General features: G+C 64.3%; 1 protein-coding gene across 1 annotated transcript; it reads right to left on the bottom strand.

Annotated features, from left to right (window-relative positions):
• Positions 1–6,598: 6,598 nt before the first annotated feature.
• On the bottom strand, positions 6,599–51,477 carry LOC309654249 (uncharacterized protein). The gene is made up of 7 exons (XM_082478829.1): positions 51,355–51,477; positions 43,861–43,934; positions 36,366–36,439; positions 28,879–28,952; positions 21,386–21,459; positions 13,865–13,938; positions 6,599–7,261 (listed from the first exon to the last, which is right to left on the bottom strand). The coding sequence occupies exons 1-7, from the start codon at positions 51,454–51,456 to the stop codon at positions 6,993–6,995; spliced, it is 741 nt and encodes a 246-aa protein (XP_082334955.1). The 5' UTR covers positions 51,457–51,477; the 3' UTR covers positions 6,599–6,992.
• Positions 51,478–57,251: the final 5,774 nt, after the last annotated feature.

Raw genomic sequence — 57,251 nt, 5'->3', positions numbered from 1 at the left:
AGCAGGCGACATGCACACAGCCCTCTGCGGCCCGTTGCTTTCACCTGCATTCAACCCCGGGAGCATACATACGCACGCAAAAAGGACGTGTGCTTCCCTCCGCAGACCGGGGGGGACAACTTGGGAGCGGCCATCGAGCAACGGTGAGGGCTTTGGCTTTGACTGGGAGAAAGTCCTATCCACAGCGGCACCCCCGAGGCGGTTACAGGGAAAAAGTACAAGAGAAGGGACGTTTTGTACACGCTCTGTAAGCGTACATACACGTGCTTACACACGACGCACGCATGATACGCACGCGCGCCCACGCACACGCTTGTGTACCTGCGTGTTTACGAATGAACGAGTGGAGCAGGGAGCGAGGGAATGAAGCGACGAACGAGTGGGGGGTTTGAGGCTAGAGTACAGACACAGTCCCATGGAGAGCTCCCCAGAAGGGTCTGCTGAACAGACGGCCCTCCCCAAGGTCATCTGTCTGTGTGGATGGAGGGGAGCCACTGGGATCTACACCTGTCCCAGCAACTCCAAACCACCTCCCTGCACCCCCTACCCCGGGCACTCCATGGCAGAGTGACTGCCTGACACCCCTGGAGGTGAGCAGGGGCAATCTGCCCCAACTCCCTGGGTCCCCGTCACTTCCTCCCGCTGCCATAGTGGCCTAGACCCTCTCGGGCCTGCTCCTGAGCCCTTAAGCCAGTTCACGTAGCTGGATGAGAACAGCAGAGAGGCAAGCACGCAGGAAGCGGAGAAACCCAGGTCCTTGTGCCACCTCTAGCTCTGAATCAATGTCCAGAGAGAGCTAGGATTCTGCCCGACACGACCCAGATGGATGCCCGTCCCCAGGTGTGCAGACCTGACAGGGTCCCGGTCGCCAGGACATGTGGGCCAGGCAGCGTGGCCTCAAAACAACTCCCAGAGGCATGCGGAGATGGACCCACCGATGCACGGATTCCTTGCGATGTCTTTACCTGTGCGCGCCTACTGCCAAGGAGAAGCCCCAGAAGGAAGAGACACCACCTCCCCCAACCCCCCAGTAGGGCCAACCCCACTCGGAAGGCCTGGATGGCTCTCGGGCCTCCCTGGGCCTTTTTTGATCCGCAAAGGGCGGAGGGAGAGGCCGCGCTCGCAAGGGTGCTGGGCATTTCTGGAGCAACAGTGCCATCAAGCGGAAGCTTTTTGAGCACGGCCTCCAGCCCCTGCCTGTGGATACTGTGGGGAAGGCCTGTGACGGGAGGAGGGCTGGCTTTGGAGCACTCAGAGGATTCCCGGGCCGAACCTGGCCGCCGGGCACGCCTCCAGAGTAGGTGTGGAAGCGACACGCGGCGGGGTTCGGGGCCGGGCTCGCCCACCGAGGAGCCCCGGGCGGCCAGGCCCGCCGCGCTCCCCACCCTCGGGGCCGGGCCTCGGCAGCCGCCATGTTGAGGAACAAGGAGCTGAAGCTCCCACCCCAGGGCATCTGGCCCCTGGATCCTGGCTCTCCCTGCAGGAGCGAGGTCGGCCAGTGGGGTCCCTGGGGTCTCAGGGCCACCGGGGACCCAGGACCCGTGGCCGGTGCCCCGGCGGAGGCCCCGGGCCCTGCCACCGTGGACCACGGGGAAAGGGGAGGACGTGGCCGCCCTGTCCCCTGTCGGGGGCAGCACCCTGCACACAGCCTGGAGAACGTTTCCTCGTTAGCGCTTGCTCCCAGACGCAGACGAGGAAGAGTAATGCAGGGGCACTGCACATTCCACTCTCAGTTCGAGCTGTGTTTCGGTTTGTTTACTTTTTGCTCCTGCCAAAGAGAGTCCGGGTCCCAGGCCCCGCAGGATCCCGTTGAGGCCCTTCCTGTGCCGTAGGACACAGGGTATCCAGGACCCACTCGCGATGGGATGGAAGTGGGCCACGATCGGTACGCAGAGAGGGACGGCACCGTCCGCAGCAGGGGGATCCAGGTCCGTTTTCCGCACTCGAGCTCACCTCGGGAACAGGAACTTTGCGGCCGGGGAACGCCCTGTTCCTCGGACTCCCTCCCCGTGGAGGACCCGGCGGTCCTCTTGTTTGGGGAAGACTCCTGGGATTTTTCACAAGCGGCTCCACGTTCTGCAGGTGCAGCCGTTGGCCCTGGCCAGAAGGCCACACTGAGAGCACCTGCGGCCGGCGACCAGTCAGACCGCGCAGCTACGTCAGGACCCGGCCCCAAGGAAACGCTCTGCCCACGTAAGATCGCCTGACAACGTGTCAGGCGACTCACAGGCGCGAAAGGAAAGGGGCGCGGGGGGGGGGGTTTCAGCACCCTTCCAGGAGGGGTACGTGCGGAGGGAGGGAGGGAGGGGTCCAGCCTGGAGACTTGCTCCCAGTCGGAAGCCCTCCCCCCACAGCGCACCCCGCCCCGGGACCTGACCCCCAAACCAGCCCACCACCCACCCCCGCCCGGGCAGGTAAGAGCTGGGCAAAGGGCAGGAACGAGCCGCCCCACGGCTTGTTCCAGAAGCGGCCTATCGGGTCAGCCGGGGACTCGAAGGCACCGCCGTGTGCCCAGGAGTATGCACCTCGTTCCTGGCCTTGGCAGACAAGCTGGATGAGCGGTGGTCATGGGGGAGAGGGCAAGTTGGGGAGGCGTTTCTCTCAGTCCAACAGAGGTGAGCTTCAGGCAGCTTCTTCAGACCTCTTCGGCTTGATTCCCTGGCTGGGCTGCAGGTGCAAGCACAGGGCCGAGACCTGGAGAGCCGGGCCGGAATGCAAGCCGGGGCCTTTCCTTCTCCTCGCCGAACTGAGGCTCAGGGCCTCGTGGGGAGAAAGCTGAAGCCTGCTGCAAATGCATGGCCCGGGGGTCCACTCGGCGGGGCTCTGCTCAGCTCCTCTCCTCTCGTGTCCTGCCCTCTCCTCTCCGGGAGCCGGGTCCGGGAGCCCTCGGGACGGATCGGGACGGGACAGGCCAGGCCAGGCCTGGGCCAGAATCCCGGAGACCCTGGGAGATGGCACCGCAGCCACCGATTAGACTCTTCGGCTCAGGTGAAGGGCTCCTTCTGCGGTGGCTCCTGCGTCCCGCCAGCGCCGTCCCCTTCTGGACTCGGACTGCCAGCTCTCGCTGGGCCTCGGGAGCCCTGGGCACTGGGTAGCCAGGCTCCACGTGTCGTCTCTGAGCTGGACGGAAGAAGGTCACTGGGCCCGCCTCGGCCGCTGCCGCCAAGGGCGGCAGAACTCCCGTTGCCCGCGGTGGTCTCTGGCTGGGCCGCACCGTGGCCCAGAGAGGCTTCCGGGGCCCTGGGCCCGCCCCGGCCGAACGTGCTCTGGCTCCGAGGGGAAGGGGCACGCGGCCAAATGCCCGCAGAACCCCGGCCTGGCCTCCTTCGGAGCAGCTTCCTCTAGGCCCGCCCAGACGTGGCGGCCACCAGGGTCCACCGAGACTCCACTCTCTGTAGCCCCACGTGCCAGGCGGCCGGGCTGTGCGCCTTGTGCCACTGCCCGTCTCTGGAGCCTCCACGGCACCGCCGGGCCTTGGGCCATGCTTCCCGCCCCTTCCCAGGCGGGGCTCGGAGCTCTTGACTTCCCGGGGCCACTGTCCAGTGTTCCCGACTTCAATCCCTTGTCACTCCTCCCCAGGAAGGGACGGTACAGGGTTCGCGGGATCGGCGGACCCGTTCCTCTTGATGGCAGTATTGCACCACGAACGGCAACCTGCCCTTCCCCTTCCCCTCCCCCAGGCCCTCTCCCTCTGCCCTTTGCCGAGGGAAAAACGAAATGCCAACCCCTGCCCAACATGGCAAAAGCGAGATGGCTCATCAACCTGGCCACTTCAGAGGGGCGCGCCTCAAAGTCTGGCCCTCCATCCTGCTTCTGCGGGGCCTCGTCTCTGTGGGGTCCTCTTAGCCTGCCTTTATGACTCCCCATCCAGGCACCCAGCCGTGGACCGGCAGCTGTGTCTTTAGCAACCCACATTTGCCGAGGACCTCGGGAAACACTCCGAGTGTGAGCACAGAGATCCAGTCACGTCCGGGCGGTGCCTGGCGAGGCACCTTCTCATCAGTCACCGAGGGGCAAGCAGCCCGACGCAAAGGGCCGGCAGCCCACAGGCACAGCCGCGGTGCAGGGCGAGCTCGGCCTCCTATGGCAAGACGATGGACGGCCCCCGAGGACCTGGCATTTCTCCCACGGCGGCCCGGGGGCGGGGGGTGGGAGTGGGGTTTGGTGTTCAGGCGTGGACGGTGGCACACACGGGTCGGTCGGAAGGGCGGCCGGGCGCTGCCCCAGAGACGCCGGAGCGGGTCAGTCTCCTGACACCGCCCAGGGGAAGGCCAGGGATGGGAAGACACCCCCGGGGTGGGTGTGTGGGTGGGTGTAGGCTCCCGCCAGCTCGCTGTGCTTTACACCTCGGAGCGACTGGGAGCCACCGGGGACTCCTCTTCAGTTTCTTTCCGGTGCACTGGGGAAGGTGGTTTAGACACAGGTTCCTGCCCTTAAGCGTCCTCTCAGCGCCTGCCTGGTTGCGCTGACTTGGGTGGAGGGCGGGGTGGGCCACTGGGGGCACTGCCGCCACCGGCCCCACCCATGTTGGCTGAAGGAACACACTCTGGATGCCAAGTGCTCCGGGGACACGAGGCCTTGGAAAGAGAAGAGAGCCCTGGTCCACCGCCGCCTCGGGAAGCACCACGCGTCCTCCGTGTTGGAAAGAACCGGAGGCACGGGACGGGACGGGACGGGACATGATCGCGTCTTCTCTCCTTCTCCCTCGGTTTTCTTTGTTGTTGTTGTTGTTGTTTTAATTATTTATTTATTTTTGGCTGTGTTGGGTCTTCGTTTCTGTGCGAGGGCTTTCTCCAGTTGCGGCGAGTGGGGGCCACTCTTCATCGCGGTGCGCGGGCCTCTCACTGTCGCGGCCTCTCCCGTTGCGGAGCACAGGCTCCAGATGCGCAGGCTCAGTAGTTGTGGCTCACGGGGCTTAGTTGCCCCGCGGCATGTGGGATCTTCCCAGACTAGGGCTCGAACCCGTGTCCCCTGCATTGGCAGGCAGATTCTTAACCACTGCGCCACCAGGGAAGCCCCCTTCCCTCAGTTTTGTCTCAGCACGCCTTCCTCTCTTTCTCTAACTCCGAATCTGCTGTGCCCCCGGGCCCTGGCAATTCTTTCAAGCCGCGGTACTGAGGTGCGTCGAGGAGAGAAAACCCAAAAGAGCCCCACCGTGCTGAGTGCACGTCTTCCGGGACCCTCGCCCCACGCCGGGGGACTTGACTCGACGCCCAGATATTACCGTGAAAGGCTCTTGGGATGGCCAAACAGGGTCCTGTGGAAGGCAGGGTCACCCCAGAAATGCCACGCTGCCCTTGCTGCTCGAACCCTGCCTCCGCCCTTTGGTAACCACGAAACGTCAGCCACGCCGCCGACCCGTGTGCCGTGACGCCTCGCTAAACCACGGCGCCACACGCTCACCAGCCCGCCTGGAGAAGCCTTCAATTACTTTGAGCCCAGGGTAGGAGGCGTCCTCCTCACGGCAAGACTGGTTCAACAGAAGACAGGAGGGAGAAGGAAGAAACAGAGACAGAAAGAAAACACCTCCGGCTGCTGGTCACGCACCCACTCAGGCGACATTTCCCACACGGAAGAAGGGACGTACACCTCCTGAAAGGCCCCACACCGTCAAGTTCCTTGGTTTGTCAAGAGGCAGACTTGCGGAGCGCAAGGAGCCCTACAGCGGGCTGCCCCGAGCCAAACCTCCACGCCGCCCAGCGGGCGCCCCCTCTTCATAATCCCGCAAGGGCACGTTCCCGAGTCCTTCCTGGCTTGGTGGAGGGCCATGGTGGAGAGAGCTGGGCCCAAGAGCGATCAGGAGAGGACGGGAGGAACAGCCATCACGGGCTCCACTCAAAGCACAGGAGGCAAAAAGCCCACGAGGCCTGGCTCTCCCTCACACGGTCTCCCACCGCCGGCCCCCACGTCGGGCTGGGCTGGCACTGCTGCTTCTCGGGGGTGAGGTGGGGCGCCGAGTGACCACGTCACGGGCGGTTGGCTTCACGGAGCCTGGAGCCCAGACCGGGTCCCGGTGCCGGTGCAAGCGGCCCGGGCCCGATCCCTTTCCACTCTCCCCGCTCCCGCAGGACACTGACCTCAAATGCTACGTACCGATCGCCTAGGGTAACCGTACACAGGTGCTCTAGATGCTCGTCCATGCACCTCTTTCTTCCGGCTCCCCCAGTCAGGACCTGACTCGAGAGCCTTTCCTACCATGGCCAAGAACTCCGGCACAGTACACCCGTGTCCCCGTGCCACGATCCCACCTGGGAGTCCCTGCTTCTTGAGCCTTGCTGAATGAACTACCAGAATCACTGACTTTCTCCTATGGTGAAATAGACTCTTTCGGAAGAGGGAAGGGAAGAGAACACAGAGCTCGCACTCACCCAGAACACCAGCGCCTGGAGATGACCGACGTCCCCGATTTCCCTCCTCCTCCTTTCCTTCCGCTCTGCCTCCTCTGCAACGAGAGACAGCCGAACGCCCATCACTCAGTGTGGCACCGCCACGGTGCTTGTGAAGGGGGGGGGGGGGGCAAGAGGGGGGAGGAGGGGGGAGGAGAGGAGGGGGGAGGAGGGGGGAGGAGAGGAGGGGGGAGGAGGGGGGAGGAGAGGAGGGGGGAGGGTCCGCGTACACCCCCGCCCGCGCAACCTCGAGAGAGAGTGCCTTCGGTTCCTATTCCTACCGGCACCCCCGGGTCAACCAACAACTTCCAAACAAGGCGCAAGTGTGAAGAATCAACTCCACTCGTCCTTCGGAAATGGCACGGATGCCATCCGAGGCAGGGGGGCCGTCAGACGGAAGCAGTTTGTACACAAAGAAGCGTGTCCGGTGAAACCCTTGATCCCGTCATCCTCCAAAATCTCTTTCCGGTGGGAAGCACAGCCATCACCCTGGCGTTTACAGGCGCGGAGCTCGTCTCCTCGGCTCTGCACCCGTGGGACTATGGCGGGACAACCCCAGGTATCTTGGCAAGCCCGCGCGCGTCCTCCACAACTGACCAGCCGTTCCTAGGACGCGTGGGTCAACGGGCACCGACTCGTCTCCCCTCTGGCCGCACACAGGTCCACCGCATGGACTTTCCGGGCGTAAGGGCACGTGCTCTGGGACGTGGCCCACTGGAGATTTACCCTGCTCCTCTCCTCTGGGTGGACGCTGACGCCGGAAAACGTACCCTGGTCACGCTCACCCGCACCCTGGTAACGACGACTCAGTGGCCCGCGCCTCACAGCCAGTTCCGTGGGAGACAGAAGAGGAGAGGAAGGAACAAGGCGGAAGCCTAGCGTCCAAAGAGGAGGGGCCCGTGAGAGACCCTATGCTCCTGCCTCCAGGCACAGACAAGGGTACCCTACCTACCCTGGGCAGCTGTCCGAAAAGAAATGGAGGGGCCCTAGCAGGACACGGCGTTGACTCCGCACAGACGTGCCAACGCCACGGCACGCCTATAGTGCCGTGAGAGCAGCCAAAAAAGGCAGAAGACTACCCATCACTACGTGAGCCCGGTGGGGTCAGGGAGCAGGCGACATGCACACAGCCCTCTGCGGCCCGTTGCTTTCACCTGCATTCAACCCCGGGAGCATACATACGCACGCAAAAAGGACGTGTGCTTCCCTCCGCAGACCGGGGGGGACAACTTGGGAGCGGCCATCGAGCAACGGTGAGGGCTTTGGCTTTGACTGGGAGAAAGTCCTATCCACAGCGGCACCCCCGAGGCGGTTACAGGGAAAAAGTACAAGAGAAGGGACGTTTTGTACACGCTCTGTAAGCGTACATACACGTGCTTACACACGACGCACGCATGATACGCACGCGCGCCCACGCACACGCTTGTGTACCTGCGTGTTTACGAATGAACGAGTGGAGCAGGGAGCGAGGGAATGAAGCGACGAACGAGTGGGGGGTTTGAGGCTAGAGTACAGACACAGTCCCATGGAGAGCTCCCCAGAAGGGTCTGCTGAACAGACGGCCCTCCCCAAGGTCATCTGTCTGTGTGGATGGAGGGGAGCCACTGGGATCTACACCTGTCCCAGCAACTCCAAACCACCTCCCTGCACCCCCTACCCCGGGCACTCCATGGCAGAGTGACTGCCTGACACCCCTGGAGGTGAGCAGGGGCAATCTGCCCCAACTCCCTGGGTCCCCGTCACTTCCTCCCGCTGCCATAGTGGCCTAGACCCTCTCGGGCCTGCTCCTGAGCCCTTAAGCCAGTTCACGTAGCTGGATGAGAACAGCAGAGAGGCAAGCACGCAGGAAGCGGAGAAACCCAGGTCCTTGTGCCACCTCTAGCTCTGAATCAATGTCCAGAGAGAGCTAGGATTCTGCCCGACACGACCCAGATGGATGCCCGTCCCCAGGTGTGCAGACCTGACAGGGTCCCGGTCGCCAGGACATGTGGGCCAGGCAGCGTGGCCTCAAAACAACTCCCAGAGGCATGCGGAGATGGACCCACCGATGCACGGATTCCTTGCGATGTCTTTACCTGTGCGCGCCTACTGCCAAGGAGAAGCCCCAGAAGGAAGAGACACCACCTCCCCCAACCCCCCAGTAGGGCCAACCCCACTCGGAAGGCCTGGATGGCTCTCGGGCCTCCCTGGGCCTTTTTTGATCCGCAAAGGGCGGAGGGAGAGGCCGCGCTCGCAAGGGTGCTGGGCATTTCTGGAGCAACAGTGCCATCAAGCGGAAGCTTTTTGAGCACGGCCTCCAGCCCCTGCCTGTGGATACTGTGGGGAAGGCCTGTGACGGGAGGAGGGCTGGCTTTGGAGCACTCAGAGGATTCCCGGGCCGAACCTGGCCGCCGGGCACGCCTCCAGAGTAGGTGTGGAAGCGACACGCGGCGGGGTTCGGGGCCGGGCTCGCCCACCGAGGAGCCCCGGGCGGCCAGGCCCGCCGCGCTCCCCACCCTCGGGGCCGGGCCTCGGCAGCCGCCATGTTGAGGAACAAGGAGCTGAAGCTCCCACCCCAGGGCATCTGGCCCCTGGATCCTGGCTCTCCCTGCAGGAGCGAGGTCGGCCAGTGGGGTCCCTGGGGTCTCAGGGCCACCGGGGACCCAGGACCCGTGGCCGGTGCCCCGGCGGAGGCCCCGGGCCCTGCCACCGTGGACCACGGGGAAAGGGGAGGACGTGGCCGCCCTGTCCCCTGTCGGGGGCAGCACCCTGCACACAGCCTGGAGAACGTTTCCTCGTTAGCGCTTGCTCCCAGACGCAGACGAGGAAGAGTAATGCAGGGGCACTGCACATTCCACTCTCAGTTCGAGCTGTGTTTCGGTTTGTTTACTTTTTGCTCCTGCCAAAGAGAGTCCGGGTCCCAGGCCCCGCAGGATCCCGTTGAGGCCCTTCCTGTGCCGTAGGACACAGGGTATCCAGGACCCACTCGCGATGGGATGGAAGTGGGCCACGATCGGTACGCAGAGAGGGACGGCACCGTCCGCAGCAGGGGGATCCAGGTCCGTTTTCCGCACTCGAGCTCACCTCGGGAACAGGAACTTTGCGGCCGGGGAACGCCCTGTTCCTCGGACTCCCTCCCCGTGGAGGACCCGGCGGTCCTCTTGTTTGGGGAAGACTCCTGGGATTTTTCACAAGCGGCTCCACGTTCTGCAGGTGCAGCCGTTGGCCCTGGCCAGAAGGCCACACTGAGAGCACCTGCGGCCGGCGACCAGTCAGACCGCGCAGCTACGTCAGGACCCGGCCCCAAGGAAACGCTCTGCCCACGTAAGATCGCCTGACAACGTGTCAGGCGACTCACAGGCGCGAAAGGAAAGGGGCGCGGGGGGGGGGGTTTCAGCACCCTTCCAGGAGGGGTACGTGCGGAGGGAGGGAGGGAGGGGTCCAGCCTGGAGACTTGCTCCCAGTCGGAAGCCCTCCCCCCACAGCGCACCCCGCCCCGGGACCTGACCCCCAAACCAGCCCACCACCCACCCCCGCCCGGGCAGGTAAGAGCTGGGCAAAGGGCAGGAACGAGCCGCCCCACGGCTTGTTCCAGAAGCGGCCTATCGGGTCAGCCGGGGACTCGAAGGCACCGCCGTGTGCCCAGGAGTATGCACCTCGTTCCTGGCCTTGGCAGACAAGCTGGATGAGCGGTGGTCATGGGGGAGAGGGCAAGTTGGGGAGGCGTTTCTCTCAGTCCAACAGAGGTGAGCTTCAGGCAGCTTCTTCAGACCTCTTCGGCTTGATTCCCTGGCTGGGCTGCAGGTGCAAGCACAGGGCCGAGACCTGGAGAGCCGGGCCGGAATGCAAGCCGGGGCCTTTCCTTCTCCTCGCCGAACTGAGGCTCAGGGCCTCGTGGGGAGAAAGCTGAAGCCTGCTGCAAATGCATGGCCCGGGGGTCCACTCGGCGGGGCTCTGCTCAGCTCCTCTCCTCTCGTGTCCTGCCCTCTCCTCTCCGGGAGCCGGGTCCGGGAGCCCTCGGGACGGATCGGGACGGGACAGGCCAGGCCAGGCCTGGGCCAGAATCCCGGAGACCCTGGGAGATGGCACCGCAGCCACCGATTAGACTCTTCGGCTCAGGTGAAGGGCTCCTTCTGCGGTGGCTCCTGCGTCCCGCCAGCGCCGTCCCCTTCTGGACTCGGACTGCCAGCTCTCGCTGGGCCTCGGGAGCCCTGGGCACTGGGTAGCCAGGCTCCACGTGTCGTCTCTGAGCTGGACGGAAGAAGGTCACTGGGCCCGCCTCGGCCGCTGCCGCCAAGGGCGGCAGAACTCCCGTTGCCCGCGGTGGTCTCTGGCTGGGCCGCACCGTGGCCCAGAGAGGCTTCCGGGGCCCTGGGCCCGCCCCGGCCGAACGTGCTCTGGCTCCGAGGGGAAGGGGCACGCGGCCAAATGCCCGCAGAACCCCGGCCTGGCCTCCTTCGGAGCAGCTTCCTCTAGGCCCGCCCAGACGTGGCGGCCACCAGGGTCCACCGAGACTCCACTCTCTGTAGCCCCACGTGCCAGGCGGCCGGGCTGTGCGCCTTGTGCCACTGCCCGTCTCTGGAGCCTCCACGGCACCGCCGGGCCTTGGGCCATGCTTCCCGCCCCTTCCCAGGCGGGGCTCGGAGCTCTTGACTTCCCGGGGCCACTGTCCAGTGTTCCCGACTTCAATCCCTTGTCACTCCTCCCCAGGAAGGGACGGTACAGGGTTCGCGGGATCGGCGGACCCGTTCCTCTTGATGGCAGTATTGCACCACGAACGGCAACCTGCCCTTCCCCTTCCCCTCCCCCAGGCCCTCTCCCTCTGCCCTTTGCCGAGGGAAAAACGAAATGCCAACCCCTGCCCAACATGGCAAAAGCGAGATGGCTCATCAACCTGGCCACTTCAGAGGGGCGCGCCTCAAAGTCTGGCCCTCCATCCTGCTTCTGCGGGGCCTCGTCTCTGTGGGGTCCTCTTAGCCTGCCTTTATGACTCCCCATCCAGGCACCCAGCCGTGGACCGGCAGCTGTGTCTTTAGCAACCCACATTTGCCGAGGACCTCGGGAAACACTCCGAGTGTGAGCACAGAGATCCAGTCACGTCCGGGCGGTGCCTGGCGAGGCACCTTCTCATCAGTCACCGAGGGGCAAGCAGCCCGACGCAAAGGGCCGGCAGCCCACAGGCACAGCCGCGGTGCAGGGCGAGCTCGGCCTCCTATGGCAAGACGATGGACGGCCCCCGAGGACCTGGCATTTCTCCCACGGCGGCCCGGGGGCGGGGGGTGGGAGTGGGGTTTGGTGTTCAGGCGTGGACGGTGGCACACACGGGTCGGTCGGAAGGGCGGCCGGGCGCTGCCCCAGAGACGCCGGAGCGGGTCAGTCTCCTGACACCGCCCAGGGGAAGGCCAGGGATGGGAAGACACCCCCGGGGTGGGTGTGTGGGTGGGTGTAGGCTCCCGCCAGCTCGCTGTGCTTTACACCTCGGAGCGACTGGGAGCCACCGGGGACTCCTCTTCAGTTTCTTTCCGGTGCACTGGGGAAGGTGGTTTAGACACAGGTTCCTGCCCTTAAGCGTCCTCTCAGCGCCTGCCTGGTTGCGCTGACTTGGGTGGAGGGCGGGGTGGGCCACTGGGGGCACTGCCGCCACCGGCCCCACCCATGTTGGCTGAAGGAACACACTCTGGATGCCAAGTGCTCCGGGGACACGAGGCCTTGGAAAGAGAAGAGAGCCCTGGTCCACCGCCGCCTCGGGAAGCACCACGCGTCCTCCGTGTTGGAAAGAACCGGAGGCACGGGACGGGACGGGACGGGACATGATCGCGTCTTCTCTCCTTCTCCCTCGGTTTTCTTTGTTGTTGTTGTTGTTGTTTTAATTATTTATTTATTTTTGGCTGTGTTGGGTCTTCGTTTCTGTGCGAGGGCTTTCTCCAGTTGCGGCGAGTGGGGGCCACTCTTCATCGCGGTGCGCGGGCCTCTCACTGTCGCGGCCTCTCCCGTTGCGGAGCACAGGCTCCAGATGCGCAGGCTCAGTAGTTGTGGCTCACGGGGCTTAGTTGCCCCGCGGCATGTGGGATCTTCCCAGACTAGGGCTCGAACCCGTGTCCCCTGCATTGGCAGGCAGATTCTTAACCACTGCGCCACCAGGGAAGCCCCCTTCCCTCAGTTTTGTCTCAGCACGCCTTCCTCTCTTTCTCTAACTCCGAATCTGCTGTGCCCCCGGGCCCTGGCAATTCTTTCAAGCCGCGGTACTGAGGTGCGTCGAGGAGAGAAAACCCAAAAGAGCCCCACCGTGCTGAGTGCACGTCTTCCGGGACCCTCGCCCCACGCCGGGGGACTTGACTCGACGCCCAGATATTACCGTGAAAGGCTCTTGGGATGGCCAAACAGGGTCCTGTGGAAGGCAGGGTCACCCCAGAAATGCCACGCTGCCCTTGCTGCTCGAACCCTGCCTCCGCCCTTTGGTAACCACGAAACGTCAGCCACGCCGCCGACCCGTGTGCCGTGACGCCTCGCTAAACCACGGCGCCACACGCTCACCAGCCCGCCTGGAGAAGCCTTCAATTACTTTGAGCCCAGGGTAGGAGGCGTCCTCCTCACGGCAAGACTGGTTCAACAGAAGACAGGAGGGAGAAGGAAGAAACAGAGACAGAAAGAAAACACCTCCGGCTGCTGGTCACGCACCCACTCAGGCGACATTTCCCACACGGAAGAAGGGACGTACACCTCCTGAAAGGCCCCACACCGTCAAGTTCCTTGGTTTGTCAAGAGGCAGACTTGCGGAGCGCAAGGAGCCCTACAGCGGGCTGCCCCGAGCCAAACCTCCACGCCGCCCAGCGGGCGCCCCCTCTTCATAATCCCGCAAGGGCACGTTCCCGAGTCCTTCCTGGCTTGGTGGAGGGCCATGGTGGAGAGAGCTGGGCCCAAGAGCGATCAGGAGAGGACGGGAGGAACAGCCATCACGGGCTCCACTCAAAGCACAGGAGGCAAAAAGCCCACGAGGCCTGGCTCTCCCTCACACGGTCTCCCACCGCCGGCCCCCACGTCGGGCTGGGCTGGCACTGCTGCTTCTCGGGGGTGAGGTGGGGCGCCGAGTGACCACGTCACGGGCGGTTGGCTTCACGGAGCCTGGAGCCCAGACCGGGTCCCGGTGCCGGTGCAAGCGGCCCGGGCCCGATCCCTTTCCACTCTCCCCGCTCCCGCAGGACACTGACCTCAAATGCTACGTACCGATCGCCTAGGGTAACCGTACACAGGTGCTCTAGATGCTCGTCCATGCACCTCTTTCTTCCGGCTCCCCCAGTCAGGACCTGACTCGAGAGCCTTTCCTACCATGGCCAAGAACTCCGGCACAGTACACCCGTGTCCCCGTGCCACGATCCCACCTGGGAGTCCCTGCTTCTTGAGCCTTGCTGAATGAACTACCAGAATCACTGACTTTCTCCTATGGCGAAATAGACTCTTTCGGAAGAGGGAAGGGAAGAGAACACAGAGCTCGCACTCACCCAGAACACCAGCGCCTGGAGATGACCGACGTCCCCGATTTCCCTCCTCCTCCTTTCCTTCCGCTCTGCCTCCTCTGCAACGAGAGACAGCCGAACGCCCATCACTCAGTGTGGCACCGCCACGGTGCTTGTGAAGGGGGGGGGGGGGGCAAGAGGGGGGAGGAGGGGGGAGGAGAGGAGGGGGGAGGAGGGGGGAGGAGAGGAGGGGGGAGGAGGGGGGAGGAGAGGAGGGGGGAGGAGGGGGGAGGAGAGGAGGGGGGAGGGTCCGCGTACACCCCCGCCCGCGCAACCTCGAGAGAGAGTGCCTTCGGTTCCTATTCCTACCGGCACCCCCGGGTCAACCAACAACTTCCAAACAAGGCGCAAGTGTGAAGAATCAACTCCACTCGTCCTTCGGAAATGGCACGGATGCCATCCGAGGCAGGGGGGCCGTCAGACGGAAGCAGTTTGTACACAAAGAAGCGTGTCCGGTGAAACCCTTGATCCCGTCATCCTCCAAAATCTCTTTCCGGTGGGAAGCACAGCCATCACCCTGGCGTTTACAGGCGCGGAGCTCGTCTCCTCGGCTCTGCACCCGTGGGACTATGGCGGGACAACCCCAGGTATCTTGGCAAGCCCGCGCACGTCCTCCACAACTGACCAGCCGTTCCTAGGACGCGTGGGTCAACGGGCACCGACTCGTCTCCCCTCTGGCCGCACACAGGTCCACCGCATGGACTTTCCGGGCGTAAGGGCACGTGCTCTGGGACGTGGCCCACTGGAGATTTACCCTGCTCCTCTCCTCTGGGTGGACGCTGACGCCGGAAAACGTACCCTGGTCACGCTCACCCGCACCCTGGTAACGACGACTCAGTGGCCCGCGCCTCACAGCCAGTTCCGTGGGAGACAGAAGAGGAGAGGAAGGAACAAGGCGGAAGCCTAGCGTCCAAAGAGGAGGGGCCCGTGAGAGACCCTATGCTCCTGCCTCCAGGCACAGACAAGGGTACCCTACCTACCCTGGGCAGCTGTCCGAAAAGAAATGGAGGGGCCCTAGCAGGACACGGCGTTGACTCCGCACAGACGTGCCAACGCCACGGCACGCCTATAGTGCCGTGAGAGCAGCCAAAAAAGGCAGAAGACTACCCATCACTACGTGAGCCCGGTGGGGTCAGGGAGCAGGCGACATGCACACAGCCCTCTGCGGCCCGTTGCTTTCACCTGCATTCAACCCCGGGAGCATACATACGCACGCAAAAAGGACGTGTGCTTCCCTCCGCAGACCGGGGGGGACAACTTGGGAGCGGCCATCGAGCAACGGTGAGGGCTTTGGCTTTGACTGGGAGAAAGTCCTATCCACAGCGGCACCCCCGAGGCGGTTACAGGGAAAAAGTACAAGAGAAGGGACGTTTTGTACACGCTCTGTAAGCGTACATACACGTGCTTACACACGACGCACGCATGATACGCACGCGCGCCCACGCACACGCTTGTGTACCTGCGTGTTTACGAATGAACGAGTGGAGCAGGGAGCGAGGGAATGAAGCGACGAACGAGTGGGGGGTTTGAGGCTAGAGTACAGACACAGTCCCATGGAGAGCTCCCCAGAAGGGTCTGCTGAACAGACGGCCCTCCCCAAGGTCATCTGTCTGTGTGGATGGAGGGGAGCCACTGGGATCTACACCTGTCCCAGCAACTCCAAACCACCTCCCTGCACCCCCTACCCCGGGCACTCCATGGCAGAGTGACTGCCTGACACCCCTGGAGGTGAGCAGGGGCAATCTGCCCCAACTCCCTGGGTCCCCGTCACTTCCTCCCGCTGCCATAGTGGCCTAGACCCTCTCGGGCCTGCTCCTGAGCCCTTAAGCCAGTTCACGTAGCTGGATGAGAACAGCAGAGAGGCAAGCACGCAGGAAGCGGAGAAACCCAGGTCCTTGTGCCACCTCTAGCTCTGAATCAATGTCCAGAGAGAGCTAGGATTCTGCCCGACACGACCCAGATGGATGCCCGTCCCCAGGTGTGCAGACCTGACAGGGTCCCGGTCGCCAGGACATGTGGGCCAGGCAGCGTGGCCTCAAAACAACTCCCAGAGGCATGCGGAGATGGACCCACCGATGCACGGATTCCTTGCGATGTCTTTACCTGTGCGCGCCTACTGCCAAGGAGAAGCCCCAGAAGGAAGAGACACCACCTCCCCCAACCCCCCAGTAGGGCCAACCCCACTCGGAAGGCCTGGATGGCTCTCGGGCCTCCCTGGGCCTTTTTTGATCCGCAAAGGGCGGAGGGAGAGGCCGCGCTCGCAAGGGTGCTGGGCATTTCTGGAGCAACAGTGCCATCAAGCGGAAGCTTTTTGAGCACGGCCTCCAGCCCCTGCCTGTGGATACTGTGGGGAAGGCCTGTGACGGGAGGAGGGCTGGCTTTGGAGCACTCAGAGGATTCCCGGGCCGAACCTGGCCGCCGGGCACGCCTCCAGAGTAGGTGTGGAAGCGACACGCGGCGGGGTTCGGGGCCGGGCTCGCCCACCGAGGAGCCCCGGGCGGCCAGGCCCGCCGCGCTCCCCACCCTCGGGGCCGGGCCTCGGCAGCCGCCATGTTGAGGAACAAGGAGCTGAAGCTCCCACCCCAGGGCATCTGGCCCCTGGATCCTGGCTCTCCCTGCAGGAGCGAGGTCGGCCAGTGGGGTCCCTGGGGTCTCAGGGCCACCGGGGACCCAGGACCCGTGGCCGGTGCCCCGGCGGAGGCCCCGGGCCCTGCCACCGTGGACCACGGGGAAAGGGGAGGACGTGGCCGCCCTGTCCCCTGTCGGGGGCAGCACCCTGCACACAGCCTGGAGAACGTTTCCTCGTTAGCGCTTGCTCCCAGACGCAGACGAGGAAGAGTAATGCAGGGGCACTGCACATTCCACTCTCAGTTCGAGCTGTGTTTCGGTTTGTTTACTTTTTGCTCCTGCCAAAGAGAGTCCGGGTCCCAGGCCCCGCAGGATCCCGTTGAGGCCCTTCCTGTGCCGTAGGACACAGGGTATCCAGGACCCACTCGCGATGGGATGGAAGTGGGCCACGATCGGTACGCAGAGAGGGACGGCACCGTCCGCAGCAGGGGGATCCAGGTCCGTTTTCCGCACTCGAGCTCACCTCGGGAACAGGAACTTTGCGGCCGGGGAACGCCCTGTTCCTCGGACTCCCTCCCCGTGGAGGACCCGGCGGTCCTCTTGTTTGGGGAAGACTCCTGGGATTTTTCACAAGCGGCTCCACGTTCTGCAGGTGCAGCCGTTGGCCCTGGCCAGAAGGCCACACTGAGAGCACCTGCGGCCGGCGACCAGTCAGACCGCGCAGCTACGTCAGGACCCGGCCCCAAGGAAACGCTCTGCCCACGTAAGATCGCCTGACAACGTGTCAGGCGACTCACAGGCGCGAAAGGAAAGGGGCGCGGGGGGGGGGGTTTCAGCACCCTTCCAGGAGGGGTACGTGCGGAGGGAGGGAGGGAGGGGTCCAGCCTGGAGACTTGCTCCCAGTCGGAAGCCCTCCCCCCACAGCGCACCCCGCCCCGGGACCTGACCCCCAAACCAGCCCACCACCCACCCCCGCCCGGGCAGGTAAGAGCTGGGCAAAGGGCAGGAACGAGCCGCCCCACGGCTTGTTCCAGAAGCGGCCTATCGGGTCAGCCGGGGACTCGAAGGCACCGCCGTGTGCCCAGGAGTATGCACCTCATTCCTGGCCTTGGCAGACAAGCTGGATGAGGGGTGGTCATGGGGGAGAGGGCAAGTTGGGGAGGCGTTTCTCTCAGTCCAACAGAGGTGAGCTTCAGGCAGCTTCTTCAGACCTCTTCGGCTTGATTCCCTGGCTGGGCTGCAGGTGCAAGCACAGGGCCGAGACCTGGAGAGCCGGGCCGGAATGCAAGCCGGGGCCTTTCCTTCTCCTCGCCGAACTGAGGCTCAGGGCCTCGTGGGGAGAAAGCTGAAGCCTGCTGCAAATGCATGGCCCGGGGGTCCACTCGGCGGGGCTCTGCTCAGCTCCTCTCCTCTCGTGTCCTGCCCTCTCCTCTCCGGGAGCCGGGTCCGGGAGCCCTCGGGACGGATCGGGACGGGACAGGCCAGGCCAGGCCTGGGCCAGAATCCCGGAGACCCTGGGAGATGGCACCGCAGCCACCGATTAGACTCTTCGGCTCAGGTGAAGGGCTCCTTCTGCGGTGGCTCCTGCGTCCCGCCAGCGCCGTCCCCTTCTGGACTCGGACTGCCAGCTCTCGCTGGGCCTCGGGAGCCCTGGGCACTGGGTAGCCAGGCTCCACGTGTCGTCTCTGAGCTGGACGGAAGAAGGTCACTGGGCCCGCCTCGGCCGCTGCCGCCAAGGGCGGCAGAACTCCCGTTGCCCGCGGTGGTCTCTGGCTGGGCCGCACCGTGGCCCAGAGAGGCTTCCGGGGCCCTGGGCCCGCCCCGGCCGAACGTGCTCTGGCTCCGAGGGGAAGGGGCACGCGGCCAAATGCCCGCAGAACCCCGGCCTGGCCTCCTTCGGAGCAGCTTCCTCTAGGCCCGCCCAGACGTGGCGGCCACCAGGGTCCACCGAGACTCCACTCTCTGTAGCCCCACGTGCCAGGCGGCCGGGCTGTGCGCCTTGTGCCACTGCCCGTCTCTGGAGCCTCCACGGCACCGCCGGGCCTTGGGCCATGCTTCCCGCCCCTTCCCAGGCGGGGCTCGGAGCTCTTGACTTCCCGGGGCCACTGTCCAGTGTTCCCGACTTCAATCCCTTGTCACTCCTCCCCAGGAAGGGACGGTACAGGGTTCGCGGGATCGGCGGACCCGTTCCTCTTGATGGCAGTATTGCACCACGAACGGCAACCTGCCCTTCCCCTTCCCCTCCCCCAGGCCCTCTCCCTCTGCCCTTTGCCGAGGGAAAAACGAAATGCCAACCCCTGCCCAACATGGCAAAAGCGAGATGGCTCATCAACCTGGCCACTTCAGAGGGGCGCGCCTCAAAGTCTGGCCCTCCATCCTGCTTCTGCGGGGCCTCGTCTCTGTGGGGTCCTCTTAGCCTGCCTTTATGACTCCCCATCCAGGCACCCAGCCGTGGACCGGCAGCTGTGTCTTTAGCAACCCACATTTGCCGAGGACCTCGGGAAACACTCCGAGTGTGAGCACAGAGATCCAGTCACGTCCGGGCGGTGCCTGGCGAGGCACCTTCTCATCAGTCACCGAGGGGCAAGCAGCCCGACGCAAAGGGCCGGCAGCCCACAGGCACAGCCGCGGTGCAGGGCGAGCTCGGCCTCCTATGGCAAGACGATGGACGGCCCCCGAGGACCTGGCATTTCTCCCACGGCGGCCCGGGGGCGGGGGGTGGGAGTGGGGTTTGGTGTTCAGGCGTGGACGGTGGCACACACGGGTCGGTCGGAAGGGCGGCCGGGCGCTGCCCCAGAGACGCCGGAGCGGGTCAGTCTCCTGACACCGCCCAGGGGAAGGCCAGGGATGGGAAGACACCCCCGGGGTGGGTGTGTGGGTGGGTGTAGGCTCCCGCCAGCTCGCTGTGCTTTACACCTCGGAGCGACTGGGAGCCACCGGGGACTCCTCTTCAGTTTCTTTCCGGTGCACTGGGGAAGGTGGTTTAGACACAGGTTCCTGCCCTTAAGCGTCCTCTCAGCGCCTGCCTGGTTGCGCTGACTTGGGTGGAGGGCGGGGTGGGCCACTGGGGGCACTGCCGCCACCGGCCCCACCCATGTTGGCTGAAGGAACACACTCTGGATGCCAAGTGCTCCGGGGACACGAGGCCTTGGAAAGAGAAGAGAGCCCTGGTCCACCGCCGCCTCGGGAAGCACCACGCGTCCTCCGTGTTGGAAAGAACCGGAGGCACGGGACGGGACGGGACGGGACATGATCGCGTCTTCTCTCCTTCTCCCTCGGTTTTCTTTGTTGTTGTTGTTGTTGTTTTAATTATTTATTTATTTTTGGCTGTGTTGGGTCTTCGTTTCTGTGCGAGGGCTTTCTCCAGTTGCGGCGAGTGGGGGCCACTCTTCATCGCGGTGCGCGGGCCTCTCACTGTCGCGGCCTCTCCCGTTGCGGAGCACAGGCTCCAGATGCGCAGGCTCAGTAGTTGTGGCTCACGGGGCTTAGTTGCCCCGCGGCATGTGGGATCTTCCCAGACTAGGGCTCAAACCCGTGTCCCCTGCATTGGCAGGCAGATTCTTAACCACTGCGCCACCAGGGAAGCCCCCTTCCCTCAGTTTTGTCTCAGCACGCCTTCCTCTCTTTCTCTAACTCCGAATCTGCTGTGCCCCCGGGCCCTGGCAATTCTTTCAAGCCGCGGTACTGAGGTGCGTCGAGGAGAGAAAACCCAAAAGAGCCCCACCGTGCTGAGTGCACGTCTTCCGGGACCCTCGCCCCACGCCGGGGGACTTGACTCGACGCCCAGATATTACCGTGAAAGGCTCTTGGGATGGCCAAACAGGGTCCTGTGGAAGGCAGGGTCACCCCAGAAATGCCACGCTGCCCTTGCTGCTCGAACCCTGCCTCCGCCCTTTGGTAACCACGAAACGTCAGCCACGCCGCCGACCCGTGTGCCGTGACGCCTCGCTAAACCACGGCGCCACACGCTCACCAGCCCGCCTGGAGAAGCCTTCAATTACTTTGAGCCCAGGGTAGGAGGCGTCCTCCTCACGGCAAGACTGGTTCAACAGAAGACAGGAGGGAGAAGGAAGAAACAGAGACAGAAAGAAAACACCTCCGGCTGCTGGTCACGCACCCACTCAGGCGACATTTCCCACACGGAAGAAGGGACGTACACCTCCTGAAAGGCCCCACACCGTCAAGTTCCTTGGTTTGTCAAGAGGCAGACTTGCGGAGCGCAAGGAGCCCTACAGCGGGCTGCCCCGAGCCAAACCTCCACGCCGCCCAGCGGGCGCCCCCTCTTCATAATCCCGCAAGGGCACGTTCCCGAGTCCTTCCTGGCTTGGTGGAGGGCCATGGTGGAGAGAGCTGGGCCCAAGAGCGATCAGGAGAGGACGGGAGGAACAGCCATCACGGGCTCCACTCAAAGCACAGGAGGCAAAAAGCCCACGAGGCCTGGCTCTCCCTCACACGGTCTCCCACCGCCGGCCCCCACGTCGGGCTGGGCTGGCACTGCTGCTTCTCGGGGGTGAGGTGGGGCGCCGAGTGACCACGTCACGGGCGGTTGGCTTCACGGAGCCTGGAGCCCAGACCGGGTCCCGGTGCCGGTGCAAGCGGCCCGGGCCCGATCCCTTTCCACTCTCCCCGCTCCCGCAGGACACTGACCTCAAATGCTACGTACCGATCGCCTAGGGTAACCGTACACAGGTGCTCTAGATGCTCGTCCATGCACCTCTTTCTTCCGGCTCCCCCAGTCAGGACCTGACTCGAGAGCCTTTCCTACCATGGCCAAGAACTCCGGCACAGTACACCCGTGTCCCCGTGCCACGATCCCACCTGGGAGTCCCTGCTTCTTGAGCCTTGCTGAATGAACTACCAGAATCACTGACTTTCTCCTATGGCGAAATAGACTCTTTCGGAAGAGGGAAGGGAAGAGAACACAGAGCTCGCACTCACCCAGAACACCAGCGCCTGGAGATGACCGACGTCCCCGATTTCCCTCCTCCTCCTTTCCTTCCGCTCTGCCTCCTCTGCAACGAGAGACAGCCGAACGCCCATCACTCAGTGTGGCACCGCCACGGTGCTTGTGAAGGGGGGGGGGGGGGCAAGAGGGGGGAGGAGGGGGGAGGAGAGGAGGGGGGAGGAGGGGGGAGGAGAGGAGGGGGGAGGAGGGGGGAGGAGAGGAGGGGGGAGGGTCCGCGTACACCCCCGCCCGCGCAACCTCGAGAGAGAGTGCCTTCGGTTCCTATTCCTACCGGCACCCCCGGGTCAACCAACAACTTCCAAACAAGGCGCAAGTGTGAAGAATCAACTCCACTCGTCCTTCGGAAATGGCACGGATGCCATCCGAGGCAGGGGGGCCGTCAGACGGAAGCAGTTTGTACACAAAGAAGCGTGTCCGGTGAAACCCTTGATCCCGTCATCCTCCAAAATCTCTTTCCGGTGGGAAGCACAGCCATCACCCTGGCGTTTACAGGCGCGGAGCTCGTCTCCTCGGCTCTGCACCCGTGGGACTATGGCGGGACAACCCCAGGTATCTTGGCAAGCCCGCGCGCGTCCTCCACAACTGACCAGCCGTTCCTAGGACGCGTGGGTCAACGGGCACCGACTCGTCTCCCCTCTGGCCGCACACAGGTCCACCGCATGGACTTTCCGGGCGTAAGGGCACGTGCTCTGGGACGTGGCCCACTGGAGATTTACCCTGCTCCTCTCCTCTGGGTGGACGCTGACGCCGGAAAACGTACCCTGGTCACGCTCACCCGCACCCTGGTAACGACGACTCAGTGGCCCGCGCCTCACAGCCAGTTCCGTGGGAGACAGAAGAGGAGAGGAAGGAACAAGGCGGAAGCCTAGCGTCCAAAGAGGAGGGGCCCGTGAGAGACCCTATGCTCCTGCCTCCAGGCACAGACAAGGGTACCCTACCTACCCTGGGCAGCTGTCCGAAAAGAAATGGAGGGGCCCTAGCAGGACACGGCGTTGACTCCGCACAGACGTGCCAACGCCACGGCACGCCTATAGTGCCGTGAGAGCAGCCAAAAAAGGCAGAAGACTACCCATCACTACGTGAGCCCGGTGGGGTCAGGGAGCAGGCGACATGCACACAGCCCTCTGCGGCCCGTTGCTTTCACCTGCATTCAACCCCGGGAGCATACATACGCACGCAAAAAGGACGTGTGCTTCCCTCCGCAGACCGGGGGGGACAACTTGGGAGCGGCCATCGAGCAACGGTGAGGGCTTTGGCTTTGACTGGGAGAAAGTCCTATCCACAGCGGCACCCCCGAGGCGGTTACAGGGAAAAAGTACAAGAGAAGGGACGTTTTGTACACGCTCTGTAAGCGTACATACACGTGCTTACACACGACGCACGCATGATACACACGCGCGCCCACGCACACGCTTGTGTACCTGCGTGTTTACGAATGAACGAGTGGAGCAGGGAGCGAGGGAATGAAGCGACGAACGAGTGGGGGGTTTGAGGCTAGAGTACAGACACAGTCCCATGGAGAGCTCCCCAGAAGGGTCTGCTGAACAGACGGCCCTCCCCAAGGTCATCTGTCTGTGTGGATGGAGGGGAGCCACTGGGATCTACACCTGTCCCAGCAACTCCAAACCACCTCCCTGCACCCCCTACCCCGGGCACTCCATGGCAGAGTGACTGCCTGACACCCCTGGAGGTGAGCAGGGGCAATCTGCCCCAACTCCCTGGGTCCCCGTCACTTCCTCCCGCTGCCATAGTGGCCTAGACCCTCTCGGGCCTGCTCCTGAGCCCTTAAGCCAGTTCACGTAGCTGGATGAGAACAGCAGAGAGGCAAGCACGCAGGAAGCGGAGAAACCCAGGTCCTTGTGCCACCTCTAGCTCTGAATCAATGTCCAGAGAGAGCTAGGATTCTGCCCGACACGACCCAGATGGATGCCCGTCCCCAGGTGTGCAGACCTGACAGGGTCCCGGTCGCCAGGACATGTGGGCCAGGCAGCGTGGCCTCAAAACAACTCCCAGAGGCATGCGGAGATGGACCCACCGATGCACGGATTCCTTGCGATGTCTTTACCTGTGCGCGCCTACTGCCAAGGAGAAGCCCCAGAAGGAAGAGACACCACCTCCCCCAACCCCCCAGTAGGGCCAACCCCACTCGGAAGGCCTGGATGGCTCTCGGGCCTCCCTGGGCCTTTTTTGATCCGCAAAGGGCGGAGGGAGAGGCCGCGCTCGCAAGGGTGCTGGGCATTTCTGGAGCAACAGTGCCATCAAGCGGAAGCTTTTTGAGCACGGCCTCCAGCCCCTGCCTGTGGATACTGTGGGGAAGGCCTGTGACGGGAGGAGGGCTGGCTTTGGAGCACTCAGAGGATTCCCGGGCCGAACCTGGCCGCCGGGCACGCCTCCAGAGTAGGTGTGGAAGCGACACGCGGCGGGGTTCGGGGCCGGGCTCGCCCACCGAGGAGCCCCGGGCGGCCAGGCCCGCCGCGCTCCCCACCCTCGGGGCCGGGCCTCGGCAGCCGCCATGTTGAGGAACAAGGAGCTGAAGCTCCCACCCCAGGGCATCTGGCCCCTGGATCCTGGCTCTCCCTGCAGGAGCGAGGTCGGCCAGTGGGGTCCCTGGGGTCTCAGGGCCACCGGGGACCCAGGACCCGTGGCCGGTGCCCCGGCGGAGGCCCCGGGCCCTGCCACCGTGGACCACGGGGAAAGGGGAGGACGTGGCCGCCCTGTCCCCTGTCGGGGGCAGCACCCTGCACACAGCCTGGAGAACGTTTCCTCGTTAGCGCTTGCTCCCAGACGCAGACGAGGAAGAGTAATGCAGGGGCACTGCACATTCCACTCTCAGTTCGAGCTGTGTTTCGGTTTGTTTACTTTTTGCTCCTGCCAAAGAGAGTCCGGGTCCCAGGCCCCGCAGGATCCCGTTGAGGCCCTTCCTGTGCCGTAGGACACAGGGTATCCAGGACCCACTCGCGATGGGATGGAAGTGGGCCACGATCGGTACGCAGAGAGGGACGGCACCGTCCGCAGCAGGGGGATCCAGGTCCGTTTTCCGCACTCGAGCTCACCTCGGGAACAGGAACTTTGCGGCCGGGGAACGCCCTGTTCCTCGGACTCCCTCCCCGTGGAGGACCCGGCGGTCCTCTTGTTTGGGGAAGACTCCTGGGATTTTTCACAAGCGGCTCCACGTTCTGCAGGTGCAGCCGTTGGCCCTGGCCAGAAGGCCACACTGAGAGCACCTGCGGCCGGCGACCAGTCAGACCGCGCAGCTACGTCAGGACCCGGCCCCAAGGAAACGCTCTGCCCACGTAAGATCGCCTGACAACGTGTCAGGCGACTCACAGGCGCGAAAGGAAAGGGGCGCGGGGGGGGGGGTTTCAGCACCCTTCCAGGAGGGGTACGTGCGGAGGGAGGGAGGGAGGGGTCCAGCCTGGAGACTTGCTCCCAGTCGGAAGCCCTCCCCCCACAGCGCACCCCGCCCCGGGACCTGACCCCCAAACCAGCCCACCACCCACCCCCGCCCGGGCAGGTAAGAGCTGGGCAAAGGGCAGGAACGAGCCGCCCCACGGCTTGTTCCAGAAGCGGCCTATCGGGTCAGCCGGGGACTCGAAGGCACCGCCGTGTGCCCAGGAGTATGCACCTCGTTCCTGGCCTTGGCAGACAAGCTGGATGAGGGGTGGTCATGGGGGAGAGGGCAAGTTGGGGAGGCGTTTCTCTCAGTCCAACAGAGGTGAGCTTCAGGCAGCTTCTTCAGACCTCTTCGGCTTGATTCCCTGGCTGGGCTGCAGGTGCAAGCACAGGGCCGAGACCTGGAGAGCCGGGCCGGAATGCAAGCCGGGGCCTTTCCTTCTCCTCGCCGAACTGAGGCTCAGGGCCTCGTGGGGAGAAAGCTGAAGCCTGCTGCAAATGCATGGCCCGGGGGTCCACTCGGCGGGGCTCTGCTCAGCTCCTCTCCTCTCGTGTCCTGCCCTCTCCTCTCCGGGAGCCGGGTCCGGGAGCCCTCGGGACGGATCGGGACGGGACAGGCCAGGCCAGGCCTGGGCCAGAATCCCGGAGACCCTGGGAGATGGCACCGCAGCCACCGATTAGACTCTTCGGCTCAGGTGAAGGGCTCCTTCTGCGGTGGCTCCTGCGTCCCGCCAGCGCCGTCCCCTTCTGGACTCGGACTGCCAGCTCTCGCTGGGCCTCGGGAGCCCTGGGCACTGGGTAGCCAGGCTCCACGTGTCGTCTCTGAGCTGGACGGAAGAAGGTCACTGGGCCCGCCTCGGCCGCTGCCGCCAAGGGCGGCAGAACTCCCGTTGCCCGCGGTGGTCTCTGGCTGGGCCGCACCGTGGCCCAGAGAGGCTTCCGGGGCCCTGGGCCCGCCCCGGCCGAACGTGCTCTGGCTCCGAGGGGAAGGGGCACGCGGCCAAATGCCCGCAGAACCCCGGCCTGGCCTCCTTCGGAGCAGCTTCCTCTAGGCCCGCCCAGACGTGGCGGCCACCAGGGTCCACCGAGACTCCACTCTCTGTAGCCCCACGTGCCAGGCGGCCGGGCTGTGCGCCTTGTGCCACTGCCCGTCTCTGGAGCCTCCACGGCACCGCCGGGCCTTGGGCCATGCTTCCCGCCCCTTCCCAGGCGGGGCTCGGAGCTCTTGACTTCCCGGGGCCACTGTCCAGTGTTCCCGACTTCAATCCCTTGTCACTCCTCCCCAGGAAGGGACGGTACAGGGTTCGCGGGATCGGCGGACCCGTTCCTCTTGATGGCAGTATTGCACCACGAACGGCAACCTGCCCTTCCCCTTCCCCTCCCCCAGGCCCTCTCCCTCTGCCCTTTGCCGAGGGAAAAACGAAATGCCAACCCCTGCCCAACATGGCAAAAGCGAGATGGCTCATCAACCTGGCCACTTCAGAGGGGCGCGCCTCAAAGTCTGGCCCTCCATCCTGCTTCTGCGGGGCCTCGTCTCTGTGGGGTCCTCTTAGCCTGCCTTTATGACTCCCCATCCAGGCACCCAGCCGTGGACCGGCAGCTGTGTCTTTAGCAACCCACATTTGCCGAGGACCTCGGGAAACACTCCGAGTGTGAGCACAGAGATCCAGTCACGTCCGGGCGGTGCCTGGCGAGGCACCTTCTCATCAGTCACCGAGGGGCAAGCAGCCCGACGCAAAGGGCCGGCAGCCCACAGGCACAGCCGCGGTGCAGGGCGAGCTCGGCCTCCTATGGCAAGACGATGGACGGCCCCCGAGGACCTGGCATTTCTCCCACGGCGGCCCGGGGGCGGGGGGTGGGAGTGGGGTTTGGTGTTCAGGCGTGGACGGTGGCACACACGGGTCGGTCGGAAGGGCGGCCGGGCGCTGCCCCAGAGACGCCGGAGCGGGTCAGTCTCCTGACACCGCCCAGGGGAAGGCCAGGGATGGGAAGACACCCCCGGGGTGGGTGTGTGGGTGGGTGTAGGCTCCCGCCAGCTCGCTGTGCTTTACACCTCGGAGCGACTGGGAGCCACCGGGGACTCCTCTTCAGTTTCTTTCCGGTGCACTGGGGAAGGTGGTTTAGACACAGGTTCCTGCCCTTAAGCGTCCTCTCAGCGCCTGCCTGGTTGCGCTGACTTGGGTGGAGGGCGGGGTGGGCCACTGGGGGCACTGCCGCCACCGGCCCCACCCATGTTGGCTGAAGGAACACACTCTGGATGCCAAGTGCTCCGGGGACACGAGGCCTTGGAAAGAGAAGAGAGCCCTGGTCCACCGCCGCCTCGGGAAGCACCACGCGTCCTCCGTGTTGGAAAGAACCGGAGGCACGGGACGGGACGGGACGGGACATGATCGCGTCTTCTCTCCTTCTCCCTCGGTTTTCTTTGTTGTTGTTGTTGTTGTTTTAATTATTTATTTATTTTTGGCTGTGTTGGGTCTTCGTTTCTGTGCGAGGGCTTTCTCCAGTTGCGGCGAGTGGGGGCCACTCTTCATCGCGGTGCGCGGGCCTCTCACTGTCGCGGCCTCTCCCGTTGCGGAGCACAGGCTCCAGATGCGCAGGCTCAGTAGTTGTGGCTCACGGGGCTTAGTTGCCCCGCGGCATGTGGGATCTTCCCAGACTAGGGCTCAAACCCGTGTCCCCTGCATTGGCAGGCAGATTCTTAACCACTGCGCCACCAGGGAAGCCCCCTTCCCTCAGTTTTGTCTCAGCACGCCTTCCTCTCTTTCTCTAACTCCGAATCTGCTGTGCCCCCGGGCCCTGGCAATTCTTTCAAGCCGGCCGCGGTACTGAGGTGCGTCGAGGAGAGAAAACCCAAAAGAGCCCCACCGTGCTGAGTGCACGTCTTCCGGGACCCTCGCCCCACGCCGGGGGACTTGACTCGACGCCCAGATATTACCGTGAAAGGCTCTTGGGATGGCCAAACAGGGTCCTGTGGAAGGCAGGGTCACCCAGAAATGCCACGCTGCCCTTGCTGCTCGAACCCTGCCTCCGCCTTTGGTAACCACGAAACGTCAGCCACGCCGCCGACCCGTGTGCCGTGACGCCTCGCTAACCACGGCGCCACACGCTCACCAGCCCGCCTGGAGAAGCCTTCAATTACTTTGAGCCCAGGGTAGGAGGCGTCCTCCTCACGGCAAGACTGGTTCAACAGAAGACAGGAGGGAGAAGGAAGAAACAGAGACAGAAAGAAAACACCTCCGGCTGCTGGTCACGCACCACTCAGGCGACATTTCCCACACGGAAGAAGGGACGTACACCTCCTGAAAGGCCCCACACCGTCAAGTTCCTTGGTTTGTCAAGAGGCAGACTTGCGGAGCGCAAGGAGCCCTACAGCGGGCTGCCCCGAGCCAAACCTCCACGCCGCCCAGCGGGCGCCCCCTCTTCATAATCCCGCAAGGGCACGTTCCCGAGTCCTCCTGGCTTGGTGGAGGGCCATGGTGGAGAGAGCTGGGCCCAAGAGCGATCAGGAGAGGACGGGAGGAACAGCCATCACGGGCTCCACTCAAAGCACAGGAGGCAAAAAGCCCACGAGGCCTGGCTCTCCCTCACACGGTCTCCCACCGCCGGCCCCCACGTCGGGCTGGGCTGGCACTGCTGCTTCTCGGGGGTGAGGTGGGGCGCCGAGTGACCACGTCACGGGCGGTTGGCTTCACGGAGCCTGGAGCCCAGACCGGGTCCCGGTGCCGGTGCAAGCGGCCCGGGCCCGATCCCTTTCCACTCTCCCCGCTCCCGCAGGACACTGACCTCAATGCTACGTACCGATCGCCTAGGGTAACCGTACACAGGTGCTCTAGATGCTCGTCCATGCACCTCTTTCTTCCGGCTCCCCCAGTCAGGACCTGACTCGAGAGCCTTTCCTACCATGGCCAAGAACTCCGGCACAGTACACCCGTGTCCCCGTGCCACGATCCCACCTGGGAGTCCCTGCTTCTTGAGCCTTGCTGAATGAACTACCAGAATCACTGACTTTCTCCTATGGCGAAATAGACTCTTTCGGAAGAGGGAGGGAAGAGAACACAGAGCTCGCACTCACCCAGAACACCAGCGCCTGGAGATGACCGACGTCCCCGATTTCCCTCCTCCTCCTTTCCTTCCGCTCTGCCTCCTCTGCAACGAGAGACAGCCGAACGCCCATCACTCAGTGTGGCACCGCCACGGTGCTTGTGAAGGGGGGGGGGGGGGGCAAGAGGGGGGAGGAGGGGGGAGGAGAGGAGGGGGGAGGAGAGGAGGGGGGAGGAGGGGGGAGGAGAGGAGGGGGGAGGGTCCGCGTACACCCCCGCCCGCGCAACCTCGAGAGAGAGTGCCTTCGGTTCCTATTCCTACCGGCACCCCCGGGTCAACCAACAACTTCCAAACAAGGCGCAAGTGTGAAGAATCAACTCCACTCGTCCTTCGGAAATGGCACGGATGCCATCCGAGGCAGGGGGGCCGTCAGACGGAAGCAGTTTGTACACAAAGAAGCGTGTCCGGTGAAACCCTTGATCCCGTCATCCTCCAAAATCTCTTTCCGGTGGGAAGCACAGCCATCACCCTGGCGTTTACAGGCGCGGAGCCTCGTCTCCTCGGCTCTGCACCCGTGGGACTATGGCGGGACAACCCCAGGTATCTTGGCAAGCCCGCGCGCGTCCTCCACAACTGACCAGCCGTTCCTAGGACGCGTGGGTCAACGGGCACCGACTCGTCTCCCCTCTGGCCGCACACAGGTCCACCGCATGGACTTTCCGGGCGTAAGGGCACGTGCTCTGGGACGTGGCCCACTGGAGATTTACCCTGCTCCTCTCCTCTGGGTGGACGCTGACGCCGGAAAACGTACCCTGGTCACGCTCACCCGCACCCTGGTAACGACGACTCAGTGGCCCGCGCCTCACAGCCAGTTCCGTGGGAGACAGAAGAGGAGAGGAAGGAACAAGGCGGAAGCCTAGCGTCCAAAGAGGAGGGGCCCGTGAGAGACCCTATGCTCCTGCCTCCAGGCACAGACAAGGGTACCCTACCTACCCTGGGCAGCTGTCCGAAAAGAAATGGAGGGGCCCTAGCAGGACACGGCGTTGACTCCGCACAGACGTGCCAACGCCACGGCACGCCTATAGTGCCGTGAGAGCAGCCAAAAAAGGCAGAAGACTACCCATCACTACGTGAGCCCGGTGGGGTCAGGGAGCAGGCGACATGCACACAGCCCTCTGCGGCCCGTTGCTTTCACCTGCATTCAACCCCGGGAGCATACATACGCACGCAAAAAGGACGTGTGCTTCCCTCCGCAGACCGGGGGGACAACTTGGGAGCGGCCATCGAGCAACAGTGAGGGCTTTGGCTTTGACTGGGAGAAAGTCCTATCCACAGCGGCACCCCCGAGGCGGTTACAGGGAAAAAGTACAAGAGAAGGGACGTTTTGTACACGCTCTGTAAGCGTACATACACGTGCTTACACACGACGCACGCATGATACGCACGCGCGCCCACGCACACGCTTGTGTACCTGCGTGTTTACGAATGAACGAGTGGAGCAGGGAGCGAGGGAATGAAGCGACGAACGAGTGGGGGGTTTGAGGCTAGAGTACAGACACAGTCCCATGGAGAGCTCCCCAGAAGGGTCTGCTGAACAGACGGCCCTCCCCAAGGTCATCTGTCTGTGTGGATGGAGGGGAGCCACTGGGATCTACACCTGTCCCAGCAACTCCAAACCACCTCCCTGCACCCCCTACCCCGGGCACTCCATGGCAGAGTGACTGCCTGACACCCCTGGAGGTGAGCAGGGGCAATCTGCCCCAACTCCCTGGGTCCCCGTCACTTCCTCCCGCTGCCATAGTGGCCTAGACCCTCTCGGGCCTGCTCCTGAGCCCTTAAGCCAGTTCACGTAGCTGGATGAGAACAGCAGAGAGGCAAGCACGCAGGAAGCGGAGAAACCCAGGTCCTTGTGCCACCTCTAGCTCTGAATCAATGTCCAGAGAGAGCTAGGATTCTGCCCGACACGACCCAGATGGATGCCCGTCCCCAGGTGTGCAGACCTGACAGGGTCCCGGTCGCCAGGACATGTGGGCCAGGCAGCGTGGCCTCAAAACAACTCCCAGAGGCATGCGGAGATGGACCCACCGATGCACGGATTCCTTGCGATGTCTTTACCTGTGCGCGCCTACTGCCAAGGAGAAGCCCCAGAAGGAAGAGACACCACCTCCCCCAACCCCCCAGTAGGGCCAACCCCACTCGGAAGGCCTGGATGGCTCTCGGGCCTCCCTGGGCCTTTTTTGATCCGCAAAGGGCGGAGGGAGAGGCCGCGCTCGCAAGGGTGCTGGGCATTTCTGGAGCAACAGTGCCATCAAGCGGAAGCTTTTTGAGCACGGCCTCCAGCCCCTGCCTGTGGATACTGTGGGGAAGGCCTGTGACGGGAGGAGGGCTGGCTTTGGAGCACTCAGAGGATTCCCGGGCCGAACCTGGCCGCCGGGCACGCCTCCAGAGTAGGTGTGGAAGCGACACGCGGCGGGGTTCGGGGCCGGGCTCGCCCACCGAGGAGCCCCGGGCGGCCAGGCCCGCCGCGCTCCCCACCCTCGGGGCCGGGCCTCGGCAGCCGCCATGTTGAGGAACAAGGAGCTGAAGCTCCCACCCCAGGGCATCTGGCCCCTGGATCCTGGCTCTCCCTGCAGGAGCGAGGTCGGCCAGTGGGGTCCCTGGGGTCTCAGGGCCACCGGGGACCCAGGACCCGTGGCCGGTGCCCCGGCGGAGGCCCCGGGCCCTGCCACCGTGGACCACGGGGAAAGGGGAGGACGTGGCCGCCCTGTCCCCTGTCGGGGGCAGCACCCTGCACACAGCCTGGAGAACGTTTCCTCGTTAGCGCTTGCTCCCAGACGCAGACGAGGAAGAGTAATGCAGGGGCACTGCACATTCCACTCTCAGTTCGAGCTGTGTTTCGGTTTGTTTACTTTTTGCTCCTGCCAAAGAGAGTCCGGGTCCCAGGCCCCGCAGGATCCCGTTGAGGCCCTTCCTGTGCCGTAGGACACAGGGTATCCAGGACCCACTCGCGATGGGATGGAAGTGGGCCACGATCGGTACGCAGAGAGGGACGGCACCGTCCGCAGCAGGGGGATCCAGGTCCGTTTTCCGCACTCGAGCTCACCTCGGGAACAGGAACTTTGCGGCCGGGGAACGCCCTGTTCCTCGGACTCCCTCCCCGTGGAGGACCCGGCGGTCCTCTTGTTTGGGGAAGACTCCTGGGATTTTTCACAAGCGGCTCCACGTTCTGCAGGTGCAGCCGTTGGCCCTGGCCAGAAGGCCACACTGAGAGCACCTGCGGCCGGCGACCAGTCAGACCGCGCAGCTACGTCAGGACCCGGCCCCAAGGAAACGCTCTGCCCACGTAAGATCGCCTGACAACGTGTCAGGCGACTCACAGGCGCGAAAGGAAAGGGGCGCGGGGGGGGGGGTTTCAGCACCCTTCCAGGAGGGGTACGTGCGGAGGGAGGGAGGGAGGGGTCCAGCCTGGAGACTTGCTCCCAGTCGGAAGCCCTCCCCCCACAGCGCACCCCGCCCCGGGACCTGACCCCCAAACCAGCCCACCACCCACCCCCGCCCGGGCAGGTAAGAGCTGGGCAAAGGGCAGGAACGAGCCGCCCCACGGCTTGTTCCAGAAGCGGCCTATCGGGTCAGCCGGGGACTCGAAGGCACCGCCGTGTGCCCAGGAGTATGCACCTCGTTCCTGGCCTTGGCAGACAAGCTGGATGAGGGGTGGTCATGGGGGAGAGGGCAAGTTGGGGAGGCGTTTCTCTCAGTCCAACAGAGGTGAGCTTCAGGCAGCTTCTTCAGACCTCTTCGGCTTGATTCCCTGGCTGGGCTGCAGGTGCAAGCACAGGGCCGAGACCTGGAGAGCCGGGCCGGAATGCAAGCCGGGGCCTTTCCTTCTCCTCGCCGAACTGAGGCTCAGGGCCTCGTGGGGAGAAAGCTGAAGCCTGCTGCAAATGCATGGCCCGGGGGTCCACTCGGCGGGGCTCTGCTCAGCTCCTCTCCTCTCGTGTCCTGCCCTCTCCTCTCCGGGAGCCGGGTCCGGGAGCCCTCGGGACGGATCGGGACGGGACAGGCCAGGCCAGGCCTGGGCCAGAATCCCGGAGACCCTGGGAGATGGCACCGCAGCCACCGATTAGACTCTTCGGCTCAGGTGAAGGGCTCCTTCTGCGGTGGCTCCTGCGTCCCGCCAGCGCCGTCCCCTTCTGGACTCGGACTGCCAGCTCTCGCTGGGCCTCGGGAGCCCTGGGCACTGGGTAGCCAGGCTCCACGTGTCGTCTCTGAGCTGGACGGAAGAAGGTCACTGGGCCCGCCTCGGCCGCTGCCGCCAAGGGCGGCAGAACTCCCGTTGCCCGCGGTGGTCTCTGGCTGGGCCGCACCGTGGCCCAGAGAGGCTTCCGGGGCCCTGGGCCCGCCCCGGCCGAACGTGCTCTGGCTCCGAGGGGAAGGGGCACGCGGCCAAATGCCCGCAGAACCCCGGCCTGGCCTCCTTCGGAGCAGCTTCCTCTAGGCCCGCCCAGACGTGGCGGCCACCAGGGTCCACCGAGACTCCACTCTCTGTAGCCCCACGTGCCAGGCGGCCGGGCTGTGCGCCTTGTGCCACTGCCCGTCTCTGGAGCCTCCACGGCACCGCCGGGCCTTGGGCCATGCTTCCCGCCCCTTCCCAGGCGGGGCTCGGAGCTCTTGACTTCCCGGGGCCACTGTCCAGTGTTCCCGACTTCAATCCCTTGTCACTCCTCCCCAGGAAGGGACGGTACAGGGTTCGCGGGATCGGCGGACCCGTTCCTCTTGATGGCAGTATTGCACCACGAACGGCAACCTGCCCTTCCCCTTCCCCTCCCCCAGGCCCTCTCCCTCTGCCCTTTGCCGAGGGAAAAACGAAATGCCAACCCCTGCCCAACATGGCAAAAGCGAGATGGCTCATCAACCTGGCCACTTCAGAGGGGCGCGCCTCAAAGTCTGGCCCTCCATCCTGCTTCTGCGGGGCCTCGTCTCTGTGGGGTCCTCTTAGCCTGCCTTTATGACTCCCCATCCAGGCACCCAGCCGTGGACCGGCAGCTGTGTCTTTAGCAACCCACATTTGCCGAGGACCTCGGGAAACACTCCGAGTGTGAGCACAGAGATCCAGTCACGTCCGGGCGGTGCCTGGCGAGGCACCTTCTCATCAGTCACCGAGGGGCAAGCAGCCCGACGCAAAGGGCCGGCAGCCCACAGGCACAGCCGCGGTGCAGGGCGAGCTCGGCCTCCTATGGCAAGACGATGGACGGCCCCCGAGGACCTGGCATTTCTCCCACGGCGGCCCGGGGGCGGGGGGTGGGAGTGGGGTTTGGTGTTCAGGCGTGGACGGTGGCACACACGGGTCGGTCGGAAGGGCGGCCGGGCGCTGCCCCAGAGACGCCGGAGCGGGTCAGTCTCCTGACACCGCCCAGGGGAAGGCCAGGGATGGGAAGACACCCCCGGGGTGGGTGTGTGGGTGGGTGTAGGCTCCCGCCAGCTCGCTGTGCTTTACACCTCGGAGCGACTGGGAGCCACCGGGGACTCCTCTTCAGTTTCTTTCCGGTGCACTGCGGAAGGTGGTTTAGACACAGGTTCCTGCCCTTAAGCGTCCTCTCAGCGCCTGCCTGGTTGCGCTGACTTGGGTGGAGGGCGGGGTGGGCCACTGGGGGCACTGCCGCCACCGGCCCCACCCATGTTGGCTGAAGGAACACACTCTGGATGCCAAGTGCTCCGGGGACACGAGGCCTTGGAAAGAGAAGAGAGCCCTGGTCCACCGCCGCCTCGGGAAGCACCACGCGTCCTCCGTGTTGGAAAGAACCGGAGGCACGGGACGGGACGGGACGGGACATGATCGCGTCTTCTCTCCTTCTCCCTCGGTTTTCTTTGTTGTTGTTGTTGTTGTTTTAATTATTTATTTATTTTTGGCTGTGTTGGGTCTTCGTTTCTGTGCGAGGGCTTTCTCCAGTTGCGGCGAGTGGGGGCCACTCTTCATCGCGGTGCGCGGGCCTCTCACTGTCGCGGCCTCTCCCGTTGCGGAGCACAGGCTCCAGATGCGCAGGCTCAGTAGTTGTGGCTCACGGGGCTTAGTTGCCCCGCGGCATGTGGGATCTTCCCAGACTAGGGCTCGAACCCGTGTCCCCTGCATTGGCAGGCAGATTCTTAACCACTGCGCCACCAGGGAAGCCCCCTTCCCTCAGTTTTGTCTCAGCACGCCTTCCTCTCTTTCTCTAACTCCGAATCTGCTGTGCCCCCGGGCCCTGGCAATTCTTTCAAGCCGCGGTACTGAGGTGCGTCGAGGAGAGAAAACCCAAAAGAGCCCCACCGTGCTGAGTGCACGTCTTCCGGGACCCTCGCCCCACGCCGGGGGACTTGACTCGACGCCCAGATATTACCGTGAAAGGCTCTTGGGATGGCCAAACAGGGTCCTGTGGAAGGCAGGGTCACCCCAGAAATGCCACGCTGCCCTTGCTGCTCGAACCCTGCCTCCGCCCTTTGGTAACCACGAAACGTCAGCCACGCCGCCGACCCGTGTGCCGTGACGCCTCGCTAAACCACGGCGCCACACGCTCACCAGCCCGCCTGGAGAAGCCTTCAATTACTTTGAGCCCAGGGTAGGAGGCGTCCTCCTCACGGCAAGACTGGTTCAACAGAAGACAGGAGGGAGAAGGAAGAAACAGAGACAGAAAGAAAACACCTCCGGCTGCTGGTCACGCACCCACTCAGGCGACATTTCCCACACGGAAGAAGGGACGTACACCTCCTGAAAGGCCCCACACCGTCAAGTTCCTTGGTTTGTCAAGAGGCAGACTTGCGGAGCGCAAGGAGCCCTACAGCGGGCTGCCCCGAGCCAAACCTCCACGCCGCCCAGCGGGCGCCCCCTCTTCATAATCCCGCAAGGGCACGTTCCCGAGTCCTTCCTGGCTTGGTGGAGGGCCATGGTGGAGAGAGCTGGGCCCAAGAGCGATCAGGAGAGGACGGGAGGAACAGCCATCACGGGCTCCACTCAAAGCACAGGAGGCAAAAAGCCCACGAGGCCTGGCTCTCCCTCACACGGTCTCCCACCGCCGGCCCCCACGTCGGGCTGGGCTGGCACTGCTGCTTCTCGGGGGTGAGGTGGGGCGCCGAGTGACCACGTCACGGGCGGTTGGCTTCACGGAGCCTGGAGCCCAGACCGGGTCCCGGTGCCGGTGCAAGCGGCCCGGGCCCGATCCCTTTCCACTCTCCCCGCTCCCGCAGGACACTGACCTCAAATGCTACGTACCGATCGCCTAGGGTAACCGTACACAGGTGCTCTAGATGCTCGTCCATGCACCTCTTTCTTCCGGCTCCCCCAGTCAGGACCTGACTCGAGAGCCTTTCCTACCATGGCCAAGAACTCCGGCACAGTACACCCGTGTCCCCGTGCCACGATCCCACCTGGGAGTCCCTGCTTCTTGAGCCTTGCTGAATGAACTACCAGAATCACTGACTTTCTCCTATGGTGAAATAGACTCTTTCGGAAGAGGGAAGGGAAGAGAACACAGAGCTCGCACTCACCCAGAACACCAGCGCCTGGAGATGACCGACGTCTCCGATTTCCCTCCTCCTCCTTTCCTTCCGCTCTGCCTCCTCTGCAACGAGAGACAGCCGAACGCCCATCACTCAGTGTGGCACCGCCACGGTGCTTGTGAAGGGGGGGGGGGGGCAAGAGGGGGGAGGAGGGGGGAGGAGAGGAGGGGGGAGGAGGGGGGAGGAGAGGAGGGGGGAGGAGGGGGGAGGAGAGGAGGGGGGAGGGTCCGCGTACACCCCCGCCCGCGCAACCTCGAGAGAGAGTGCCTTCGGTTCCTATTCCTACCGGCACCCCCGGGTCAACCAACAACTTCCAAACAAGGCGCAAGTGTGAAGAATCAACTCCACTCGTCCTTCGGAAATGGCACGGATGCCATCCGAGGCAGGGGGGCCGTCAGACGGAAGCAGTTTGTACACAAAGAAGCGTGTCCGGTGAAACCCTTGATCCCGTCATCCTCCAAAATCTCTTTCCGGTGGGAAGCACAGCCATCACCCTGGCGTTTACAGGCGCGGAGCTCGTCTCCTCGGCTCTGCACCCGTGGGACTATGGCGGGACAACCCCAGGTATCTTGGCAAGCCCGCGCGCGTCCTCCACAACTGACCAGCCGTTCCTAGGACGCGTGGGTCAACGGGCACCGACTCGTCTCCCCTCTGGCCGCACACAGGTCCACCGCATGGACTTTCCGGGCGTAAGGGCACGTGCTCTGGGACGTGGCCCACTGGAGATTTACCCTGCTCCTCTCCTCTGGGTGGACGCTGACGCCGGAAAACGTACCCTGGTCACGCTCACCCGCACCCTGGTAACGACGACTCAGTGGCCCGCGCCTCACAGCCAGTTCCGTGGGAGACAGAAGAGGAGAGGAAGGAACAAGGCGGAAGCCTAGCGTCCAAAGAGGAGGGGCCCGTGAGAGACCCTATGCTCCTGCCTCCAGGCACAGACAAGGGTACCCTACCTACCCTGGGCAGCTGTCCGAAAAGAAATGGAGGGGCCCTAGCAGGACACGGCGTTGACTCCGCACAGACGTGCCAACGCCACGGCACGCCTATAGTGCCGTGAGAGCAGCCAAAAAAGGCAGAAGACTACCCATCACTACGTGAGCCCGGTGGGGTCAGGGAGCAGGCGACATGCACACAGCCCTCTGCGGCCCGTTGCTTTCACCTGCATTCAACCCCGGGAGCATACATACGCACGCAAAAAGGACGTGTGCTTCCCTCCGCAGACCGGGGGGGACAACTTGGGAGCGGCCATCGAGCAACGGTGAGGGCTTTGGCTTTGACTGGGAGAAAGTCCTATCCACAGCGGCACCCCCGAGGCGGTTACAGGGAAAAAGTACAAGAGAAGGGACGTTTTGTACACGCTCTGTAAGCGTACATACACGTGCTTACACACGACGCACGCATGATACACACGCGCGCCCACGCACACGCTTGTGTACCTGCGTGTTTACGAATGAACGAGTGGAGCAGGGAGCGAGGGAATGAAGCGACGAACGAGTGGGGGGTTTGAGGCTAGAGTACAGACACAGTCCCATGGAGAGCTCCCCAGAAGGGTCTGCTGAACAGACGGCCCTCCCCAAGGTCATCTGTCTGTGTGGATGGAGGGGAGCCACTGGGATCTACACCTGTCCCAGCAACTCCAAACCACCTCCCTGCACCCCCTACCCCGGGCACTCCATGGCAGAGTGACTGCCTGACACCCCTGGAGGTGAGCAGGGGCAATCTGCCCCAACTCCCTGGGTCCCCGTCACTTCCTCCCGCTGCCATAGTGGCCTAGACCCTCTCGGGCCTGCTCCTGAGCCCTTAAGCCAGTTCACGTAGCTGGATGAGAACAGCAGAGAGGCAAGCACGCAGGAAGCGGAGAAACCCAGGTCCTTGTGCCACCTCTAGCTCTGAATCAATGTCCAGAGAGAGCTAGGATTCTGCCCGACACGACCCAGATGGATGCCCGTCCCCAGGTGTGCAGACCTGACAGGGTCCCGGTCGCCAGGACATGTGGGCCAGGCAGCGTGGCCTCAAAACAACTCCCAGAGGCATGCGGAGATGGACCCACCGATGCACGGATTCCTTGCGATGTCTTTACCTGTGCGCGCCTACTGCCAAGGAGAAGCCCCAGAAGGAAGAGACACCACCTCCCCCAACCCCCCAGTAGGGCCAACCCCACTCGGAAGGCCTGGATGGCTCTCGGGCCTCCCTGGGCCTTTTTTGATCCGCAAAGGGCGGAGGGAGAGGCCGCGCTCGCAAGGGTGCTGGGCATTTCTGGAGCAACAGTGCCATCAAGCGGAAGCTTTTTGAGCACGGCCTCCAGCCCCTGCCTGTGGATACTGTGGGGAAGGCCTGTGACGGGAGGAGGGCTGGCTTTGGAGCACTCAGAGGATTCCCGGGCCGAACCTGGCCGCCGGGCACGCCTCCAGAGTAGGTGTGGAAGCGACACGCGGCGGGGTTCGGGGCCGGGCTCGCCCACCGAGGAGCCCCGGGCGGCCAGGCCCGCCGCGCTCCCCACCCTCGGGGCCGGGCCTCGGCAGCCGCCATGTTGAGGAACAAGGAGCTGAAGCTCCCACCCCAGGGCATCTGGCCCCTGGATCCTGGCTCTCCCTGCAGGAGCGAGGTCGGCCAGTGGGGTCCCTGGGGTCTCAGGGCCACCGGGGACCCAGGACCCGTGGCCGGTGCCCCGGCGGAGGCCCCGGGCCCTGCCACCGTGGACCACGGGGAAAGGGGAGGACGTGGCCGCCCTGTCCCCTGTCGGGGGCAGCACCCTGCACACAGCCTGGAGAACGTTTCCTCGTTAGCGCTTGCTCCCAGACGCAGACGAGGAAGAGTAATGCAGGGGCACTGCACATTCCACTCTCAGTTCGAGCTGTGTTTCGGTTTGTTTACTTTTTGCTCCTGCCAAAGAGAGTCCGGGTCCCAGGCCCCGCAGGATCCCGTTGAGGCCCTTCCTGTGCCGTAGGACACAGGGTATCCAGGACCCACTCGCGATGGGATGGAAGTGGGCCACGATCGGTACGCAGAGAGGGACGGCACCGTCCGCAGCAGGGGGATCCAGGTCCGTTTTCCGCACTCGAGCTCACCTCGGGAACAGGAACTTTGCGGCCGGGGAACGCCCTGTTCCTCGGACTCCCTCCCCGTGGAGGACCCGGCGGTCCTCTTGTTTGGGGAAGACTCCTGGGATTTTTCACAAGCGGCTCCACGTTCTGCAGGTGCAGCCGTTGGCCCTGGCCAGAAGGCCACACTGAGAGCACCTGCGGCCGGCGACCAGTCAGACCGCGCAGCTACGTCAGGACCCGGCCCCAAGGAAACGCTCTGCCCACGTAAGATCGCCTGACAACGTGTCAGGCGACTCACAGGCGCGAAAGGAAAGGGGCGCGGGGGGGGGGGTTTCAGCACCCTTCCAGGAGGGGTACGTGCGGAGGGAGGGAGGGAGGGGTCCAGCCTGGAGACTTGCTCCCAGTCGGAAGCCCTCCCCCCACAGCGCACCCCGCCCCGGGACCTGACCCCCAAACCAGCCCACCACCCACCCCCGCCCGGGCAGGTAAGAGCTGGGCAAAGGGCAGGAACGAGCCGCCCCACGGCTTGTTCCAGAAGCGGCCTATCGGGTCAGCCGGGGACTCGAAGGCACCGCCGTGTGCCCAGGAGTATGCACCTCGTTCCTGGCCTTGGCAGACAAGCTGGATGAGGGGTGGTCATGGGGGAGAGGGCAAGTTGGGGAGGCGTTTCTCTCAGTCCAACAGAGGTGAGCTTCAGGCAGCTTCTTCAGACCTCTTCGGCTTGATTCCCTGGCTGGGCTGCAGGTGCAAGCACAGGGCCGAGACCTGGAGAGCCGGGCCGGAATGCAAGCCGGGGCCTTTCCTTCTCCTCGCCGAACTGAGGCTCAGGGCCTCGTGGGGAGAAAGCTGAAGCCTGCTGCAAATGCATGGCCCGGGGGTCCACTCGGCGGGGCTCTGCTCAGCTCCTCTCCTCTCGTGTCCTGCCCTCTCCTCTCCGGGAGCCGGGTCCGGGAGCCCTCGGGACGGATCGGGACGGGACAGGCCAGGCCAGGCCTGGGCCAGAATCCCGGAGACCCTGGGAGATGGCACCGCAGCCACCGATTAGACTCTTCGGCTCAGGTGAAGGGCTCCTTCTGCGGTGGCTCCTGCGTCCCGCCAGCGCCGTCCCCTTCTGGACTCGGACTGCCAGCTCTCGCTGGGCCTCGGGAGCCCTGGGCACTGGGTAGCCAGGCTCCACGTGTCGTCTCTGAGCTGGACGGAAGAAGGTCACTGGGCCCGCCTCGGCCGCTGCCGCCAAGGGCGGCAGAACTCCCGTTGCCCGCGGTGGTCTCTGGCTGGGCCGCACCGTGGCCCAGAGAGGCTTCCGGGGCCCTGGGCCCGCCCCGGCCGAACGTGCTCTGGCTCCGAGGGGAAGGGGCACGCGGCCAAATGCCCGCAGAACCCCGGCCTGGCCTCCTTCGGAGCAGCTTCCTCTAGGCCCGCCCAGACGTGGCGGCCACCAGGGTCCACCGAGACTCCACTCTCTGTAGCCCCACGTGCCAGGCGGCCGGGCTGTGCGCCTTGTGCCACTGCCCGTCTCTGGAGCCTCCACGGCACCGCCGGGCCTTGGGCCATGCTTCCCGCCCCTTCCCAGGCGGGGCTCGGAGCTCTTGACTTCCCGGGGCCACTGTCCAGTGTTCCCGACTTCAATCCCTTGTCACTCCTCCCCAGGAAGGGACGGTACAGGGTTCGCGGGATCGGCGGACCCGTTCCTCTTGATGGCAGTATTGCACCACGAACGGCAACCTGCCCTTCCCCTTCCCCTCCCCCAGGCCCTCTCCCTCTGCCCTTTGCCGAGGGAAAAACGAAATGCCAACCCCTGCCCAACATGGCAAAAGCGAGATGGCTCATCAACCTGGCCACTTCAGAGGGGCGCGCCTCAAAGTCTGGCCCTCCATCCTGCTTCTGCGGGGCCTCGTCTCTGTGGGGTCCTCTTAGCCTGCCTTTATGACTCCCCATCCAGGCACCCAGCCGTGGACCGGCAGCTGTGTCTTTAGCAACCCACATTTGCCGAGGACCTCGGGAAACACTCCGAGTGTGAGCACAGAGATCCAGTCACGTCCGGGCGGTGCCTGGCGAGGCACCTTCTCATCAGTCACCGAGGGGCAAGCAGCCCGACGCAAAGGGCCGGCAGCCCACAGGCACAGCCGCGGTGCAGGGCGAGCTCGGCCTCCTATGGCAAGACGATGGACGGCCCCCGAGGACCTGGCATTTCTCCCACGGCGGCCCGGGGGCGGGGGGTGGGAGTGGGGTTTGGTGTTCAGGCGTGGACGGTGGCACACACGGGTCGGTCGGAAGGGCGGCCGGGCGCTGCCCCAGAGACGCCGGAGCGGGTCAGTCTCCTGACACCGCCCAGGGGAAGGCCAGGGATGGGAAGACACCCCCGGGGTGGGTGTGTGGGTGGGTGTAGGCTCCCGCCAGCTCGCTGTGCTTTACACCTCGGAGCGACTGGGAGCCACCGGGGACTCCTCTTCAGTTTCTTTCCGGTGCACTGGGGAAGGTGGTTTAGACACAGGTTCCTGCCCTTAAGCGTCCTCTCAGCGCCTGCCTGGTTGCGCTGACTTGGGTGGAGGGCGGGGTGGGCCACTGGGGGCACTGCCGCCACCGGCCCCACCCATGTTGGCTGAAGGAACACACTCTGGATGCCAAGTGCTCCGGGGACACGAGGCCTTGGAAAGAGAAGAGAGCCCTGGTCCACCGCCGCCTCGGGAAGCACCACGCGTCCTCCGTGTTGGAAAGAACCGGAGGCACGGGACGGGACGGGACGGGACATGATCGCGTCTTCTCTCCTTCTCCCTCGGTTTTCTTTGTTGTTGTTGTTGTTGTTTTAATTATTTATTTATTTTTGGCTGTGTTGGGTCTTCGTTTCTGTGCGAGGGCTTTCTCCAGTTGCGGCGAGTGGGGGCCACTCTTCATCGCGGTGCGCGGGCCTCTCACTGTCGCGGCCTCTCCCGTTGCGGAGCACAGGCTCCAGATGCGCAGGCTCAGTAGTTGTGGCTCACGGGGCTTAGTTGCCCCGCGGCATGTGGGATCTTCCCAGACTAGGGCTCGAACCCGTGTCCCCTGCATTGGCAGGCAGATTCTTAACCACTGCGCCACCAGGGAAGCCCCCTTCCCTCAGTTTTGTCTCAGCACGCCTTCCTCTCTTTCTCTAACTCCGAATCTGCTGTGCCCCCGGGCCCTGGCAATTCTTTCAAGCCGCGGTACTGAGGTGCGTCGAGGAGAGAAAACCCAAAAGAGCCCCACCGTGCTGAGTGCACGTCTTCCGGGACCCTCGCCCCACGCCGGGGGACTTGACTCGACGCCCAGATATTACCGTGAAAGGCTCTTGGGATGGCCAAACAGGGTCCTGTGGAAGGCAGGGTCACCCCAGAAATGCCACGCTGCCCTTGCTGCTCGAACCCTGCCTCCGCCCTTTGGTAACCACGAAACGTCAGCCACGCCGCCGACCCGTGTGCCGTGACGCCTCGCTAAACCACGGCGCCACACGCTCACCAGCCCGCCTGGAGAAGCCTTCAATTACTTTGAGCCCAGGGTAGGAGGCGTCCTCCTCACGGCAAGACTGGTTCAACAGAAGACAGGAGGGAGAAGGAAGAAACAGAGACAGAAAGAAAACACCTCCGGCTGCTGGTCACGCACCCACTCAGGCGACATTTCCCACACGGAAGAAGGGACGTACACCTCCTGAAAGGCCCCACACCGTCAAGTTCCTTGGTTTGTCAAGAGGCAGACTTGCGGAGCGCAAGGAGCCCTACAGCGGGCTGCCCCGAGCCAAACCTCCACGCCGCCCAGCGGGCGCCCCCTCTTCATAATCCCGCAAGGGCACGTTCCCGAGTCCTTCCTGGCTTGGTGGAGGGCCATGGTGGAGAGAGCTGGGCCCAAGAGCGATCAGGAGAGGACGGGAGGAACAGCCATCACGGGCTCCACTCAAAGCACAGGAGGCAAAAAGCCCACGAGGCCTGGCTCTCCCTCACACGGTCTCCCACCGCCGGCCCCCACGTCGGGCTGGGCTGGCACTGCTGCTTCTCGGGGGTGAGGTGGGGCGCCGAGTGACCACGTCACGGGCGGTTGGCTTCACGGAGCCTGGAGCCCAGACCGGGTCCCGGTGCCGGTGCAAGCGGCCCGGGCCCGATCCCTTTCCACTCTCCCCGCTCCCGCAGGACACTGACCTCAAATGCTACGTACCGATCGCCTAGGGTAACCGTACACAGGTGCTCTAGATGCTCGTCCATGCACCTCTTTCTTCCGGCTCCCCCAGTCAGGACCTGACTCGAGAGCCTTTCCTACCATGGCCAAGAACTCCGGCACAGTACACCCGTGTCCCCGTGCCACGATCCCACCTGGGAGTCCCTGCTTCTTGAGCCTTGCTGAATGAACTACCAGAATCACTGACTTTCTCCTATGGTGAAATAGACTCTTTCGGAAGAGGGAAGGGAAGAGAACACAGAGCTCGCACTCACCCAGAACACCAGCGCCTGGAGATGACCGACGTCCCCGATTTCCCTCCTCCTCCTTTCCTTCCGCTCTGCCTCCTCTGCAACGAGAGACAGCCGAACGCCCATCACTCAGTGTGGCACCGCCACGGTGCTTGTGAAGGGGGGGGGGGGCAAGAGGGGGGAGGAGGGGGGAGGAGAGGAGGGGGGAGGAGGGGGGAGGAGAGGAGGGGGGAGGAGGGGGGAGGAGAGGAGGGGGGAGGGTCCGCGTACACCCCCGCCCGCGCAACCTCGAGAGAGAGTGCCTTCGGTTCCTATTCCTACCGGCACCCCCGGGTCAACCAACAACTTCCAAACAAGGCGCAAGTGTGAAGAATCAACTCCACTCGTCCTTCGGAAATGGCACGGATGCCATCCGAGGCAGGGGGGCCGTCAGACGGAAGCAGTTTGTACACAAAGAAGCGTGTCCGGTGAAACCCTTGATCCCGTCATCCTCCAAAATCTCTTTCCGGTGGGAAGCACAGCCATCACCCTGGCGTTTACAGGCGCGGAGCTCGTCTCCTCGGCTCTGCACCCGTGGGACTATGGCGGGACAACCCCAGGTATCTTGGCAAGCCCGCGCGCGTCCTCCACAACTGACCAGCCGTTCCTAGGACGCGTGGGTCAACGGGCACCGACTCGTCTCCCCTCTGGCCGCACACAGGTCCACCGCATGGACTTTCCGGGCGTAAGGGCACGTGCTCTGGGACGTGGCCCACTGGAGATTTACCCTGCTCCTCTCCTCTGGGTGGACGCTGACGCCGGAAAACGTACCCTGGTCACGCTCACCCGCACCCTGGTAACGACGACTCAGTGGCCCGCGCCTCACAGCCAGTTCCGTGGGAGACAGAAGAGGAGAGGAAGGAACAAGGCGGAAGCCTAGCGTCCAAAGAGGAGGGGCCCGTGAGAGACCCTATGCTCCTGCCTCCAGGCACAGACAAGGGTACCCTACCTACCCTGGGCAGCTGTCCGAAAAGAAATGGAGGGGCCCTAGCAGGACACGGCGTTGACTCCGCACAGACGTGCCAACGCCACGGCACGCCTATAGTGCCGTGAGAGCAGCCAAAAAAGGCAGAAGACTACCCATCACTACGTGAGCCCGGTGGGGTCAGGGAGCAGGCGACATGCACACAGCCCTCTGCGGCCCGTTGCTTTCACCTGCATTCAACCCCGGGAGCATACATACGCACGCAAAAAGGACGTGTGCTTCCCTCCGCAGACCGGGGGGGACAACTTGGGAGCGGCCATCGAGCAACGGTGAGGGCTTTGGCTTTGACTGGGAGAAAGTCCTATCCACAGCGGCACCCCCGAGGCGGTTACAGGGAAAAAGTACAAGAGAAGGGACGTTTTGTACACGCTCTGTAAGCGTACATACACGTGCTTACACACGACGCACGCATGATACACACGCGCGCCCACGCACACGCTTGTGTACCTGCGTGTTTACGAATGAACGAGTGGAGCAGGGAGCGAGGGAATGAAGCGACGAACGAGTGGGGGGTTTGAGGCTAGAGTACAGACACAGTCCCATGGAGAGCTCCCCAGAAGGGTCTGCTGAACAGACGGCCCTCCCCAAGGTCATCTGTCTGTGTGGATGGAGGGGAGCCACTGGGATCTACACCTGTCCCAGCAACTCCAAACCACCTCCCTGCACCCCCTACCCCGGGCACTCCATGGCAGAGTGACTGCCTGACACCCCTGGAGGTGAGCAGGGGCAATCTGCCCCAACTCCCTGGGTCCCCGTCACTTCCTCCCGCTGCCATAGTGGCCTAGACCCTCTCGGGCCTGCTCCTGAGCCCTTAAGCCAGTTCACGTAGCTGGATGAGAACAGCAGAGAGGCAAGCACGCAGGAAGCGGAGAAACCCAGGTCCTTGTGCCACCTCTAGCTCTGAATCAATGTCCAGAGAGAGCTAGGATTCTGCCCGACACGACCCAGATGGATGCCCGTCCCCAGGTGTGCAGACCTGACAGGGTCCCGGTCGCCAGGACATGTGGGCCAGGCAGCGTGGCCTCAAAACAACTCCCAGAGGCATGCGGAGATGGACCCACCGATGCACGGATTCCTTGCGATGTCTTTACCTGTGCGCGCCTACTGCCAAGGAGAAGCCCCAGAAGGAAGAGACACCACCTCCCCCAACCCCCCAGTAGGGCCAACCCCACTCGGAAGGCCTGGATGGCTCTCGGGCCTCCCTGGGCCTTTTTTGATCCGCAAAGGGCGGAGGGAGAGGCCGCGCTCGCAAGGGTGCTGGGCATTTCTGGAGCAACAGTGCCATCAAGCGGAAGCTTTTTGAGCACGGCCTCCAGCCCCTGCCTGTGGATACTGTGGGGAAGGCCTGTGACGGGAGGAGGGCTGGCTTTGGAGCACTCAGAGGATTCCCGGGCCGAACCTGGCCGCCGGGCACGCCTCCAGAGTAGGTGTGGAAGCGACACGCGGCGGGGTTCGGGGCCGGGCTCGCCCACCGAGGAGCCCCGGGCGGCCAGGCCCGCCGCGCTCCCCACCCTCGGGGCCGGGCCTCGGCAGCCGCCATGTTGAGGAACAAGGAGCTGAAGCTCCCACCCCAGGGCATCTGGCCCCTGGATCCTGGCTCTCCCTGCAGGAGCGAGGTCGGCCAGTGGGGTCCCTGGGGTCTCAGGGCCACCGGGGACCCAGGACCCGTGGCCGGTGCCCCGGCGGAGGCCCCGGGCCCTGCCACCGTGGACCACGGGGAAAGGGGAGGACGTGGCCGCCCTGTCCCCTGTCGGGGGCAGCACCCTGCACACAGCCTGGAGAACGTTTCCTCGTTAGCGCTTGCTCCCAGACGCAGACGAGGAAGAGTAATGCAGGGGCACTGCACATTCCACTCTCAGTTCGAGCTGTGTTTCGGTTTGTTTACTTTTTGCTCCTGCCAAAGAGAGTCCGGGTCCCAGGCCCCGCAGGATCCCGTTGAGGCCCTTCCTGTGCCGTAGGACACAGGGTATCCAGGACCCACTCGCGATGGGATGGAAGTGGGCCACGATCGGTACGCAGAGAGGGACGGCACCGTCCGCAGCAGGGGGATCCAGGTCCGTTTTCCGCACTCGAGCTCACCTCGGGAACAGGAACTTTGCGGCCGGGGAACGCCCTGTTCCTCGGACTCCCTCCCCGTGGAGGACCCGGCGGTCCTCTTGTTTGGGGAAGACTCCTGGGATTTTTCACAAGCGGCTCCACGTTCTGCAGGTGCAGCCGTTGGCCCTGGCCAGAAGGCCACACTGAGAGCACCTGCGGCCGGCGACCAGTCAGACCGCGCAGCTACGTCAGGACCCGGCCCCAAGGAAACGCTCTGCCCACGTAAGATCGCCTGACAACGTGTCAGGCGACTCACAGGCGCGAAAGGAAAGGGGCGCGGGGGGGGGGGTTTCAGCACCCTTCCAGGAGGGGTACGTGCGGAGGGAGGGAGGGAGGGGTCCAGCCTGGAGACTTGCTCCCAGTCGGAAGCCCTCCCCCCACAGCGCACCCCGCCCCGGGACCTGACCCCCAAACCAGCCCACCACCCACCCCCGCCCGGGCAGGTAAGAGCTGGGCAAAGGGCAGGAACGAGCCGCCCCACGGCTTGTTCCAGAAGCGGCCTATCGGGTCAGCCGGGGACTCGAAGGCACCGCCGTGTGCCCAGGAGTATGCACCTCGTTCCTGGCCTTGGCAGACAAGCTGGATGAGGGGTGGTCATGGGGGAGAGGGCAAGTTGGGGAGGCGTTTCTCTCAGTCCAACAGAGGTGAGCTTCAGGCAGCTTCTTCAGACCTCTTCGGCTTGATTCCCTGGCTGGGCTGCAGGTGCAAGCACAGGGCCGAGACCTGGAGAGCCGGGCCGGAATGCAAGCCGGGGCCTTTCCTTCTCCTCGCCGAACTGAGGCTCAGGGCCTCGTGGGGAGAAAGCTGAAGCCTGCTGCAAATGCATGGCCCGGGGGTCCACTCGGCGGGGCTCTGCTCAGCTCCTCTCCTCTCGTGTCCTGCCCTCTCCTCTCCGGGAGCCGGGTCCGGGAGCCCTCGGGACGGATCGGGACGGGACAGGCCAGGCCAGGCCTGGGCCAGAATCCCGGAGACCCTGGGAGATGGCACCGCAGCCACCGATTAGACTCTTCGGCTCAGGTGAAGGGCTCCTTCTGCGGTGGCTCCTGCGTCCCGCCAGCGCCGTCCCCTTCTGGACTCGGACTGCCAGCTCTCGCTGGGCCTCGGGAGCCCTGGGCACTGGGTAGCCAGGCTCCACGTGTCGTCTCTGAGCTGGACGGAAGAAGGTCACTGGGCCCGCCTCGGCCGCTGCCGCCAAGGGCGGCAGAACTCCCGTTGCCCGCGGTGGTCTCTGGCTGGGCCGCACCGTGGCCCAGAGAGGCTTCCGGGGCCCTGGGCCCGCCCCGGCCGAACGTGCTCTGGCTCCGAGGGGAAGGGGCACGCGGCCAAATGCCCGCAGAACCCCGGCCTGGCCTCCTTCGGAGCAGCTTCCTCTAGGCCCGCCCAGACGTGGCGGCCACCAGGGTCCACCGAGACTCCACTCTCTGTAGCCCCACGTGCCAGGCGGCCGGGCTGTGCGCCTTGTGCCACTGCCCGTCTCTGGAGCCTCCACGGCACCGCCGGGCCTTGGGCCATGCTTCCCGCCCCTTCCCAGGCGGGGCTCGGAGCTCTTGACTTCCCGGGGCCACTGTCCAGTGTTCCCGACTTCAATCCCTTGTCACTCCTCCCCAGGAAGGGACGGTACAGGGTTCGCGGGATCGGCGGACCCGTTCCTCTTGATGGCAGTATTGCACCACGAACGGCAACCTGCCCTTCCCCTTCCCCTCCCCCAGGCCCTCTCCCTCTGCCCTTTGCCGAGGGAAAAACGAAATGCCAACCCCTGCCCAACATGGCAAAAGCGAGATGGCTCATCAACCTGGCCACTTCAGAGGGGCGCGCCTCAAAGTCTGGCCCTCCATCCTGCTTCTGCGGGGCCTCGTCTCTGTGGGGTCCTCTTAGCCTGCCTTTATGACTCCCCATCCAGGCACCCAGCCGTGGACCGGCAGCTGTGTCTTTAGCAACCCACATTTGCCGAGGACCTCGGGAAACACTCCGAGTGTGAGCACAGAGATCCAGTCACGTCCGGGCGGTGCCTGGCGAGGCACCTTCTCATCAGTCACCGAGGGGCAAGCAGCCCGACGCAAAGGGCCGGCAGCCCACAGGCACAGCCGCGGTGCAGGGCGAGCTCGGCCTCCTATGGCAAGACGATGGACGGCCCCCGAGGACCTGGCATTTCTCCCACGGCGGCCCGGGGGCGGGGGGTGGGAGTGGGGTTTGGTGTTCAGGCGTGGACGGTGGCACACACGGGTCGGTCGGAAGGGCGGCCGGGCGCTGCCCCAGAGACGCCGGAGCGGGTCAGTCTCCTGACACCGCCCAGGGGAAGGCCAGGGATGGGAAGACACCCCCGGGGTGGGTGTGTGGGTGGGTGTAGGCTCCCGCCAGCTCGCTGTGCTTTACACCTCGGAGCGACTGGGAGCCACCGGGGACTCCTCTTCAGTTTCTTTCCGGTGCACTGCGGAAGGTGGTTTAGACACAGGTTCCTGCCCTTAAGCGTCCTCTCAGCGCCTGCCTGGTTGCGCTGACTTGGGTGGAGGGCGGGGTGGGCCACTGGGGGCACTGCCGCCACCGGCCCCACCCATGTTGGCTGAAGGAACACACTCTGGATGCCAAGTGCTCCGGGGACACGAGGCCTTGGAAAGAGAAGAGAGCCCTGGTCCACCGCCGCCTCGGGAAGCACCACGCGTCCTCCGTGTTGGAAAGAACCGGAGGCACGGGACGGGACGGGACGGGACATGATCGCGTCTTCTCTCCTTCTCCCTCGGTTTTCTTTGTTGTTGTTGTTGTTGTTTTAATTATTTATTTATTTTTGGCTGTGTTGGGTCTTCGTTTCTGTGCGAGGGCTTTCTCCAGTTGCGGCGAGTGGGGGCCACTCTTCATCGCGGTGCGCGGGCCTCTCACTGTCGCGGCCTCTCCCGTTGCGGAGCACAGGCTCCAGATGCGCAGGCTCAGTAGTTGTGGCTCACGGGGCTTAGTTGCCCCGCGGCATGTGGGATCTTCCCAGACTAGGGCTCGAACCCGTGTCCCCTGCATTGGCAGGCAGATTCTTAACCACTGCGCCACCAGGGAAGCCCCCTTCCCTCAGTTTTGTCTCAGCACGCCTTCCTCTCTTTCTCTAACTCCGAATCTGCTGTGCCCCCGGGCCCTGGCAATTCTTTCAAGCCGCGGTACTGAGGTGCGTCGAGGAGAGAAAACCCAAAAGAGCCCCACCGTGCTGAGTGCACGTCTTCCGGGACCCTCGCCCCACGCCGGGGGACTTGACTCGACGCCCAGATATTACCGTGAAAGGCTCTTGGGATGGCCAAACAGGGTCCTGTGGAAGGCAGGGTCACCCCAGAAATGCCACGCTGCCCTTGCTGCTCGAACCCTGCCTCCGCCCTTTGGTAACCACGAAACGTCAGCCACGCCGCCGACCCGTGTGCCGTGACGCCTCGCTAAACCACGGCGCCACACGCTCACCAGCCCGCCTGGAGAAGCCTTCAATTACTTTGAGCCCAGGGTAGGAGGCGTCCTCCTCACGGCAAGACTGGTTCAACAGAAGACAGGAGGGAGAAGGAAGAAACAGAGACAGAAAGAAAACACCTCCGGCTGCTGGTCACGCACCCACTCAGGCGACATTTCCCACACGGAAGAAGGGACGTACACCTCCTGAAAGGCCCCACACCGTCAAGTTCCTTGGTTTGTCAAGAGGCAGACTTGCGGAGCGCAAGGAGCCCTACAGCGGGCTGCCCCGAGCCAAACCTCCACGCCGCCCAGCGGGCGCCCCCTCTTCATAATCCCGCAAGGGCACGTTCCCGAGTCCTTCCTGGCTTGGTGGAGGGCCATGGTGGAGAGAGCTGGGCCCAAGAGCGATCAGGAGAGGACGGGAGGAACAGCCATCACGGGCTCCACTCAAAGCACAGGAGGCAAAAAGCCCACGAGGCCTGGCTCTCCCTCACACGGTCTCCCACCGCCGGCCCCCACGTCGGGCTGGGCTGGCACTGCTGCTTCTCGGGGGTGAGGTGGGGCGCCGAGTGACCACGTCACGGGCGGTTGGCTTCACGGAGCCTGGAGCCCAGACCGGGTCCCGGTGCCGGTGCAAGCGGCCCGGGCCCGATCCCTTTCCACTCTCCCCGCTCCCGCAGGACACTGACCTCAAATGCTACGTACCGATCGCCTAGGGTAACCGTACACAGGTGCTCTAGATGCTCGTCCATGCACCTCTTTCTTCCGGCTCCCCCAGTCAGGACCTGACTCGAGAGCCTTTCCTACCATGGCCAAGAACTCCGGCACAGTACACCCGTGTCCCCGTGCCACGATCCCACCTGGGAGTCCCTGCTTCTTGAGCCTTGCTGAATGAACTACCAGAATCACTGACTTTCTCCTATGGTGAAATAGACTCTTTCGGAAGAGGGAAGGGAAGAGAACACAGAGCTCGCACTCACCCAGAACACCAGCGCCTGGAGATGACCGACGTCCCCGATTTCCCTCCTCCTCCTTTCCTTCCGCTCTGCCTCCTCTGCAACGAGAGACAGCCGAACGCCCATCACTCAGTGTGGCACCGCCACGGTGCTTGTGAAGGGGGGGGGGGGGCAAGAGGGGGGAGGAGGGGGGAGGAGAGGAGGGGGGAGGAGGGGGGAGGAGAGGAGGGGGGAGGAGGGGGGAGGAGAGGAGGGGGGAGGGTCCGCGTACACCCCCGCCCGCGCAACCTCGAGAGAGAGTGCCTTCGGTTCCTATTCCTACCGGCACCCCCGGGTCAACCAACAACTTCCAAACAAGGCGCAAGTGTGAAGAATCAACTCCACTCGTCCTTCGGAAATGGCACGGATGCCATCCGAGGCAGGGGGGCCGTCAGACGGAAGCAGTTTGTACACAAAGAAGCGTGTCCGGTGAAACCCTTGATCCCGTCATCCTCCAAAATCTCTTTCCGGTGGGAAGCACAGCCATCACCCTGGCGTTTACAGGCGCGGAGCTCGTCTCCTCGGCTCTGCACCCGTGGGACTATGGCGGGACAACCCCAGGTATCTTGGCAAGCCCGCGCGCGTCCTCCACAACTGACCAGCCGTTCCTAGGACGCGTGGGTCAACGGGCACCGACTCGTCTCCCCTCTGGCCGCACACAGGTCCACCGCATGGACTTTCCGGGCGTAAGGGCACGTGCTCTGGGACGTGGCCCACTGGAGATTTACCCTGCTCCTCTCCTCTGGGTGGACGCTGACGCCGGAAAACGTACCCTGGTCACGCTCACCCGCACCCTGGTAACGACGACTCAGTGGCCCGCGCCTCACAGCCAGTTCCGTGGGAGACAGAAGAGGAGAGGAAGGAACAAGGCGGAAGCCTAGCGTCCAAAGAGGAGGGGCCCGTGAGAGACCCTATGCTCCTGCCTCCAGGCACAGACAAGGGTACCCTACCTACCCTGGGCAGCTGTCCGAAAAGAAATGGAGGGGCCCTAGCAGGACACGGCGTTGACTCCGCACAGACGTGCCAACGCCACGGCACGCCTATAGTGCCGTGAGAGCAGCCAAAAAAGGCAGAAGACTACCCATCACTACGTGAGCCCGGTGGGGTCAGGGAGCAGGCGACATGCACACAGCCCTCTGCGGCCCGTTGCTTTCACCTGCATTCAACCCCGGGAGCATACATACGCACGCAAAAAGGACGTGTGCTTCCCTCCGCAGACCGGGGGGGACAACTTGGGAGCGGCCATCGAGCAACGGTGAGGGCTTTGGCTTTGACTGGGAGAAAGTCCTATCCACAGCGGCACCCCCGAGGCGGTTACAGGGAAAAAGTACAAGAGAAGGGACGTTTTGTACACGCTCTGTAAGCGTACATACACGTGCTTACACACGACGCACGCATGATACGCACGCGCGCCCACGCACACGCTTGTGTACCTGCGTGTTTACGAATGAACGAGTGGAGCAGGGAGCGAGGGAATGAAGCGACGAACGAGTGGGGGGTTTGAGGCTAGAGTACAGACACAGTCCCATGGAGAGCTCCCCAGAAGGGTCTGCTGAACAGACGGCCCTCCCCAAGGTCATCTGTCTGTGTGGATGGAGGGGAGCCACTGGGATCTACACCTGTCCCAGCAACTCCAAACCACCTCCCTGCACCCCCTACCCCGGGCACTCCATGGCAGAGTGACTGCCTGACACCCCTGGAGGTGAGCAGGGGCAATCTGCCCCAACTCCCTGGGTCCCCGTCACTTCCTCCCGCTGCCATAGTGGCCTAGACCCTCTCGGGCCTGCTCCTGAGCCCTTAAGCCAGTTCACGTAGCTGGATGAGAACAGCAGAGAGGCAAGCACGCAGGAAGCGGAGAAACCCAGGTCCTTGTGCCACCTCTAGCTCTGAATCAATGTCCAGAGAGAGCTAGGATTCTGCCCGACACGACCCAGATGGATGCCCGTCCCCAGGTGTGCAGACCTGACAGGGTCCCGGTCGCCAGGACATGTGGGCCAGGCAGCGTGGCCTCAAAACAACTCCCAGAGGCATGCGGAGATGGACCCACCGATGCACGGATTCCTTGCGATGTCTTTACCTGTGCGCGCCTACTGCCAAGGAGAAGCCCCAGAAGGAAGAGACACCACCTCCCCCAACCCCCCAGTAGGGCCAACCCCACTCGGAAGGCCTGGATGGCTCTCGGGCCTCCCTGGGCCTTTTTTGATCCGCAAAGGGCGGAGGGAGAGGCCGCGCTCGCAAGGGTGCTGGGCATTTCTGGAGCAACAGTGCCATCAAGCGGAAGCTTTTTGAGCACGGCCTCCAGCCCCTGCCTGTGGATACTGTGGGGAAGGCCTGTGACGGGAGGAGGGCTGGCTTTGGAGCACTCAGAGGATTCCCGGGCCGAACCTGGCCGCCGGGCACGCCTCCAGAGTAGGTGTGGAAGCGACACGCGGCGGGGTTCGGGGCCGGGCTCGCCCACCGAGGAGCCCCGGGCGGCCAGGCCCGCCGCGCTCCCCACCCTCGGGGCCGGGCCTCGGCAGCCGCCATGTTGAGGAACAAGGAGCTGAAGCTCCCACCCCAGGGCATCTGGCCCCTGGATCCTGGCTCTCCCTGCAGGAGCGAGGTCGGCCAGTGGGGTCCCTGGGGTCTCAGGGCCACCGGGGACCCAGGACCCGTGGCCGGTGCCCCGGCGGAGGCCCCGGGCCCTGCCACCGTGGACCACGGGGAAAGGGGAGGACGTGGCCGCCCTGTCCCCTGTCGGGGGCAGCACCCTGCACACAGCCTGGAGAACGTTTCCTCGTTAGCGCTTGCTCCCAGACGCAGACGAGGAAGAGTAATGCAGGGGCACTGCACATTCCACTCTCAGTTCGAGCTGTGTTTCGGTTTGTTTACTTTTTGCTCCTGCCAAAGAGAGTCCGGGTCCCAGGCCCCGCAGGATCCCGTTGAGGCCCTTCCTGTGCCGTAGGACACAGGGTATCCAGGACCCACTCGCGATGGGATGGAAGTGGGCCACGATCGGTACGCAGAGAGGGACGGCACCGTCCGCAGCAGGGGGATCCAGGTCCGTTTTCCGCACTCGAGCTCACCTCGGGAACAGGAACTTTGCGGCCGGGGAACGCCCTGTTCCTCGGACTCCCTCCCCGTGGAGGACCCGGCGGTCCTCTTGTTTGGGGAAGACTCCTGGGATTTTTCACAAGCGGCTCCACGTTCTGCAGGTGCAGCCGTTGGCCCTGGCCAGAAGGCCACACTGAGAGCACCTGCGGCCGGCGACCAGTCAGACCGCGCAGCTACGTCAGGACCCGGCCCCAAGGAAACGCTCTGCCCACGTAAGATCGCCTGACAACGTGTCAGGCGACTCACAGGCGCGAAAGGAAAGGGGCGCGGGGGGGGGGGTTTCAGCACCCTTCCAGGAGGGGTACGTGCGGAGGGAGGGAGGGAGGGGTCCAGCCTGGAGACTTGCTCCCAGTCGGAAGCCCTCCCCCCACAGCGCACCCCGCCCCGGGACCTGACCCCCAAACCAGCCCACCACCCACCCCCGCCCGGGCAGGTAAGAGCTGGGCAAAGGGCAGGAACGAGCCGCCCCACGGCTTGTTCCAGAAGCGGCCTATCGGGTCAGCCGGGGACTCGAAGGCACCGCCGTGTGCCCAGGAGTATGCACCTCGTTCCTGGCCTTGGCAGACAAGCTGGATGAGGGGTGGTCATGGGGGAGAGGGCAAGTTGGGGAGGCGTTTCTCTCAGTCCAACAGAGGTGAGCTTCAGGCAGCTTCTTCAGACCTCTTCGGCTTGATTCCCTGGCTGGGCTGCAGGTGCAAGCACAGGGCCGAGACCTGGAGAGCCGGGCCGGAATGCAAGCCGGGGCCTTTCCTTCTCCTCGCCGAACTGAGGCTCAGGGCCTCGTGGGGAGAAAGCTGAAGCCTGCTGCAAATGCATGGCCCGGGGGTCCACTCGGCGGGGCTCTGCTCAGCTCCTCTCCTCTCGTGTCCTGCCCTCTCCTCTCCGGGAGCCGGGTCCGGGAGCCCTCGGGACGGATCGGGACGGGACAGGCCAGGCCAGGCCTGGGCCAGAATCCCGGAGACCCTGGGAGATGGCACCGCAGCCACCGATTAGACTCTTCGGCTCAGGTGAAGGGCTCCTTCTGCGGTGGCTCCTGCGTCCCGCCAGCGCCGTCCCCTTCTGGACTCGGACTGCCAGCTCTCGCTGGGCCTCGGGAGCCCTGGGCACTGGGTAGCCAGGCTCCACGTGTCGTCTCTGAGCTGGACGGAAGAAGGTCACTGGGCCCGCCTCGGCCGCTGCCGCCAAGGGCGGCAGAACTCCCGTTGCCCGCGGTGGTCTCTGGCTGGGCCGCACCGTGGCCCAGAGAGGCTTCCGGGGCCCTGGGCCCGCCCCGGCCGAACGTGCTCTGGCTCCGAGGGGAAGGGGCACGCGGCCAAATGCCCGCAGAACCCCGGCCTGGCCTCCTTCGGAGCAGCTTCCTCTAGGCCCGCCCAGACGTGGCGGCCACCAGGGTCCACCGAGACTCCACTCTCTGTAGCCCCACGTGCCAGGCGGCCGGGCTGTGCGCCTTGTGCCACTGCCCGTCTCTGGAGCCTCCACGGCACCGCCGGGCCTTGGGCCATGCTTCCCGCCCCTTCCCAGGCGGGGCTCGGAGCTCTTGACTTCCCGGGGCCACTGTCCAGTGTTCCCGACTTCAATCCCTTGTCACTCCTCCCCAGGAAGGGACGGTACAGGGTTCGCGGGATCGGCGGACCCGTTCCTCTTGATGGCAGTATTGCACCACGAACGGCAACCTGCCCTTCCCCTTCCCCTCCCCCAGGCCCTCTCCCTCTGCCCTTTGCCGAGGGAAAAACGAAATGCCAACCCCTGCCCAACATGGCAAAAGCGAGATGGCTCATCAACCTGGCCACTTCAGAGGGGCGCGCCTCAAAGTCTGGCCCTCCATCCTGCTTCTGCGGGGCCTCGTCTCTGTGGGGTCCTCTTAGCCTGCCTTTATGACTCCCCATCCAGGCACCCAGCCGTGGACCGGCAGCTGTGTCTTTAGCAACCCACATTTGCCGAGGACCTCGGGAAACACTCCGAGTGTGAGCACAGAGATCCAGTCACGTCCGGGCGGTGCCTGGCGAGGCACCTTCTCATCAGTCACCGAGGGGCAAGCAGCCCGACGCAAAGGGCCGGCAGCCCACAGGCACAGCCGCGGTGCAGGGCGAGCTCGGCCTCCTATGGCAAGACGATGGACGGCCCCCGAGGACCTGGCATTTCTCCCACGGCGGCCCGGGGGCGGGGGGTGGGAGTGGGGTTTGGTGTTCAGGCGTGGACGGTGGCACACACGGGTCGGTCGGAAGGGCGGCCGGGCGCTGCCCCAGAGACGCCGGAGCGGGTCAGTCTCCTGACACCGCCCAGGGGAAGGCCAGGGATGGGAAGACACCCCCGGGGTGGGTGTGTGGGTGGGTGTAGGCTCCCGCCAGCTCGCTGTGCTTTACACCTCGGAGCGACTGGGAGCCACCGGGGACTCCTCTTCAGTTTCTTTCCGGTGCACTGCGGAAGGTGGTTTAGACACAGGTTCCTGCCCTTAAGCGTCCTCTCAGCGCCTGCCTGGTTGCGCTGACTTGGGTGGAGGGCGGGGTGGGCCACTGGGGGCACTGCCGCCACCGGCCCCACCCATGTTGGCTGAAGGAACACACTCTGGATGCCAAGTGCTCCGGGGACACGAGGCCTTGGAAAGAGAAGAGAGCCCTGGTCCACCGCCGCCTCGGGAAGCACCACGCGTCCTCCGTGTTGGAAAGAACCGGAGGCACGGGACGGGACGGGACGGGACATGATCGCGTCTTCTCTCCTTCTCCCTCGGTTTTCTTTGTTGTTGTTGTTGTTGTTTTAATTATTTATTTATTTTTGGCTGTGTTGGGTCT

Source organism: Balaenoptera physalus, assembly GCF_965194825.1.
Source record: "Balaenoptera physalus genome assembly, contig: HAP1_SCAFFOLD_2388, whole genome shotgun sequence".
Classification (NCBI taxonomy): domain Eukaryota; kingdom Metazoa; phylum Chordata; class Mammalia; order Artiodactyla; family Balaenopteridae; genus Balaenoptera; species Balaenoptera physalus.
The sequence above is the reverse complement of the archived record's forward strand: the minus strand, read 5'-3'. Positions and strand labels throughout refer to the sequence as shown.

Bases quoted from the DNA above. Each gene is read 5' to 3' on its own strand.
- LOC309654249 (XM_082478829.1), bottom strand. From the start codon at position 51,456: ATGGGCGTTCGGCTGTCTCTCGTTGCAGAGGAGGCAGAGCGGAAGGAA. The intron at 43,935-51,354 runs GTGAGTGCGAGC...CTCTCGTTGCAG, and splicing joins TCCAGGCGCTGGTGTTCTGG to AGGAGGCAGAGCGGAAGGAA. The intron at 7,262-13,864 runs GTGAGTGCGAGC...TTTGGACGCTAG, and splicing joins TCCAGGCGCTGGTGTTCTGG to GCTTCCGCCTTGTTCCTTCC.